Consider the following 72,089-nt stretch of genomic DNA (forward strand, 5'->3'; position numbering starts at 1 on the left):
TTTATTTATTCATTATGTTCATTTTTTAATTACTGTATTAAATTAGGGATTTAATAGTGGTAATTAAAATATTTTTAAAGTAAGCACTTGATTAATTCTTTTGGTTTAATTATCTTAGTTATATAATTAATTAAACCAATGATTTTAAATTTAGTGAAAATATATTATTAATTAATAATACTTAAAATTATATTTTATGTTATTGATAAAATAATATATATATTTATTTATTATATTTATTTTTATTACTGTATTAAATTAGCGATTTAAGAGTGGTAATTAAAATATTGTTAAAGTTAGCATTTAATCAATTATTTTTGTTTAATTATTCATTTTTATATTAAAATATATCTTATGTTATTAATAAATAAATAAATAAATTTATTACATTCTTTTATGTTTTTTTTAATTTTTATTTATTTATTTTATAATTAATCAGTACACAATTAATTGTAATTATTGTATTAATGTACAATAAACTAGAATCATTAATTAATATAATATATTATTTATTTAATTAGTATATTAATATATTTTCATTCTACATTAAATTATTTTAGTAATCATATTTGTTTTGGTTAATTGTCTATTTAGGTATAAATGTTCTATTTAAATATATTGTAACAAGTTATTGGTTATATTTTTTATTTTGGGACAGAAATACTAGAAAATGACAGACGACTGAATTTGAGGTTCAAAGTGCACTAACCCTCCCTTACCCAAGTTCTGAGGTGGAGAGGTTGGGGGGTGCGAACATGAGCGGCGCGGGGGCGCCCGATTTCTTCTACAGAGAGGCTCAGCGCCTCGGCTATGTCGCGCGTTCGGCGTTCAAGGTAATGGATTTTGTAATAAACTTTCAATCTCTTTATTACACCTCGTCCTCTTCTTTTTCTTCCTGTAACATTTTATCACGCAAAAATATTTGGCAGCTGCTGCAATTGCAAAAGCAGTACAAGCTGATAACACCTGGATCTTCTGTCCTCGACCTTGGATGTGCTCCTGGCGCTTGGCTGCAGGTATTATTTGCTTTCTACTTTGGTTTGTATTTGTACCAAAGAGTAAAATTGAGAATGGGGTAATGGGGTTTACTTATTTTGATGCCCACCAATCTGTCTTTTTTTTTTTTTTTTTGAGTATTAATCACGTATTTTATGCCCCAGATGCCATTTATTGCTTTTCCTTTCCCCATCGTGACTCTTTGGCACAATTTTTACCAATTTCTTGCAATCTATGGGATGTATAAGAGGCTGCTCTCGCCGAAGTTATTAACGCCACGAAACGTTCAAAGCTTCCTGTTTCCTGAAATGTGGTAGAATTGCTTTCTCCCTCTTTCTTAATTTCTCGTGCGATTAGTGTCTATCAGGGAAAGTGCTTGAAAGTACTAAGTTTTGGAGCCTTTGCATTGTGCCCCTTATTAGTTTTGAGAACGAGAAGACAAGAAGACTAGATGGACGAGCTGACTCACGTTGGCTTTATCACACATTCTATTTATAATATGTATTACACTTATAATCAAACTTAAACGAAAATCTCAATTATACCCAATTGAAACTTACTAACATAAGACATTAAGCACACGTGAAACAAAGTAATAACTAAGAAAGAAACTTTGGTGTGGAAAATCCACACATTGCTTGAATCACTCAGCCTCTTCACTTCCATTTGTCTTAAACGTGAGTTTCACTTTCCTTCTTTGAGCTTCTTCCCTGTCTGAGGCTTTCTCCTCCATGAGACTTTAGTTAGACTCCATGAGACTTTTTTTATACTCTCCTTTTAGCTGGAGTTTGTAACTTCAGATTACAAGAAAATATGTTTTTCTTTAGGGTCTGTTTGGAACCCCATGGAAAATAAAATAAAATAAAATAAAATGAAAATTTGATCAATTTCTCATTTTCACTAACTATTTTTGGAAATAAGAATGGTCAAATTCTCATTTTCTTTTCTTTTCTTTTCTAGGAGTTCCAAACAGACCTTTAGTCTTCAATTGACTCACAAATGTTTAACTTCAACTTGTTCTGCAATTGCCCACTTCATTATTGATGTATACAAATTCTTCATCCTGCATTCTCTCCCTTACTTGGTTGTCTTTAGAAAACTTGACACTGGTCTACAAATCTGATCAAACACTCAGGACCACCCTTGGAAAGTTTTGAACATACTTTATTGTAAGCAGTACGGGCATCATTATAAGCTTTTAATAACACCAACATAATACTTTGTACTTTTTCCCCTCAAATTGGGGAATCATAACATAAAGCGACTAAACTTGGATAGACGCAATATGAGAGAGAAGTAATCATCATCCCTAGCCAAATGACAATACTCCCTACACCAGAGAACTTGGTCTAAGTCGAGTTAAGAGACACTGCTCAAACACAAAGGTGGAACTCACTTTTAAGGGCAGTCATAAGAGTCTACTGTTTTAGCCTTAAAAATTATAGATACACTGGACATGATCTTTGACTTTCTCCTCCTTCCAGTTGTTTTCTTGCTGAAAACTGCTATCTGCTGATTTAATGTTTAATGTCGCTACTGAAGTTCAGTTCCTCTGTGCCTCAAATACTTTTGTTATTGGCAGCACATGTTTTCTGTTAACCTGTTCTAGTTTACAATAAAATCCCTGGTGTCCAGTTCAGCTTTGCTCAAGATTATTCATTTCAGTAGTTTACTTTTATTCCTTCTCTATTATGTCCACAGCAAATAGTTTGTTTCAATTTGCAGCTGTTTCTGTGCTTCATTATGTATTATCTTTCATGATTTCCTTTACCTTATATTTTGTGGATGTCTGTGTTATGAAGGATTTAGATAGTCTTTAAGTTTTTTCTGTTTAGTATTAATCGCATGATTCCAGGATGAGCAGATTTATCAATATTATTTCTGCATTAAAAAGTCTACCGAATCCCATAAAATTAGGTACTTCTCTCTGATGATTATACTATCATAGCATGTGAATAAATGTTGTCTTGTTATGAATACAGAGAGTTTTAGACTGAAATATTTTTCCATGACACAACATTATCTTGCAGTCAAATTCACTTAAATTTATTGTTAAATTGTTGTTCATACCATTGCTAGGAATTAGACGCCCTAATTCCAAACTAGCGAGAGCAATAATAATAAATGCAGAAGAGGGAAAAACAAGCACGAAGAAAGACACAAGATTTATACAGGTTCGCCTCAAGGTGAGACTACGTCCTATCTTCCGCCGCTGCAGTTCCACTATAATAATGAAATAATTTACAAGAGAAATTGCTTCTCTAACCTTACTCAGCCGCAATTGATGATTCTCTTTGATAATCTTACTCTGGGTGATAAAACCCTAACAACAACGCTCCCAAATATAAAGAGGAAATTAGGGCAACCGGATTACAAATGTGAAATCCCTAAACTACTCTTAATGAAACAACAGTCAATATATTGTGGATTTGGTGGGGGCTCCCCGTCCCCCTTCCAACCCCCACAACGACCTTACCGTGAAGGTCGAGCCGCATACCGACTCAGCGTAAGGCATTAATTAGACTCCACAACTTAATAATTGTGTTATTAAATTTTCTCTTTGACCCTAGACACTTAGCTCTATGTTTTGTATCTCTGATTTTTTTTTTTCTTGTTACTTTTAATACCTCAATCTGTTATTTGAATATTTTAGACCTTTAATGTTACCCTGGCTGCCTGCATAGATGCAATTGCATTTTTTCAACATTTTGGGTATTTAGCTATGGTTGACCAGTTTTTCATTATCCTATGAACAGTGTCTCAATATTATTATTATTCTTTTGTTTCGACCTCTTGATGTAGGTTGCCTGTCAAAGTTTGGGCCCTCAAAAAAATGGTGGTGTGGTTGTGGGTGTTGATGTGAAGGTGAGGATGATGATTTCTTGGTCTGACATGTGGTCCTTCTTTTCTATTACTTGCTGAATAATACTCATTAATTTACTGTATGAAATGATCCACATAATGCTAACCTAATTTACTTGTTAATTCTAACATATAATTTCACACATTTGCTTATGAAGCTTCCTTTGATTCATATACTTGGCTTTGAAGAGGTAAGCAAGTGAAACTCTTTCTTATTTAATGTTTACTGCAGAGCAGAAGCTGAAGGTTCCTTCTGTTTATTGTGATGAGAGGGTTAGGACTGTATGTTTCGATGTAATGAATCTCCCAAGTGATCAAGCTAAACTATGGTCTCCTCAGGTTTGTTATCTCCATTTTAATTTTGGTTCCTCCTAGTGTAGTGTTTGCCTTGGACATCATTGTGGGCTGACTTTTACATAACCGGAGATGTAGAATTGGAAGATTCAGGGTCATAGTTTTTTGTGAAGATACTTAGATGTTTACGTGTATGTTGTATAAATAAAGAAGGATATATATAAAAATTAATTCCATTTTGCAGCGAAAAGGGTTCTCTGTGATTCTTTCTGATATGTGTCCACCAGTCTCTGGTATAATGACTAAAGATGCTGCATTATCTATGGAGCTGGGAATGCGGGCCTTCTCTTTGGCTGTAGGTGACAGTGAGGAGAAGGGATCAGAGTCCCATACAAATGATGTTGGTGTTCTTCTACCTGGAGGCAGCCTAGTACTTAAGCTTCTTGAGAGTGAAGACCTGCAAGGTAAATGGCTCAGAGATGATGGGAGACCTTGCAGTTGATTTAGTTTGTTTTATTCTCCACATCTTTTACTGGGTTTGCTCGTTCTTCATGATTTTTATGGTGTCTTGGCAGGCTTTATTCAATTGTGTAAACCCTATTTCAAGAAAGCATCATTGCTGAGACCTAAGGCCACCAGGTCGTCTTCCAGGGAAATCTATCTGATATGCCAGGGTCTGCTGCAGTAGGGATAATGAGGATGCTGTTTTCCTTTCACACACCTTTTTACTTTGCTCCATTTACTAAATCATTCAAGGTGTAGTAGAGAATGTGGCAAAAATGTGGAGTTTATATGCATGTTAGACTGTTGTACATTATGAAGATAATGGATGAGAAATTATCTAAGTTGGCTTCCTTGTGGCTTGGTTGAACACAGTATCCACTCCAGAATCCAAAATTGATATGGGGTCCAACAATGAATGATTAAAAAAATGAAATCAATCTTTTTTGTTTCTACAGCCATAACAACATTTACAAAAATAGTAATGTTTAATTTTTATAGGAACACTTGTTTGGTGCATCCCTGAGTGTGCTCCTGACTGGGCAGGTCTTGTGCTTTCATCATCGGATGTGTGTCCGTCCAAAAGACCAAAGCCCGGTATCACGAACAGGTACCTGAGTTGACATGTTGTAAATTGCATAGAGGTCAGGAAACAAATTTGAAGGTTTTGAATAGTTGTATTTCTTTTTCTCACTTACTGGTGTTCTAGCAGTAGGGAAGACATTCCAAAATCTGAGTGTCTCATCACCTGCCCCTGTTACTATAGTCTGCAGCAATTTGTCTATGTTAAATACCCATGGAAACAGAAATTATGGCATCCACTTGTGCAATACAAGTATAGTACATTACCTGCCCATCTGGAGACAGCGCAAGATAAAGCACTCGCAAGCTGTGACCAGTTAAGGTTGCAACCTGTTTGAAAAACGTAAATACCCTAGTTATTAAACTTGCACTGTTCTTCATCTACTTCTTTTTTTGTCCGTTTAGTTCTTTTGGAATTTGTTCATGAGCAAGGGGGGTAGGTCTTGTTCATGGTGATAATCGAACCTGCTCTCTGTTCAGAGGATAATGAGCTAGCGTGAAAGCTCAGAACTTTGTGGAGTTTTTTCCTGGTTTAGGCTTTTTACTTGAGGGCAGAACATTCTAGTTTGAATTACCTGATTGCTTGGTTGATCGAACATACCTTTGCCATTGATGGATATTTCCAAACCATGATTTGGTTCTGGGAGTATCCGTGTGTGCTAACCAGCTCATTAACATTTCTACCCCACGCTAGATTGCAGACCTGTTTGAAAAACAAAATTTAATGAAGGATCTTACCCAGAGGAAGCTCAGAAGGATGAAAAAAAAAAAAAGATTATGTGAGAACCTGGCTGCCTGTATCCACAGAGTTCAACTGGTTACCATTTGCTGTATTCCAGAATCTAATACACCTATCAGCTGTTCCACCTCCAGATGCAAGAAGCCCATGCTGGTGAGGAGACCATGAAATGGCCTTTACAGCAGCTGTGTGCTCCACAAGTCTTAAGACCGGTTGCTGAGATTGTTGATTCCAAACAAGCAGCTGAGCACCACACAATCCAATATTTGAGTATCTCTGAACTTCACCTAATACAAACCATTCTTGCTCAGACTATCAGTTTCCGTCAAACCTGATTATCGTTTCCCCCGGATGCGAGTTCTCTGTCATCATGTGACCATTTCAGTCCACAGACCTGGTTTGGTAGGAAAGAGTGTCTATTTTCAGCAGTATAAAAACATGAGATACCTTGATAATAACCTTTGGTTGAGTTACTATATGCGCCTTACCTCAGACTTGTGGCCAACAAGCTTGCTAACAAAATCATTTGAAACACGAAGATCATGGTTTAAAATATTTCTGTCTCTACTTCCAGAAGATAGAGTGCAAGAACTCCACGCCAGTACTCCTGTTCTTGTCTGATGACCCCCCATGGTTCTTACCCGTTTGCAGCGAGTCCCGTCCCAGACCTGTCAACCAGAGATCAGCAACGGAATGTAGAAGCAGGACACAGTTCTTCTAAAGAAGCAGGGTGAGATGGGGCGACTTACTTGAACTTCACCAAGATTTGTACCAATGGAGAGGTAAGAGCCTTCACGAGTCCACTGGACTGCACATACACTGTCGCTTGGACCTAAGTCACACAACTTGGTTACCTAAACCACAGTCATGAACCCAGTATTTTAAGTTTTTAACACATACGAATCACTCCCTCAAAACAGAGCACTAAAGGAAGAAGAGTTACAAATGAAGAAACGAATGGAAGGCCAACCCCTTTGGCTACCAATTTAACATGGTTTTTTACTTCAAGCTGACTGATCTACCTTACTATTCGAGGCTGTCCAAAGATAAACACATGTTCCCAGTCCAACAGCTAGTACATTCTGAGATGACCAATCCACAAGGTTCAGGTAGAAATCATCGTGAAGTGAAGGAGCATCCAGAACCTGGAACCAATTTGGCCATTAGCATATATAGGCATATTTGCAGCAGTTTCCGTAATGTAATGTTCAGCTCATGATCTCGTGCTAGATATGATGGAACGCAGTTTAATTTGCTGGCTTTTTGTTCTTTGTACGTTCATAGTGCGAAACTTCGATTATTAGTGGAGCCAGCTTGCACAGGGGTTTCAATGGCACCAATTCTTCGTTTCTGCAGAATGATGCACCTAGAAAGACAAAGACCCACCTCTAATACTACTTAATGCTCCTCTCCGTTCTGCACAGGGCAAAGGGCGCGAGGTTTCGCATGGGTTAAAGCGTAAAGGAGAAACAGGTGTAGAAAAAGAATTTTTTTTTTTTTTTTTGTTAATAACGGTGCCATTAGTCTGCTATGGTCAATGTTCAGAGGAAGTTGCTCTGTTTTATTTTCTGTCGCATAATGGAAATAGAGGAGAAGAAGAAACAATTCTGAATAGTAGATAGCATATTTGCAGTTCCGCACATCTCTGTACCTTATGAGGAGTCTTCGGTATCTTCCGAGGTGCTTTAGGAGGCGTTGAAGCCTCGCCGACTATCCCCCCTTCCACACCTGAAACCGACTGTGCGAACGGCGAATTAGGGGCTGAATGATCAGTTTTAAACCTAAACAAGTTTTTGTTGGGACTCATCGGAGATCCCAAACCAGCTGGTGTCCCAGGCAGCGTGTCTTCCCCTAACAGCTCGCTTCTCAACAATCTGGCATAAGCGTCATTGCCCCCTTCTTTAGCCTGCGGAGACTTGTCTATCAGCGGAAAGTTTTGAAGCCTAGAGGAGGTCCTGCAAGGGATGAATCTGTCACTGTATGTGGTTTTCGAAGGTGAAGATGTTTTGGAAATCGAAGAGAAAGATGTTGTGGGGGAAAAAGTTTCGAGATGTAGAGATGTTTGGGACATCCCAGTGGGGAGATTCAGACGAGGTTTCCGAGCCTCGACGGACGCCATGGCTTCGCTTGGATTTCTTGTCTACGATAGAGCAGTTCACTCTGAATTGGATCTGGAAGAACGGGGGGAAAGAGGACGGCGAGGAAGGAATGTTTTTAAAGCGTTGCAGATTGCAACGGTCACAATAGGAGCTGCTCGCGGCCATTTTGGTCAACCAAGTGCTGCCTTTTGTAAGTAGCCGTTGGAGGCTTGAAGTAGGGGCTGCTACCCAAAAGAATAATTTAAAAAAGTGTACATACTAAATCCTGTAAAAACAAATTAAGAGGGTTTTATAACACTGGCCATAACAAAAAAATATATTAAATAATTTATGCAATTTCTTAAATGCCATATTTTTAAATATCAAATTCAAGGGAGTAGAAAATATTTTCCAACTTACAAAAGATCACCACAATATCACCTTGTAATTTCACACATCTTCCTTAACCACAAATCTTAATCCAAACTTAATAATAGGAGTAGATACGTATGAAGCATCATGGTAAAATCTTCTCCTGTAGATGTATTATAAGTACACTTTAACCCGAAAGTGACCCATAAGCCAAGAAATCATCATAGTAAAATCTTCTCTTGTATATGCATTATAATGGGGGGTTAGTCCACAATGAAGTGGAAAATTGAATTGAATTGAATTGAAATGAATTGCTAGTTGAAGTGGTTGGAAAACAGATTCTAGTGTTAGTGCCTGAAAAACAGATTCTAGTTTCCTTTTCTATATAAAGAAGAGAATGAGTAACCTTTTATGATTATAGTTTATTATAAATTAAAACAATAATTACGTGTGACTACAATAAATTATATAAAATTAATAAAAAAATTAAAAAATAACATAAGGGAATATAATAAATAAACCTAATGATTTAATTAATTATAACAATTGGATAATTAAACCAATTAATGATTATAGTTTATTATAAATTAAAACAATAATTACGTGTGACATGAATAAATTATATAAAATTAATAAAAAAATTAAAAAATAACATAAGGGAATATAATAAATAAACCTAATTGTTTAATTAATTATAGAAATTGCATATTTAAACCAATTAATGATTACAATTTATTATAAATTAATTTACTAATTACATGTGACTAGAATAAATTATTTAAAGTACATAAAACATTTAAAAATAACATAAATGAATATAATTAATTAATAAATTATTTTTTAATAACTTAATATATAGTATAAAAATACTTAATAAATTAAAATACTTAATAAATAAAATTAAAACACTTGACAAAAAGGTATAAAATGACAACAACGAATATAATTAGAGTAAATTATTTTTAACAACGAGTTTGTGCGTTTAACATCATCAACTTACTAGTTTAGTAGATACGAACGACAACATACATGTTCAAATACAATAAAGTACAACCACTAATAATCACTCTACATACTAGTTGCTATGACATCTCGAAATTGTGCAGCTCTAGTGGATTCTAATGCACGACGCCTCCGCATTGTTGTTGATAGGTTGCCTTCATCCCCAAGATCATCGCTATCATCGCTATCTTCATCCAAATTTTCACCTGCTAATCGGACAACCAATCCCATGAAGACGTAATGCACGTCTATACCTATGGTTGAGATAGTATCTTCCCATCATTCTTTGTATTCCTATTTTTGTCTTCCATAGAAACCTGCAAATACAATCACCACAACCACAATGACGACTACAATAATAATTCCTGTTTCTTCCTAAATGTCATAAACACAAAAACATACCCTTATCTTCAATCATAACCTATTTTCAATCACACCTATATAAAACCATCTCCAATCACACACCCACAATATTCATCCACACAATAAGAACACAACAATCATGAAAACCCAAATCTTAACCATAGTAAGATTCATAATCTATCAATGATATGTCTTATAAAGTCATAATTAAAAAAACATAATTAAACTTCAAAACAATCGTCCCAAAATACATAGTGTACTTAAAACTATTGATTACATTTCACCAGCATAGTATTTAAGCCAATTAAGTCGCTCTTCCACTGGCAGCTTTGTAAACATGTCCTTCTTCATTGGTGTATCTAACAATAGAGGAGTGCAAAACTTCATCTCTACCGACAGGTCCGGGATTTTTGTGAGGGCTTCATACCAATTCTCTCCGACGGTTTTATCATCTTTAGGTTGTAAAGATTGCAATAGGGTGACAATTCTTGTCATTGTATCAACGAACATAATACTATCATCGGTGGCCATTTGTGGTCTCTTTCTACGACAACTTGAAGTTGACGAGTTAGTACTTAGAGACTGATCAGGTGCCGACTCATTTTCTATAAAGAATGGTGAAGGAGTATCTCTACCTAAATCGACATCCTCGAGGATGTCCAAACGCTCATTTTCTTCCTCATGTTGGACATCATTGCATATGTCTTCGTCATTTTGACTTACTCTCCCCATGGCTATTGAATTTCCCACTACCAAAGCCAATTTGTCATAAAGAGGGCAGCCTTGTTGTCAATACTTTTTAACTTCTTTATGCTCCTACAAGGATAAAACATCATTTAGACGACTTAGAATAGAATTCTAGTAATGCGGAAAACATACAAAATGTTTTACAGTCAATCATAATTTACTGACCTTGATATAGTCTTGCTATATAGAATGACATGCAGTAACTCGATGTGTGGTTGCATCCCAACCGAACCCACTAGTATTGAGACAACTTGTTACTGCTTGGTAAGTTTTCTTCCATGATCTTGTTCAATTCTTGAGCTGCTCAACAGTTTTTTTATTAGCTGTGTCTTCATTGAACCTGTTGAGACGGTCCAAATATACTTTATGCTTCCAAACCCCATTGGACATCCTGTTCCCCATATTGACTTGCTCAACTAAGAGATCGAGTATTTTGTTGTTATCATCGAAGGTCCAAATGTCATATGATCGAGGAGTTTGTTGTCTTATTCCAGCCATTTATAATTAAAATCCGAAATGGTCCTCATGAATTTTTTTTTTAATCAGACAATTGTTACCCGTCATAGTAACTAGGGACACACAAAAACACAACCAACAAATAACAAAATACCATGTGGTAGATATTTATAACACCAAAATCTCTTCACTACATGGCAAGAGCATTCCATAACACTTTAAACAAATTCAACAACATTCTAAAACATTTCAAAATTAATCTAACTAATTTCATTGCAGATGACTAGAACAATGCAAAAACAAACTCATGAAGTCCATATTCATCGAACACCCCTGGTAGAGCCCCATATGACTTCGTAGTCACTACGAACCGTACATCGTTATTGATGGGGGTCGGGTTTCGTTGGCTAATCGACGCCCGTGTAGGCAACTCAGCCTTGTTTGAATTGGACCATGTAGTGGATATTTATAACTTCAAAATTTCCTCACCACATGGCAAAAACATTCCATAGCACTTTAAACATATTAAAACAATATTCTAAAACATTTCAAAATTAACCTAACTAATTTCATTGCAGATGACTAGAACAACGCCAAAACAAACTCATGAAGTCCAAATTCACCGAACACCCCTGGTAGAGCCCCATATGACTTCGCAGTCACTACGAACCGTACATCGTCATTGATGGGGGTCGGGTTTTGTTGGCTAATGGATGCCCGTGTAGGCGACTCAACCTTGTTTAAATTGGACCATGGGGTGGATATTTGTAACTTCAAAATCTCCTCACCACATGACAAAAACATTCCATAGCACTTCAAAGATATTCAACAACATTCTAAAACATTTCAAAATTAATTGAACTAATTTCATTGTAGATTACTAGAACAATGCAAAAACTAACTCAAGAAGTCCAAATTCACCGAACACCCTTGGTAGAACCCCATATGACTTCGCAGGCACTACGAACCGTACATCATCAGCCTTGTTTGAACTCGACTAAACTCGCTAAATCCTATACCCTAATCGAGAAACCTACAAATTAAAATAACCCTAAACCCTAAACCCTAGTCCTTAAAACCCCTAGCCCCAAACCCTAAACGCTAGTCCTTAAAACCCCTGAAAGTCCCAAACCCTAAACCCTAAACCCTAGACCCTAAAACCCCTAAAAGCCCCAAACCATAAACCCTAGACCTTAAAACCCCTAAAACCCTAAGAACTTAAAACACTATCACCCCAAAAACCGAGAACCCTAGTAAACCCTAATTCCAGACCTAAAGACTTTACCCTAGACCTTAAAACCCTAAAAGTCCCAAACCCCAACTCTAATCCCAAATTAAACCTTATCAACACGAATTTGAATCCTAAATCTTCTAAACCCTAACCCTAAATCCTACAATTAGGCCACAATCAAGATAAATTATGCACAAAAATTAAAATTAACTCAAATACAACACTAAATTAGTTGAAAAAAAAATTAGGGTTTCGGCTTACCTTATGAAATTTGGGGGAAATCACCGCCAAATGGGGAAATGTAAGCCCAATGGAAAAAATCGACGCCTAATTGTTGAAAATCAAAGAAGATTGAAAAAAATCGAAGGATATCGAAACCGGAATAGGTTAAATCAAAAGAAATCGGGCGAGGAGGAAAGAGAAGAGCGAGAACGAGAAGGGAGAGGGAGGCCAAGAGTGAGAAGAGATGGAGGCCTAGAGGGAAAAGAGAGAGGGAGACGAGAGAGGGAGAAGGAAGAGAAAGGCTGAGAGAGAAAGAGATGAGAGAGGGAGATGGGGCGAAAATGAGAGATAACAAGAGAAAGTAGAGGGAACAGAGAACAGATACGAGAGCCAGCAGAGGGAGCAGAGAGAGCGAAAATGAGAGAAGAAGGTCGGGCGAAAAAATTTGTCGAGAGACAAAGGCCGAGCGAGAGGAGAGGAGAAGAGGAAATGAAAGGGATTTTTCGTTTCGAGGGGAGGGGGGGAAGAAGCGACGCCGTCGCTCGTGGTAAGTGAATGATTCAAAAAAAAGGTAGGAATCAACTTTCCTCTGTTTTTGCTTGGGCAGATGAAATGATGTAATCTTATTACACTAACCCCTTATGTGTGATGACCTAGGTAATGCGGGGGAATTCATTCCTCCCCCCACCCACCCACCCAAAAGTATACACACCCTTTTCTCACAATTCTTTCAAACTCACCTACCAAAGATCATAAATAAATATTAATATCACCTATAGACTTCAACTTTGGAATTAGTAAACTTATCATATAATGATAATTTTTCATAAATGTGCTTGGGTGCAAATTATATGGTGTCAAATGGATCGGAGTTACTATGCTAAGACACAATAAAGATAGATACGAAGAGAAAATTAACATCTAAATTTCAGTAAGGAAAAGCATGTATCCTGCAAACAAATCACAACCAGTCCTTTAGTATCATCCATCAGGAATACTGCAACAAAAAGCAGAAAGAGCAAACATAAATAACACAACTATCCACCTTTATATACTCAAAAGATAGACAATGACAATCACAAAGCCCATTGACACCATCATTACCATTCTTGTAGCAATTATGCTGAGGTTGGCTATATTCCATCTCCAATTCGCTTCATCACTAATTTCATTAATGAGTTGTCTTTCTTTGAGTTTTCCCCTACCATTTCCACCCATCTCATTTCAATCTCCCTTTATTTCGAAATTGACAATTGAACAGAAGTAAACAGAGGCTGACACAGTTACACTGCCAGTGAATATTAATAGACCGTTTTATGCTAATAAACAAGGATAGTTATGTAATGAAACCACCAAGAACAAAATTCTCTTCAAGGTCCTCACTTCCAAATCATAAAATGTGGAGACAGTCTGCTTTGATGGTTTCACAAGCATCAGTTTAGAAGGTGATGGCTGCTAAACCACTGGACATCAAACCCTTTTTTCTTTGACTACCAATGGCCAGCCTACTTGTGCAAAGAATATAACTTCAAAAAACACATTTTAGCACTAGAACCCCTCACGTTATAACTCATCACAAATTTGCTTCTTTGCCCAATACTTCTCTGACGACCCTCATAAAGCAGGTATATTGATGATCATAGACGAATCTAACAACTGACCACCTGCGGGACCTGAGACTTTTTTTCTTTAAATGTTGTATGGTTTTATTGCTGAAGCTGAAAGAATACAAAGAGTAACACAGGAATCAACCATAAATAACATGAGTGGAGTTTCCCACTACAAGGGGCCAGAAGAAGGATTCCATCATTAGCCAACTTATCCGCTGTGCTATTGGCAGAGCTCAAAGAATGCAGCCAAGAAATATCAAGAGAGCTACAAAAAAATAAATTTCCTGGAAAACACAGAAATCTCGATGGGGGAGGGGAGGATTCTTTCATCGAGCTTATAATGCATGCTCAGTTTCCCTCAATGAGTACAGGCCGAGAGAAGTGTTGATGGAGAAGACCTTGAAAGAGGTATGGATTTCTGCAGCAGCAGAGTCACATGGAGGAAGAGGACTGGAGAAGGATAGCAGCACCAAACCTTCATGATTTTTGATAACCCCACAAATGCCTGCTGGCCGAGGGTTCCCCAAAGAACACCCATCAAAATTAAGCTTTAGATGGCTGGGAGGAAAGCAGGCAGACTGCTGAACTTGACACTGAATTGTGAGATAGGAGACTTCTTTCCAATGATCTTTGGTAATTGAGAGAGGGAGAGGGGGGAGGCTCTTGTAATTTCTTTCCCAAATGATTGAAGTTTGAAAGATGCTTTCAATAATGCTGCCAATTGATCTTTGAGCTCTGTTGAAGGTTCGGGTGTTTCTTTTTTTCTATGAGAAAATGTGGTTGTTTCTTTCATTACAAAACAGCCAAGGGGCAGTGATATGACTGATTTCCAGAGAATCTTGCCCACTGCAGAGAGCTTCCAGGTTGAACATTGAGCAATAAAATCAGGAAAAGACAGTATAAGTGATCGCACATGTTCTTAGATATCTATTGTTGGAAAGTCCACACTCTAGCTGGTGAATATACATTAGAAAGAGACACTAAACATAAGAAAATCATGCTTTAGTGGCAGGAGAAAGTTTCTATTCCAAAATTGATATTTGCTAATGGGTACAAACCAATTGCAGCTTACAAATTTAAATCATTACCTCAGTTCTTATAGAAAATATGAACAAAAGGAAAATTTGGGGATGCTCATAAAAAGAAGAAATTGTTGGAGAAGATACACATACTAATCAACAAATCCAAGTAAATGTTATGTCTAAATAGATGAACATAATCAGGTCCTATTGGAAAAAAATTCTCCACATCATCTCTTGATGCCCAAGATACAAAAACCAGCTACACAAATAAGTCCTTTGGTACTCACAGCTACCTACAATGTAAACTGCACCTTTGAAACGACAGTAAAAAAGAACTTCATTAAGAAGATTCAAAACATTTGGACAAGACAGCAAGAACATCAGTTCAGAGTCAAAGCTATCCAGTTCAGAGCCAAGAACATCCTTCGATGTGATATCATATCAGATAAACAAAAACTTAGCATTTTATAGACAACTAGATGTTCAAAGGAGTACGAGTCTGGCTATTGGCCGGCTGAGATAGGTGTTTTTGCATGTTTCGCACCAAATGGTTTTTCGTATGGGATCAGCCCTCTCTATATATAATATATGTAATATATATAAAATATATAACATATATAACATATATGATATATATATATAATATATGTAATATATAATATATATAAAATATATAGCATATATAATATATATAATATATATATTATTTCTACGTCTAGTGTTCATAATAGTTCACATGCTTTAGCAAAAGGGTTATAGAAATGCATCATTGGTTGGCATTCTTTTGCAGGCAAGCTTGAAGAGGGGAAGGCTTCAACACCCACCACGCATGAGTTCACACTACCTTCCTGGGTCTTTCATTGCTGTTTGATCTGTGGAGGCTCTGCCATTTCTATGACTGAATTGCTACAGGAATCATAGAGCCAGCAGACAACAGGTTGAGAAAAATGATAGCAGCACAAAGAAGTTACAGGTTTAAAAGAAGATAAAAGTAGTCATTTGAAAAACAAGAAGATAAAAGACAAAAGACAAGACATTTGATAAAACATAATTCTAAACAATACATACCTTTTTTTTTTGTCAAACAACCAAGTGAAAGTGTCTTGGAGAGACAAATAGAGCCAGAATTGTGAGATTCAACCTTCAGCTTTCATAGTGAACCAGATCCCTTTTCTTCCTTGTTCGACATGGACTCAAAAATATTCCTTAACCAGGAGCGAATTGACCCAGTTGAATCTGTCTTCATGTTGGCTTTCTAGAGTTTGCAGCAGCTACAGGTAAGAGAAAGCTGAAGGCTGAAGGCTGAAGGTCACAGAGTGAAAGTCGAAGGTCGAAGGTTGAAGGTTGAAGGGGTTTATGAACAGCAAGAGATTTCAGATGATCTAAGTTCGAATGTTATAGCATATCCATCGGGTCATCGAGTTCAACGTAAACCTAATCTGTCATGAAATGAATTTCTGATAAAGACACTTAAAAGATATCAAGTTCTTAATGGGTTGGATTTGGATTTTTGTAGATGATTTGGTTTTGAACCCATTGACAGCCCTATCAGCTTGCTGCTTTGGGAGATGTGGGCCAGCGAGCGTTCATCCAACAAGGTAACTTCATGACAAGCGGCTTGCGCATATGGTAGAGTCACACTACATGGCTATTGCTCAACAACTGCGAAGAATTTCCATAATACTCTAATAAGAGGAAAAATGCTCAATGTTTGAGGAAACTTCACTGTGGATAGCTCATTCAAGACACACCTACAGGTGCCCTATTATGATCGGTTCCCTCCATCTTGATTGCATCTGCTGATAACAACCTTATTTGGAAGCTGGCTCACATACACTTTTGTTTGATAATTTTTGTTGGCCGCTTATGTTGTACTTAAACAAAGAAAAAAGTAATTTGCAAATGGTAGTATTCATTCCAAAATTGGCCACCATGGAAAGTAATATATTAAAGTGAAGCTCGCATACATGATGAACATAACAGGCACGGGAAGTACATAAGGAATAAACTGATTGAAGAGTAACAGTAATCTCCCAAACCACTCACTAATCTGCCACCCTCTTATCTCTGACAGCCACCCATGATATAGATTATGAAATCAAAAACAGAAAAGAAACAACTAAAATACACCGGGAATAAACTTGTACTTAACTTTTGTCATGTAATCCTTATACATCTGCCCGAATGCCTCCAACATTAACCCCTCTTCCAGTTTTGCCTTCTGTTCATAGTATGCCACGCAAGCCCCGACTACAAACAATAAACTAAGAGGAGCGCGTAAAGCAGCACAGTAGACAGCGAACATCAGTATTGTTGAGGCATAAACTGGATGCCGTACCCACCGGTATGGCCCAAACTGCACCACGGCTGTAGGAACTACCACCTTCTCGGAGTACTTGGCCAGATACAGACTTGCATGATACTGCGAAAATAATGCTACTGCAATGGCGACCCAGATAGCAACATTGGTCCATCCACCAGAAACTGTGTGTAAAGCGGGTCCCTCTGCAGCAGCAAACCAATGTCCGACCAAAACGGATGCAGCGAAGAGAATGCGGAGGTGATTGGGCAACCTCACATCCCATTTCGGGTCATGGTCCCTGGTGTATAGGTCCCCATAGAGGCGTTTACGGATGGAGGAGTTGAAGAAGAAGAAATAATGATAAACGAGGAAAAATACAATAGGCCAGCCTTCAAGAAATCCATTGAAATGAGCAGGAGGGACAAGGGTGAGCCACGTGAACGCCGAGGTTACAATGACGATTTGTTCAAAGATGGAGGCTTTTTGTTGGGAGTGTTTCCGAAGGCAGTAGAGGCCATAGATTGCGAGAGAGATGGCAACTAACCACGGCCAGAAAAGCCAGGTCCAGCTGAAGTACATCCAAAAGAAGGGATTCATAAGGGTACTAGCAGTCTTTTTGGCCGCGGCAACGGCGATACAAATGATTGCCGACCATTTGCATATATTCAGAGGAGTAAGATAAGATGGGTCCAGGGAGGAAATCACCGGAAAGTTTAGGAATTTTACTATTGAATTTTGGGTGTTAAGGTTATCGGAGTTGGAATATGAACATCTGCTTGCCGGAGAAACTTGAGTTCTGGAACTAGAGTGGGTTGTGTCAACGAGACTTGTTCTGAGGGATGTGCGTGCCAGATGTTTGAAGTTAAGACTGAAAGAGGTTCTCATGCGATTTGCTGAACTGAAAGACGAAATGGACAGGGGCTGGTGCGTGGAGTGGAATAAGAGTGACGTACCTCCCATTATCCTAGCCGGATAAATGTTTTGCGTAGCCGATAACGCCATTTATCAGGGTGAATCACCGGGGACAGGTCCTCCGATCGAAAAGGAAGCTCGCTGCGAAACTGTTCTGCTCATGCCTCCCGATAACTCACCCGTACCCAACCTAAAACATAACAAAAAAGGCAGGCGTCCTTTGTGAAGCCTCTACGCCACTATGAAGCCCATTCAGTTCGAGTCCCAAGTCGGCCCAACGAAAGCAAAATAGTCTTTGGCCACTGAACCCACCATATTATCCACATAATATATTAACATAATAAATATATAAAATAAAAACCTTAACCATACTGATAAATCTTGCAATGTTATAATTCAAGCATCGTCTTTAATACATAACAATCTTCCCAAAAAAAATATTGTACTTAAAATGCATTACAAATATTTGTTTGTATAATATTTAAGCCACCCAACCCGCTCTTCCAAACATGACCTTCTTACTTGGCGTATCCAACCATTCAGGAGCGCCATACTTCAGTGCATCTGACAGGTCCGGGATTTCCCTGAGGGCATTGACACAATCTGCTTCGACATCGTGCTTGTTATGCTTCATAATACTATTCATTGCTTGAGCAATTTGGCTAACTGCATCAATTAATTGTCTACTTTCATCAGTGGGCAATTCACTTTTCTTTCTACGACGACCTTTTACTTCTACGAGATTGATCTGCTATCGAATCATTTCCGCTAATGAATTGCGGTGGACTTTCCCTAATTACTTCAACATTGTCGGGCTCGTTCATCGGAGCCAACTCATGGATGAGTTCATCGCCCAGGTCTATAAGAGTTGTACTACCAGACCCTATGGCTATTGAGTTTTCCACTACCAAAGCCAATTTGTTGTAAAGGGGGCAACCTTGTTGTCTATACTTTTCAGTATCTTTATGCTCCTACAAGAATAAAACATCATTTAGACGACTTGGAATTGAGTTCTAGTAATGCGAAACAATACAACTATTTTACAATATATCATGATTTATTGACCTTAATGTAGTCTTGCCATACAGAATGATATGCAATAACTCGCTGTGTGGTTGCATCGCAATCGAACCCACTAGTGTTCAAACAACTCGTTACCGTTTGGTATGTTTTCTTCCATGATCTTGTTCGATTCTTAAGCTGCTCAACAGTTTTTTTATTGACTGCATCTTCATTGAACTTATTGACACATTCTGTATATACCTCATGCTTCCAAACCCCATTAAGCAACTTGTTCCCTATATTTACTTGCTCGACTAAAAGATTGAGCATTTTGTTGTCTTTTTCAAAGCTCCAAAAGTCATATGATCGACCACTTGGTTGTCTTCTTATAGATATTTATAATCTAAATCCGAAATTGTCCTCATGGAAAAAACTTTATCAGACAACCATTACCCGTCACGAAAACAAAAACCTCAAATAAGAAAATACCATGTGGTGGATATTTATAACACCCGAATCTCCTCACCACATGGCAAAAACATTCCATAGCACTTCAACAATTTTAAACAACATTTTAAAACATTCCTAAATTAATCAACTATTTCCATTGCAGATACATTAAACAATGCAAACACACACACATATCAAGTCCAAATTCACCGAACACCCCTGGTAGAGCCCATATGACTTCACAGTCACTACAAACTGTACCTCGTCAATGATGGGGATCGGGTTTCGTTGGCTAATGGATACCCGTGTAGGCGACTCAACCATGTTTGAACTGGACTAAACACTGTAAACTCTAAACCGTAATTGAGAACCTTAAAAAAACCCTAATAAACCCTAAACCCTCAACCCTTAAAACCCTAAACCCTAACCCCTAACCCCTAACCCTATACCCCATACCCCCTAAACCTCCTAAACCCTATACCCTAAACCCTAATTCCAGAACTTAAACAAAAAAACCTAGATCTTAAAAACCTTAAAAGCCCCAAACCCTAAACCCTAAACCCTATCACCCAATAAACCTTAATTGAAAAAAAATTGAAAAAAAACCTAAACCCTATCACCCAATAAACCTTAACTGGAAAAAAAAATTGAAAAAAAACCTAAACCCTATCGCCCAATAAACCTTAACTGAATTTTTTTTAAAAAAAAACCTAAACCCTAATTCCTGAACCTAAACCCAAACAATACCATAATTCCTTAACCCTAAACACTTAACCCCTAAATACATAGCACCAAACCCTAAAAACACTAAGCCCTAACCTGAATAAAAAATTTATACCCTAATCCATCACAGTAAATCCCACAATTATGCACAAATAACCCCAAATTAGGCACTGAAACTAAAATTAAATCAAATACAACACTCATTTACTCAGAAAAAAAATTAGGGTTTAGTCATACCTTCTGAAATTTGGGGAAATCCGAAGCTAACGAGTGAAATCGAAGCCGAATGGGGAAATTGATGCCGAATCGAAGTAGAAATTAAGAAATCGAAGCCTAAAAGTCAAAATTGAAGAAAATCTAAACCAAAATAGGGGAAATCGAACGAAATCGAAAGGTATTTTGGGAAAAAAAGAGAATAGCGAGAGGGAGAAGGGAGTGAAATACTGTTATGGTCCCAAATCTGACACAAGGATTCGTAGGGATTCGTAGGGAGTAAAAAGAGAAAACAAAGATCAAGCCAAAGAGAAGCTTGAAAACCCTAGAACTCGTAAGGAGAACTCCAAGATTATTTAACCTAAATCAATGCTTGTCTTTCTCATTACACTTACCCCTTAAATAGGGTTCACCATGTTAGGGTTTAATATAAAATATTACAAAAATATCTCTATAAATAAAATATTACAAAAATACCCATGTGGCCTAAAACTGAAATAAATAAAGTAAACAATAAAAATAATAATATTATTGTGTGCATAACATTACACCCCCTTGGAAGAACGAGTTTGTCCTCAAGCTCGAAGGTAGTGTGAAAAGGCAGAGCTGTGTATACTTGCAGGCCACTTTTCAAGGCAGGTGTGCATGAAGCTATCAATTTTGTATCCAATGCCATGTCCAATCCATGGACCTTTTTCAGTACACAATATAGAGCGGCATAATATTTTGCAGGTTGTAGCTGTTGTTGGGGTGCCCTTAACTTCACTGCAATAGCAGCAACATCCGCAAGTGACTTCACTGAATGACCCATATGAACCAGTAGCATCCCCATAGCTGGCGAACTGAATCTCAGAGAAGGTGCGGCCTTCTATGCCCGGCAGCTCTAATGTCTTCCCTTCAGGAATAGAGGCACAAGCAGTGCCAACAGTGACAGTATGGAAGGACACTTCTGCTGGATTGCCTCCAAATTCTTCAAACAATGTACTGACGTTGTGATCTGTTGTGAAGAAGGAACGAGGGACGTGGTACCATTGCTGAGAAGAAGCACCACAATTAGTTGTGCATTTCCATGCTGCATAGTTTCCTTTGTAACCACAGGCAGGACAGCCAACGATTTGGGCAGAGAAGTGGGCCCAATATCTTCCGATGCTGTGGCCGTTGATCCATGTGGCACCCTTGCCCATGCTACCCAAATCCACAACGACTGTCTTTGTGCCCAAGGGAGCTTGAAGGCAGCCTTATACCAAACCCTCAAGGGAAGATCCTCTGAGTGCCAGGATTTATCAATGGGAGTAGTGTCTGAGTAGAGCGCCTTGTCTTCACCATCCCGACCATTCTTGTAAGACCATTTGTTTGATGACAAGTCTATGGTGTTGTTCGCATGGATCAACAGAACTGGGCCACCAACAATTCCAAAAACGGCCTCTGACTCACCAAGTTCCCTAGTCAAATCTTCGAACAGCCTTCTCCTAATAGAGAATCGAGAAATCTTGTTTCCTTTCTGAATCTTAATTGTAGAAGGTGCTGATTCTGCTCTCGCTAGACTTGGTCTTTCTGGACCTGAAGAACCTTTTTTTTTTCTCCATAGAGAAAGTGGTCATTGTGGTTGCCATTAGAGGGATGTTCGTTGTTGTTGAGTACTCTCCATATCTCTTTCCAGTAACTCTCCGGTAAAGAGTTAAGAGGAGTTTTAGGGGAAGCTAAACCTGAAGAAAGATTGCAAGCTCTGGCAAATGTGGGCGTCACAGCACCAGAAATCCTGGAGGAAAGAGATGAACAGGTATTTGCTACCAGTGCTAGAGCTTGTAATGACTTTGTCGTGTCTATCAATTTCTTCAAGTCGACATTCGTAGGGAAATTCAGTAACCTCTGCAGACATGTAGGAGCATTTTCTGTTGCAAGGAGAGAGGATCTTAACTACAGAAGCATTGAAATAGCCAGTGCTGCAATGAATGCTCCTCGAGGGGATGTCAAGACAATAAACTGGGAACATGCAAATACTTTCAGCTTCTCATCATCAATTTGTCATCCATGTGCTGCAAGTACAGGTGCACCCCTGGGTACCTGTCGACAATCACCTGATGATTCTGCTCAAACCTTCCCTTCAATTCCATCACCCTTTCTGATTTCTTCTGGGTCTTCCCAACATACCACTCCTTGTCATCAATTTTTTTTCCATCAAGCTCCTCAATAGCTAGAGCAGCATCTTCTGCATTCTCAAAGTTAACAAATCCAAAACATTTGGATTTCCCATCTCCTTCACTCATTACTACAGTGATTGTAATGTTTCCATACTTGCCAAATAGTTTCTTCAAATATTCACCACCAAAAGGCACACCAGGTTGAAGAATTATGACAAACAATGGTCGAACATCATACAATTTCATCCAAAAGAATTAACACAACTTTTTTAAATGGACCGCAACTGCTAGAAAAATGACCCGCAACAGCCACACTGTTGCTGTATTCATTCACCACGCATGCATTCTTAGCAGTAGAAACAACACTAATGCATACTTCTGCATTCTCAATGTCAACAAAACCAAAAAATTTGGAATTCCCATCTCCTTCTCGCAGGACTACAGACATGGGACCCAAAAAATTAAGCCCCTCAACAGCTAGAGAAGTATTTGCTGCCTTCTCAATTTTAATGTGCTTATCATGCAGGAGCGTCCCATTAAGCACAAACATATACGGGACATTCACACTGGTGGGGGTCTCGTTAATAGAACAATTAAACAGCCTCACCGTGTCAATTGAGCAACGACCCCACGCACAATGACTGTGCTCATCAACAGCAAAACATAGCCCCCCAAAAAAAAATTTCAGCAGTCCCTATAAAATTATTTCTATGAATCCCGGCATCCCCAGCAAAATATAATCTCGAAATTCATACATCCAAGCCCGAATACCTTCAATTGGGTACTGTTTCTCTGCTTCACAGAACAGAGAACCTCCCGGCCAAACATTCGAGCAACGGTGCTACTACTCAGCCCCTGGTAGCTCCTTCGCCCCCATGGAAAAATAGTTTATACATATCGATTGAGGCCATGTTAGATGCTTACCCCAAAATATGTTGATGTTGGATCCCCGCTGGACTGCCGAGGGCGAGGTGGAGCAAAAATTTGTCCAACGGAGCCGACGAAGTCTCCCCCTTCTTCGGTGGCGAATAGCAGCCCTTGGAGGCTTCGCCGCTCGGAAATTTTCTCCGTTGACGGTGAAGAACAGACCTTTATGGTGTCTTGCACAGAATCGATTTGAGGTCGAACCCAAATCGACGAAATCTTCCAACGAAATCCTCTTTTCTACAATTTCCAGAGAGGATGGATTTCCCGATTGTAGACCGAGACTTGTAACAAGGGGCCGGTGCTCGTCGTATCGTCCCGAAGGTCGCTTTGCCCCAAAACCCTCCGATTTTGGATTTGCAGTGTCTCTGTCGTCTGATTTTGGAAGTTTGGAGGCCGATTTCGGATTTGAAGTCGACTTCGATTTCTGATGTGCAGGGTCCCTGTCGTCTGATTTCCATGATCATGAAACTACTTTTGTCTGGCCCGTCGCCGGACCTCCTGCTCAGAAATTTCCCTTGTCCCCTTCGATTTCGGATTTTCCCTTCCGTCTGATTGCGAGAGTGCGGGGAGCTGTTCCCAGACCGCGAACTCTCGGATTTCATGCGTCTTCTGTTCGGGAAGACGTATGGCGTCCGGTACTAAATGGTTTGGTTTGATGCCGAACCCCATTCCGGATTTTCTGACGAATGAATGTCTCAGTCCCCAATTTCGGATTTCGCCGCCGTTGGAGAGACATAGGACTCTCTGATTTCTTGCGTCTCCTGCCCTTCCGAGACGGCGTCTCGAGCGATTGCGGCAGCGAGTTTATCTATCGCTGCAATTCGTGTGACTTTTTTTCTGCTGCAGCCAGTTGGTTTGTTGCATAAAATTTTTTAATGGAAGCATGCCAATCACGTATTATTTCCGCGGGATAATTCTTTGATCACGACAATCCATTCTTCTAAGGAATGATTCTCTGATACCAGTTATTATGGTTCCAGATCTGACACAAGAATTTGTAGCGATTCGTAAAGAAGAAGAAGAGAAAACGAAGATCAAGCAAAAGGAAAACTTAAAAACCCTAAAACTCGTAAGGAGAGGTCCAAGTCTGTTTAACTTAAAATTAACCTAAATCGATGCTTGTATTTTTCATTACTCTTACCCCTTAAATAGGGTTCACCCTGTTAGGGTTTAATATAAAATATTATAAAAATACCCCTATAAATAAAATATTCCAAAAATACCCATGTGGCTTAAAATTGAAATAAATAAAGTAAATAATAAAAATAATAATATTATTGTGTGCATAACAGATACCGAAAGGGAGAAGAGAGGGAGAAGAGAGAGAGAGAAGAGAGGGAGGGAGAGAGGGATAAGAGAGAGGGAGGAGCGAGCGGGAGAGCGAGTCCAAGATGGAGAGAAGGACGCCGAAAGGACGTTCACAGCGAGAGATGGAGGCCGTAGAGAGGGAGACCGGAGAGAGACAGTGGAGACGAGAGAGGGAGCTACGAGCTCAGGGTTTAGGGAGACGAGAGAGGGGGTGCGGGAACAAAATGAGAAGAGAGCGTGAGAGGGTGTGCGGGAGAGAGAGGGGGAAAAAAATAAAATCGTCAAGGGTTCAAACCCTGATGATCGTTTCATGTGCATGAATGACAAATTTGGGCGGAAAGCACATTCCGTCGTTTACGCCTTGGACATGATTTTTGAAGTCATGTTAGTCATGTACATGTCTTGAAGTCCGACTCTCCACTAACGACCTCGGGAGATGAAATGAGTAATGCGGCTGAAGTTCTTGTTATCTTCGGACCTCTTGAATATTTTACACATATTTTTACTTTTTTTATTCTAAAATATTTCGGGGTGTTAATTTTTTCTTTTTGCCTTCTTTTTTGTTGATCGTTGATTAAATAAAATGAAAAAAGAATAAAACTTTTTACTTGATTAGGTATTCTGGTGATTTGACTCGATTATGGTTTACTAAATAGAATGAAAATGAGTAAGACTTATTCCATACCCAATTATGTAGTTCTGTAGAGTGGCATGGCAATGCAATAATTCTTATTTGAGTGAATGTCTGTATGAGATATTGTGATTTTCATTTTTTAATAATTTTATTATACATTAGAATAATATTGTTCTTATATTTGTTAAATATGAATAAGTAATTTGTTTTTCAAAATTTTATTATTTTATAGATTTTTTAACTACATTATGTCATTAGTCAATTTATTTACCAAAAGTACTTGTTCTATCTTTCAATATGCGTGTTATAAAATGAGGCATAAATAGATGGTTAGAATGATATCGAATCAGAAAAATAATGCATGTTACATTTATTTACCAAGAGGATTTGTACTTTATGTCTTCACCAAAAGCAATGCTCTGAATATGGCAAGAGCATCCTTGAACTTACTAATAGATTCAACTACTAATAGTTATGCAACTTTTTTATAAGGATTTTAAGGTTTGCTTGAGATGCATTTTAGGTACCTTGGATTGGCTCGTATAGATGGCTTCACATTTGACCCATACTTCATGAGTAGTCTCGAGTCTTGCAACATGTCACATAACTTCTTCTGCCTTTGTTGCATGGAGCCAACTTACAAAAAGTTGGTTTCTCTTTCCCCACTCTTTATATACAAGATTGATGGATGATCGATTCTTTTTTGTCAAGAAACTTTTCAGTCGGTGTGGAAAAACCATCGATGGATCTTGGCTTGAGTTGAGAATGAAGAACTATAAGTCATTGGCTTCACCACAATACATAATTGTTCGAAGACAACTTTGCTAGACGTGTTCCATGAGTTGACCCGTTCTAAGGTGGTTTTCCATTATAGATATAGGGATAGTGGATAGTTGTAACTGCACTTTAATTACAATTTATCTTCTTTTGATGAAAAAGAGTTTTGAGAAGTTGGTACGTGAAGTTTTACGGGGTAAAGAAAAAGAGGATCTGGACTAACATAGAAGTATATGTCTCCATCGATTGCACTTTGGATAGAGTAAACAACTTTCTGGAAATTCATGGAATTTGACTGCCATGGTTGGAGGTATGTATCTTGGGCTTCCGTTTTTCAGTTTTTTATGAAATTCATAAATGCTTAGAAATTCTGCTTTCATTTGGTATCAGAGAAAAATCTATAGTCTGGCTTACATTCCATTCATTTTTTTTGAAAATGCCCATCTCTATTTTTGCTTTTGGGAACTGAGGGTTATATGTTGTATTGCTATTGCAAAACAACTTTGCCGCTACACCTTATCAGATTATGAGTTCTTGGCGCCATAGTTCTATCTTGTTTTTTTAAAGAGAGTGCATAACTATTGCGTCTCGGTGTGGGAAGCATGTCGGACGTGTTGTGTGCAGTAGACTTGGTTGCGCACCAAGCGCACCGATGGAGCTGTAACAGATTGTGTCTAGGGAGGCGTTATATGCGTTTGCGTAGAATTATTGATAGATCCATAGTCCGTCGGTTTGACAACCGAAAATTGTAGCCATTGCCATCAAGGATGACACTCTCCTTCGGCTCAGCCAAGGATAGGGCTAGGTGCACTAGGATCGAGATCACGATGGTGGCACAAGTTTTGTTCCTGAGTAGTGTGCGTGGTTGGAGGTTGAAGACAACCTCCAACATGGAAAAATAATAATAATAAAAATTTGGTGTTGAGTGTGGGATTTGAGCCCACGACCTCAACTTGAGATTATAACCTTAGACCACTCAGGCAAATCAATTAATGTGTTATAATTGAAAAAAAACTAAAAGATATATTGAAAATAGTATATTTTGGTTTGCATGCCTTTTTTCACCTTATGAATGTGAACTAAATAGTTGTACATGCATATATGTGTAGAAGTTAGGACCCCATGAGAATGACTCTAGGTTAACGTGGAAGAAGAAGGAGAGAAGAGAGAGAAGAGGGAGAAAGGAGAAAGACGTTAGAGAGGAGAGTTAAGTTTAAGGGAAGGAGAGAATGCGTAAAGGCAGAAGAGAGGGTGGTTGGATGTTTTGTCAAAGAGAGGAAAAGGCTTGAATGCCTTACCTCTTAGCCAATGCTCTTATTTATAGTGTTACAAAGTCCTTAAGGTTACAACTCAACATATTAAAAGACATACTAAGATAATATATTTATATCTTCATGTCATCCTTATGGAACATACCATAAATAACCACTTTGCCACTCCTTTGACGTGTGGGCTTCTAGCCTTAAGCTTGTGGGCTTGAGCCCATCTTCCAACACTTCCTCTCAAGTTGGAGGAGAAAATACATCATAAATACCCAGCTTGCCACCTTTATAAGATAGAATTTTGGATGTAACTGGTTTGATGAGGATATCAACTAATTGCTCTTGAGATGAAACATACTTTAGAAAAATTATTCCTGCTTGAAACTTTTCCCATATAAAATGACAATCCACTTCAATATGTTTAGTTCTTTCATAGAAGACTGGATTTGACATAATGTGAATAGTTGTTTGATTATCACAATGTAGGCCCATAAAACCTCCTTAATAAAATCCCAACTTGGTAAGAAGAGTCTTTATCCATAAAAGTTCACTTACAGTGTGGGTCATAGCTCGGTATTCTACTTTAGCACTAGATCTTGCAACCATGTTTTGCTTTTTGTTTTCCCATGTGACCAAATCCCCCCCAACAAAGGTACAATATCCAGACGTAGATTTTCTATCATCGGGTGATCCAGCCCAATCTGCATATGAGAAGCCTTCTATATTGAAGTGCCATGTTGTTAATATAACAATCCTCTTCCTGGAGCACCTTTTAAGTATCGTAGTATTTTCTCCAACGCTTGCCAGTGAGTAATTTGTGGTTTGTGCATGAATTGACTGACCACGCTCACATCATATGATATATTTGGTCTGGTTACCGTGAGATAAATCAATTTTCTCACAAGTTTTTGATATTTGCCAGTGTCAACATCTTCTCCAGTTGTGGCACACAATTTTTCATTTGCATCCATAGGTGCATCAACTGGTCTACAACCCTTCATTCTTGTTTCTTCATGGTTTGACTAAATGACTTCTATACCCAAAAAATATTTGAGCTTACCCAAATCTTAAGTCTTGAACTCTTGACATATCATATTCTTCACTTCTTGCATACTATGAGCATTATTCCCTATCAAGATAATATCATCAACATACACGACCAATAATATCTTCCCTTTGATAGTATATTTAACATATACTGAGTGATCAACCGAGTACCTATGAAAGCCAAATCATGGAAGCGCTTAACTGAATTTATCAAACCAGGCCCAAGGGGATTGTTTAAGCCCATATAAAGATTTCTTAAACCGCCATACTGATTTCCCCTCAACCACATATCCTGGTGGTTGGACCATATAAATTTCTTCGCATATATCACCATTTAAAAATATATGTTTTACATCGAGTTGATATACTGGCCAGGATGAGTTAGTAGCAATAGAGAGGATGATACGTACTTGTAGAATTTAGGATCTCATGAGAAGAACTTTAGATCAATGAGGAAGAAGAAGAAGAAGAAGAAGAGAGAAAGGAGAGGAGAAGAAGAAGAACGTAGAAAGAGAGAGTTTGGATTAAGGGAAGAAGGGTTTGTGTCAAATAAGAAAGAGGAGGGTTGGACGAATTTTTGGAAGGAGAGGAGAGGGCTTCAATGCTCTACCTCTTAGCCAATGCTTTCATTTATAGTTTTATAATGCCCTTAGCGCTACAACTTGATAAAACAAAAGACATAAAAGGAACACATATTTACACCTCTATGCCATCTTTATGGAAAGTACCATAGTTTACACATATGCCACTCCTTTGACGCGTGGGCTTCTTGTCTTGAGCTTGTGAGCTTGAGCTCATCTTCCAACACTCCCCCTCAAGCTGGAGGAGAAAAGACATCATATATACCCAGCTTGCCACATATAAAAGATAGGATTTGAGATGTACCGGATTTAGTGAGAATATCAGTTACTTGCTCTTGAGATGAAACATGTTTGAGGGAGAATATTCCTACTTGAAACGTCTCACGTATAAAGTGACAATCCACCTCAATATGTTTAGTTCTTGCATGGAAGACTGGATTTGAAGTAATATGAATGGTTGCTTGGTTATCACAATGCAGGCCCATGAAACCTCTTTTATAAAATCCCAATTCTGTAAAAAGGGTCCTAATCCATAAGAGTTCACTAACTGTATGGGCCATATCTCTATATCTTGCTTCGACGCTAGATCTTGTAACCACATTTGGCTTCTTACTTTTCCATGTAACCAAGTTCCCTCCAACAAGAGTGCAATATCCCGATGTAGATTTCCTATCATCAGGTGATCCAGCCCAATCTGCATCTGAGAAGCCTTCTATGTTGAAGTGCCCATGTTTTTTATACAACAATCCTCTTCCTAGCGTTCCTTTTAGGTATCGTAATATTCTCTGTAAGCCCTGCCTGTGGGTAATTTGTGGTTTGTGCATGAATTGACTCACCACACTTACAACATATGATATGTCCGACCTAGTTTTCGTGAGATAGATCAGTTTTCCCACGAGTCTTTGATATTTGCCAATATCAATATTTTCTCCATTTGTGGCACACAATTTTGCATTTGTATCCACAGGTGTGTCAACTGGTCGACAATCCTTTATTCATGTTTCTTCAAGGAGATCCAAGACATATTTCCACTGAGACAATATTATCCCATGCTTGGATTGAAGAACTTCTATGCCCAAAAAATATTTAAGCATACCCAGATCTTTAGTCTTGAATTCCTGACATATCATATTCTTCACTTCTTGTATGCTCTAAGCATCATCACCGGTTAAGATAATATCATCAACATATACAACCAATAATATTTTCTCTTTGATAGTATCTTTAAAATATACTGAATGATCAACCGAGCACCGATGAAAACCAAACCATAGAAGTGCTTGACTATGTTTATCAAACCAAGCCCGAGGGGCCTGTTTAAGCCCATATAAAGATTTTTTTAACTGGCATACTGACTCTCCCTCAACCACATAACCCAGTGGTTGAACCATAGAAATTTTCTCACGTATATCACTATTTAAAAAGGCGTTTTTGACATCCAATTGATATACGAGCCATGATGAATTAACAACAATAGATAAGATGATACGTACATAATTCAATTTGGCAACAGGAGAGAAGGACTCCTCATAATCTATCCCGTAGCACTGAGTTTAACCTTTAGCAATGAGTTGAGCTTTAAGACGAGCAACCGATCCATCCGGGTTATGTTTCACCGAAAACACCCATCTATAACCAACCGGTCTTTTACCTTTCGAGAATGATGCTATAAACCAGGTTTGATTTTCATATAAGGTGTGCATTTCTTCATCCATAGCCGCCTTCCATCCTAGATGCTTCAGAGCCTCCTGATACGACTATGGAATGGAAGTAGAAGAAAGAGAAGCAAGGAACTGAAAACACTCGAAAGACAAGCGATGGTGAGACCTAAAATTTGAGATAAGATGCGAAGTAGTATAGGAACGATGTTCCTTTCTTAAAGCAACAGGCCTAGTATAAAATTCATGCCCAAACATAGGAGGAGAAGGACTTACCTATGGTGGATCTGACAACTTCACAAGTTAAGGTACAACCGGTGTGTCAGGGGGTGGATTAATATCAACATTGAAAGGCACAAGCGGACACAGAGTGGTAGAAGGAAATGTCCATCCTGGAGGAGCATCATGGGTGGATTAGAAGGAGGTGTCCTCAAAGAAAGTCACTTCCCGATAAACAAGCATCCTCCAAAGGGTAGGATTGTAACAAACATAAGCTTTCTATGTGTTCTGGGTGCGAGAGTACCCCAAAAAAATACACCTCATAGACTGAGGATCAAGTTTATTTTTTTGTGGGAAAGTAACATGAACAAAGCATGTATATCCAAACACTTTAAGAGGAAGAGAAAACGGATCTTTACCATGTATTAAAACAGAGTAAGGAGTTTTATTATGAAGAACCGATGAAGGTAACTTAGTATAACACGAGGCCAATAAAAATAGGTTATCTTTCAGCAACACCATTTTGTTGAGGGGTATAGGCACACGATGTTTGATGGATAAACCCATTACCCTCACAAAATGATTGCGATTCATTAGACAAATATTCCTTAGCATTATCAGACCTAAGGATTTGAATTTTCTTCCCAAATTGTGTCAATACCATAACATAAATTTTTTTAAAAAGAGGAAGAATTTCTGAACGTTCTTTAAATAAATATAACCAAGTCACTCGGGTAAAATCATAAAAAAAATGACAAAATATTTAACTTGGGAAATATTTGAGACACATAAAGGTCCCAATACATTTGAATGTATTAACTCAAAAGGAGCAACACTTATAGTTGTAAGACGAGGATAATATATACTCCTAATGTGTTTACTTAATTGACAAACCTCACAACTGAAAGTAGAAAGTACTTTTAAAGATTGAAGCAAAAAATGAAGTGAAGAAATAGACGGATGACCAAGTCGGTTATGCCAAAGTTGGGCCTCGGATGTAGTGGATGATAGGGCAGTTAATGGTGGAAGAGTGAAGTAGTACAAACCCCCCTTTTCATGGCTGCCACCAATCACCCACTTCATAGTGAGATCCTGAATTATACAAGAAGACGGTGTAAAGGTGATAGAGCAATTCAATTGTTTTGTTAATTGACTAATAGAAAGCAAATTTCAAGGAAATTGAGGGACAAACAAAACATCTTGAAGAGGAATAGACGAGGAAAGAGAGGAGGAACCTTTGCCAAGGACCTTGGTTTGGGTACCATTAGCAATAGTTACGAGTTTTTGAGGCAGACAAGGAGATAATGACTGAAACAAGTGTTTGTTACCTGACAGATGTTTAGAGGCCCTAGAGTCGATGATCCAAGAAAAAGAGGATGAAGAGGAAGAAAACATACTTGAGACAATAGTGGTAGCGACAGTAGATAATGGAGGAATGGAGGATTCCATTAAGGACTTCATCTTCTGAAATGCAACATAGTCTTCAGCAGTGAGAATCAGATTTCCGGAGAGGGAGTCAACCTTTTCTTCAGAGACTAGGTTAGACGTGGCCCAATCAAACTTGCCATGAAGTTTCCAGCATGTTTCCACAAGGTAGTTCTGACTACCACAGTGAGTGCAAAGTCGAGGCTCAGTACGGGAATTATTCGAACTCGTTCAACTACCTCTAATTTCTGCCACCTTCATAGTTCTACCCCCTCTCATATTGCTTCCATGTCCTCGGTATGAGGATGATGTACTCTGATTGCCGAAGAACATAGCCGATGGAGCATCAATAGGAGAAGGAGAGGATGGATTAGGTATCCGTAGTAATGTAGCATTGATGTTATTGAAGGATTGAAGAATGGAGGAACTTAGAAGTTGGGTCTTCGCAACCTCAAGGTAAGGCTTAATATTTGACAAGTAAAATAGCTACTGCCAAGGCCTCTCGTTGTCATTCTTGAACATCAATGTCAGTGGAGTATGGCTGAGCTATTTTCCATTCTTGGAGAAGGCCCCGAAATTGGGCTAAAAATTCATGAATGTTATCTCCATGTTTAGTATGCAACATACTTTGTAAGACCTCATATACTCTTTGTAATGAGGCAGTACTCGAGTAAATTTTAGCACAAGTGTCCCAAATGTCCTTGGCTATTTCCAAGTGAACCAAATTGTTAGCTACATGCTCTTCCATGCTATTGATGAGCCAACTGATAACCATGATATTATTTTTAACCCAATTGTGGTAGGCTTCATCTTTTTCATCAATCGGAGGAGGGATTTTGATAACATGACTTAGAAGGTCATGAGTAATGGGAATCCTCCGTACCGATTGTGACCAGCTAAGGTAATTAGAGTTGTAGTAATGCAGTGTATGTCACTCTTATTATTGGTGTGTCCACTCTCCAATGTGAGGCAAGGCAAATGTGGAGGTCAAGGGCAAGGGCCTTCTTCAAATTACAATTATTTAGTGTAATTTGAAGAACCCATGGACCAAATCAGTCACTAACAATAGAGGGAAAAGGAGAACATAATTTCTTCACGGGAGTAAGCACCAAATTATCAAAAAAATTGTGCTTTTGGCAAGTGAGAATAAGATCCAACCACCACTCAATTCCTCTTATATTCTTAAAGGAAAAAACAAAGAGGAGACGGTAGATGCAACCGCTTAGGCCTTAATCCAAACTCCAACACAAACTGAGAGAAAAAAAAAATTTAGAGAAAACTTAGAGGCAAATCAAGACACTCGGAAGGAAATTTATCTTCAGCTCATGGGACTACTTCAACGTAAAAAAAAATGCAATTGTTGAAGTTCAAGAGCAATGAAAATAATAGGGATAAACGAGTGCGGGAATTTCATCAAAGATATAACGGGCATCCGACAACATAACACAATCCCATGAGCAACATCAAGTGGGAGAATTTACAGCAACATGTGCTAGAATTCCACCTCAAATGAAATTGATCCAAGTTGAAATTGATCCAAATTACATAAAGGTAACTGAATCTAAAACATCAATCTTGATAAGACACAAGTTGCAACTGATTTTGATCAAACTTGTAATTGATCTACAAAAAGATCAAGATTATAACATCATTTTAGTCATAAAAATAAATCTTCACAACATATGAAGATTATCTTGACTTGATGTGATTCAAAGTTCAAGAAGAAAAAAAAACGTAAAGAAGGAGTATGTAAATAAGAAGAAAAAAAATGTAAAGAAGGAGAGAAGTAACTTATCTCTTCATGGCTGAACTCCTTCTTTTACCAACTTCTTGGACAGATTTCATAACTACTTCATCAAGTGGGATCCTAAACTCTTTGCTCTGATACCATGTAAAATTTAGGATCTAATGAGAAGAACTTTAGATCAACGAGGAAGAAGAAGAAGAGAGAAAGGAGAGGAGAAGGAGAAGAACATAGAAGGAGGGAGTTTGGATTAAGGGAAGAAGGGTTTGTGTCAAAAAAAAAAAGAGGAGGGCAGGAAGAATTTGTGGAAGGAGAGGAGAGGGCTTCAATGCTCTACCTCTTAGCCAATGCCATTATTTATAGTTTTACAATGCCCTTAGCGCTACAACTTGATAAAACAAAAGACATAAAATGAACACATATTTACACCTCTATGCTATCTTTATGGAAAGTACTATATTTTATGCATATGCCACTCCTTTGACCTGTGGGCTTTTTGTCTTGAGCTTGTGGGTTTGAGCCCATCTTCCAATAGTACTGAGTTCAGTTGTGCAACCGGAGAGAAAGTCTCTTCATAATCTATCCCATAGCACTGAGTATAACCTTTTGCAACCGAGAGTGTTTTAAGGCGAGCAATCAACCCATATGGGTTATGTTTCACCAAAAAAACTCATTTGCAACCAACCAGTCTTTTCCCTTTGGGAACGATGCCAATATCGATGTTTGATTTTCATATAATACATGCATTTCTTCATCCATAACTGCCTTCCATCTTGGATGATTCAGGGCCTCCTGATAGGATTGTGGTATGGAAACAAACGAAAGATAAGCAAGAAAGTGAACACACTCAGAAGATAATCGACGAGAAGACATAAAATTGGCAATTGGATGAGACACAGTACAAGAACGGGTTTTCTTTCATAACGCAATAGGTCGAGTATCAAATTCAGGCCCAAACATAGGAGGAGGAAAAAGACTTACCTCAGGTGGATTAGACAACTCCACAAGTGAGGGGACGACTGGTGCTTCAAGGGGTTAAGTAATATCTTCATTAAATGGCACAAGCGGGCATGGAGTGGTTGGAGGAAATGTAAACCCTGGAGGAGGCTCATGTGAGGAGTAGAAGGAAGTGTCTTCAAAGAAAGTCACATCACGAGATACCATCAACCTCCGAAGTGTAGGATTATAACAAATATATCCTTTCTGAGTTCTATAATACTCCAAAAAAATACACCTCAGAGACCGAGGATCAACTTTACTTTTACGTGGTGAAGTATCATGAACAAAACATGTGCAACCAAATACTTTAAGAGGAAGAGAAAATGGATCTTCAACACGAAACAAAACAAAATATGGAGTTTGATTTCAAGTACTAATGAAAGTAACCTATTGATGAGAAAGCATGTTGTAAGAATTGCATGAGCCCAATAAAAGTAGGTTACCCACATGGAGAAGAGGAGGCCCCGAGCAACTTCAAGAAGGTGACAATTCTTTCTTTCAAAAAACCCATTTTGTTGAGGGGTATAGAAACACGATGTTTGATGAAGAAGCCCATTACCCTCACAAAACGATTTAAACTCATTAGAAAAATATTCCTTAGCTTTATCAGATTTAAGGATTTGAATTTTTTTTTCCAAATTGCATTAGAACCATTACATGAAAGTTTTTAAAAATAGAAAGAATTTTTTATCATTTTATAAACAAAATAAACAAAGTCACTCAGGTAAAATCGTATGCAAAAGTAACAAAATATTGAACTGGAGAAATGTTAGAGACCTTTAAAGGGCCCCATACATCATAATGTATCAATGCAAATGGAGCAGTACTAGTAGTTGTAAGACAAGGAGAATTAGACAAAGATTTAAGATATAGAACTAAAGAACGAAGTGACGAGGTAGATGGATGACCAAGCCGATTGTGCCACAGTTGAGCTTCAAATGTAGTGGACGAAATAGCAGCTACTAGTGGAAGAGTAAAATAGTATAAACCCTCTTTTTCATGGTTGCGACCAATCACCTGTTTCATAATTAGATCCTAAAATATACACGAAGATGGTGAGAAGGTGACAAAACAATTCAATTGTTTGGTTAATTGGCTAACGGAGAACAAATTTTACCGAAATTGAGGAACAAATAACACATCTTGGAGATGAATAGACGTAGTAAGAGAGGAGAAACCCTTGCCAAGCACCTTGGTTTGGGAACCATTAGCAATAGTGAAAAATTTATGAGGAAGACATGGAGACGATGAATGAAGCTTGTGTTTGTTACCTAACAAGTGTTCGGAAGCCCTAGAGCCAATGTTCCAAGAGGAATGGGTTGAAGCAGAAGAACGCATACTTGAGGCAATGGTAGTGGCAGTAGTAGGGCCTAGTGGAGTAGAGGACTGATACAATAAGGATTTCAGCTTTTGAATTGCAGCATAGTCTTCCATAGAAATAGTCACATTCCCGGAATGAGAATCAGTCCTATCCTCCTTTTTCTCAACATTAACTGAGGTTGGATTGGTTGTCGCCCAATTAAGCTGCCATGGAATATCTAGCATGAATCCACAAGGTGGTTTTAACCACCACGGTAAGTATATAATCGAAGCTCAATTTAGGATTGGGTCGCACCCGTTCGACCACCTCTATTGCGGCCTCCTCTTATATTTCTGCCGCATCCTCAAAATGGGGATGATATACATTGATTACCAGAGAATGTAGTTGATGGTGCATCAATTGAAAGAGGAGATGGATCAGGAATCTGTAACAATATAGAACTGATGTTATCAAAAGAGGGAAGGGTAAAGGAACTAAGGAGTTGAATCTTAGCCACCACTAGATATGGCTTAATATTGGTAAGGAAAATAGCCGTTGCCAGGGCCTCACATTATTTTTCTTGAATAAAAATGTCGGTAGAGTATGGTTGAGCAATTTTCTATTCTTGGAGAAGGCCACAAAACTTGGCCAGAAACTCGTGAATATTATCTCATTATTTGGTAGTCAACATACTTTGGAAAACATCATATACTCTTACTGCAAGGTGGCGGTACTGGAATAGAGCTTAGCACATGTGTCCCAAATATCCTTGGAAGTTTCCAAGTGGACCACATTGTTAGCGACATGTTCTTCCATGCTGTTAATAAGCCAACTGATAACTATGTTATTGTTTTTAACCCATTTACAGTAGACTTCATCTTCTTCATCAATCGTAGGAGAGATTTTGATAACTTGACTGAGAAGGTCACGAGTAATGAGAACCCTCCGTACCGATTGTAACCTGCGGAGGTAATTGGAAAAACCTCTTAGTGAAGTTGTAGTAATTTGGAGTATGCCACTCTTATTACTCATATGACCACTCTCCATGTTGACGAAAATCAACTAGTGAGGTCAATTGTCTAAGGGGCTCAAATAACAATTACACAACGTAATTTGAAGCACCCGTAGACCAAATTAGCCACCAAAAATAAGTAGAGAATATTTTCACGAGAATAAACACCAAATCATGAAAAATTGGTGTTTTTGTCACGTGATAACAAGAACCAACCACTACTCAACTTCTCTTATATTTATCAAAAAAATAGAGAGAAGAGAATAGATGCAACTCTTATCCTTAATCCAAACTTATGGGAATACTTCAACACACACAAAAAGATTCATTCGCTGAAGTTCATAGGCAAAAATAATAGGGATAAGTGAGTGGTGGAATTTCATCAAACATATAACGGTCATCCAACAACATAACACACTCCCATGTGTAACGTTAGATTATAGAATTAACAACAACATATGCTAGAATCCCATATCAACAATGTTTGATTCCCGTTACATAAAGGTAACTGAATCCAAATAACAATCAGGAAAAAAATAACCTTTGATCAATCATGTAATTTTGCTACAAGATGATCAAGACTACAATATCCTTTTAGTCATACAAGATAGATCTTCACAATGTCTATGAAGATTATCTTGCCTTGACGTGAATCAAGAATTCAAGAAGAGGGAAAAAAATTGAAACCGTAAAGAGAGAATATGAAAAAAAAAAATAGATTTTACCTATCTCTTCATGGTAGATCTCCTTCTTCTATACACAACTTCTTGAATGGATGACATAATTACTTGAATAGGGATCCTAACCTCCATGATACCATGTAGAAGTTAGGACCCCATGAGAATGACTCTAGGTTAACGTGGAAGAAGAAGGAGAGAAGAGAGAGAAGAGGGAGAAAGGAGAAGGACATTAGAGAGGAGAGTTTGGATTAAGGGAATGAGAGAATACATCAAGGGAGAAGAGAGGGCGGGTGGACGTTTTGTTAAAGAGAGGAGAAGGCTTGAATCCCTTATCTCTTAGCCAATGCTCATATTTATAGTGTTACAAAGCCCTTAGGGTTACAACTCAATAGATTAAAAGACATACTAAGATAATGTATTTACATCTTCATGCCATTCTTATGGAACATACTATAAATAACCACTTTGCTACTCATTTGATGTGTGTTCTAGCCTTGAGCTTGTGGGTTTGAGCCTATCTTCCAAAAATATGAATGTTTAATATGCATATGTTAGTTATATGGAAAAAAAATATTTAGGTTTTATGCTTAATTTTCTATGCATTTTTTGGTTAACCTAAATATAAGAAATTAATAATTGGCATAAAGTTTAGTCAATTCTTTTGGTGTCCTATTTTAGTTTACATTTGTGTAATTAAGTAATAGTCACAACATTCTTAATTATGAAAATGTCTAGTGACATTAAGCTTAGTCATATTGAATTAATGACATAAAAATTATGATTAATTATAGAAATATAATAATTTAACTCATATTTAAGTGATTAATTAGGATGGGATAGAAATATTTTGACAAAAAAAGAATTTCTAGATGCACACAGGCCTAGAAAATTCTTTTAGAGATAAATTTCGGATCCCATCATAAAATAATATAAATCGCATATTTGTTATAATCTAAGCCCACAGGAAAGATTATAATGACATGTTGATTTATTTGTTTGAATTTATTTACATGGATAAATATTCAATATTTGGCTTCACTGCATGTTTTAGTAAGTATTGTTGTTTATTTTTTGTTGTTCAAACATTATCTCTTCCGAATTTTGATTCCTCCAATATTATTCCTCTAAATTTTTATGCTGATTGGAACGATAAGATTCTCCTTGCATTAGGGTGCATGTTCCTTGATTTGGTACTTCGAGTGGATGAACCTCCAAGGCCCACGGAATCAAGTACCCAAGCGAAAAAAACATCATATGATATTTGGGTAGTCTCAGATTGGGAATATTGTCCATGGATCCATCCCTGATTGTGCCAAAACAAAAGAATATCTTCAACCTATTCAGTATCGGTTTGAGACTTCTGACAAGGCATTAGCAAACACCCTCATGACGAAAATGTGTTTCATGAAATTTAATGGATGTGTGAGCACATCATGTAGATGTGGGACATATCCACTAGACTGACGTCGTTGGAGATTGAGATATCAGAGTCATTTTTGGTTTACTTCATCCTTTACTCTCTTCCGTCTGAATACAGACCCTTCAAGATATCTTACAACACATATAAGGAGAAATGGTCAAATAATAAACCTCTGACCATGTGTGTACAAGAGGAAAGGAGGCTGAATCAGGAGAGGATTGAAAATGCACATTTAACAACTCTTGGAAAGAAATCATTTAAGAAAGGGAAGAGAAAAACGCCTTTTAATCAAGCTAATAAGGGCGATGCCAAATGCTTCTTTTGCAAGAAGAAAAGACATATAAAGAGGATTTGTCCTAAATTCAATCATTTGCTTGAAAAGAAAGGTAATCTCAAATCTTTAGTGTGTTTTGAATCTTATATGATTAATGTTTCTAATAACACTTGGTGGATTGATCCTGATACTACAATCCATGTTGCAAACACCATGCAGGACTTCTTAATCTAACAAAAACTGATGAAAAGTGAATGTTCCATCTTTTAAGGAAACAAGATAGGTTCACATGTGGAGGTAGTTGGGACCTATAGACTTGTCCTTAATTTTGGTTTTGTTTTAGACCTTGAAAGGACTTTTTATGTTCCATTCTTTTCAAGAAACCTTATTTCAGTTTCTAGACTCTTACCCTGTAGTTTCAGTTTCAATTTCATTGGTCCTTCATTTGTATAAAGACAATGTTCTTATTGGAAATGGTATTTGAAATGATGGGTTATTTAAACTATTTTTAAATTCTACTCTTGATTGTAGTTTTACAATTGTGCATGGTACTAATGTTGGCATTAAGCATGGTGTTATATATGAGAAATCCTCCATGTTGTGGCAAAGGAGATTAAGGAGATTAGGTCATATCTCCGTTGATAGAATTAAGAGATTGGTAAATGATGGAGTCATTGAAGCTCTTGACTTTTTTTTTGGTAGTCGTGTGGATTGCATTAAAGAAAAACAAACTAATAAGTACAAGAAAGGTTCCAAGAGGACTTCTGATGTTTTTCGAGAATATGCACATTGATATTTCAGGTTCTTATGATGCATGTTATAATGGTCAGAAAATTTTCATTACCTTTATTGATGACTATACACGATATATGTATCTCTATTTGCCTTATGATAGAAGTGAAGCACTAGATGCTTTTAAGGTCTATAAAGCAGAAGTAGAGAAACAATTGGATAAATATATTAAGATCATGAAGTTAGATAGAGGTGGTGAATATTATGGCAAATATACTGAAAAAAGACAATTGCCAGGTCCATTTGCAAGGTTTCTTGAGGAATGTTGAATTTATGGAAAAGAAAAATACTTCACTGACTTGTTTGTAATCAAAGTACATGAACCTCTATTTATAATAGAGGAAAGTAGTAGAGTCCAACTACAATTAAACTACCCTTGTCCCAATTACACCCAAACTCTAACACTTAACGATAAGTCCTAGAATAATAAAATAACCAAATATAAATAGAAGATTAACATGACTAAAACACCTTTAAATTGAAACTCCTCTATGAACCTGCTTCCATAATAATTGTAGCTCTATAAGATTTCTTCTTGTGTAGGCTCATAATGCCATAATTGTATGGGCTTGCGGCTTCTCCTTGGTCTATGGGCCGTGAGCCCATATTCCACATCACTTGGATGTATAGGCCTTCTTTGGTCTTATGGGCTTGGACCCATCTTCCAACACACTTGGATATGTGGGCCTTTCTTGGTCGTGTGGGCTTGAGCCCTATCTTCCAATACACCCCCTCAAGATGGGGTGAGAGAACAACATGAACTTCCAGCTTGTTGCAAATGATGTATAGAATTTTTTTGTATAAAATGACACATCTTACAATATGCCTTCATCTTCCAACACTCCCCTTCACATTGTTGCGTCCTTCCAAGAGGCCCTGGCATAAGATAAGTGAGAGTAAAAATCACTCGTAGCTGCAAAGACATTACTCCATATTCCAGTCTTATCTCATGTTGGATGTATGGCACACTTCGTCTTCTGTAGGTAGTGTGTCTATCGGCATTGCTCTGAAGTGTCCATGTCCCTCCACAGGACAACGACTTTCAAATGGTAAGAGTAATAAAAGCCATTACAGGGGGGGGGTAGTGGGCTTATTTATCATGGTGTCCCAATCCGGACTCTGACTCTCATGGTATCCCAACCGTGATATTTTTTAGAGTAAAACTTATCATGGTATCCTAACCCTGACACCTACTCTCATGGTGTGCCAACCGTGATATTTTTTAGAGTCAAAATTATGGTATGAAAAAAGGTACTCAGGCCACCTCTTCTTTAATAATAATGTCTCCTCCAAAGAAACATAATAGCTGAATATAACACGACCATCTTCTAACACTTATAATACGAACCAAAATAATAAACCTTGTTAAAGAACCCATGAAATAATCCGATATTAAATTTTCATTTGTACGTCCCCTTTCTTGAATATTTTTGTCACATAAAACTTATCCACAATATATGGAATAAAATACATCTTTCTTCTACTTCTACTTCTTTTACTTTTCTTCCTCAAGTTGGGAGGCAATGGCAGTGATCCCAACTTGAACCAAATATCATAGATGTAGCAATAAGTCCAAATAATATAGATGTAGTAATAAGCCCTTAAACCAGGGAGAAGTGAGATATTTTTCTGATATAGCAACTCAAATAGTGACGCAAACCAATGGGTTTAAATTTGGATTTTTTAATGCAACAGAATATCAGCATGACCTTTGATTCTTCCAACGCGAATATATCTTTAAATATAGATCAAAATTATATGATTTTTTTCCTTCTAAAACCAGACTCAAATAAATTTCATCCAAGTATAAATTATCTTCATAAAATATAATTATCAGAAGATAAATAATCTAATAGATTTTGGTCTACGCCATCTGGCAGAACTAAGAACTGTTTCTCCTTTTTTTCAAATAGAGAATTAGTTGAATATGTAATAAAATAGACTTATAGATATTTATTTTGATATATAATTCTCCATATAAAGTCTCATTAATGTTAGATAAAATACCTTAGAAGTTGAAGCTCTTTGCTGTTGCTCAAACCTCTTTTTTCAAAATGACCTTCGCTGCTTCAAATATAATTTCTCTTTGTAGATAACTCTGATTGAAAATTAGTTGAATAGGTAAGAGAATAGACATATAGATATTTGTTTTGATATATATATTTCTCCATATAAAATCTCGTTCTTGATAGCATAAAATACCTCAAAAGTTGAAGTTTTTTGCTGTTGCTTGAACCTCTTTTGTAATCTGACCTTCGCTCATTCAAATATCGATTCTCTTTGTAGATAACTCCGATTGGAAAATATAATTTTTTATTGGAAACTAGACTCGAATATATTTCTAGAAATAAATAATTTACAATATGAAAAGCTAATTATAGAGATGATAACACAAAGCAAACTAGCGGGTGTAGGGACTGAAAAAAATACAAACCTAGACTTAGGGTTTAGGGTTTAGGGTTTAGAGAAAAGGATTTCCTTATCTCTGTCCGTTGACCAAGTCAACTCTCAGAACCTGCTCTGATACCATTTTGAATTTATAGAAAAGAGAAATATTTCATTGATTTGTTTGTAATCAGAGTACATGAACCTCTATTTATAATAGAGGAAAGTAGTAGAGTCCAACTACAATTAAACTACCCTTGTCCCTATTACACCCAAACTCTAACACTTAACGATAAGTCCTACAATAATAAAATAACTAATTATAAATGGAAGATTAACATGACTAAAACACCTTTAAACTGAAACTCCTCTATGAGACCTACTTCCATAATAATTGTGTCTCTGTAAGACTTCTTCTTATGTAAGACTTGTTATTGTGTAAGACTCATAATGCCACAATTGTATAGGCATGCGTCTTCTCCTTGGTCTATGGGCCTTAAGCCCATCTTCCAAATCACTTGGATGTATGGGCCTTCCTTGGTCTTATGGGCTTGGGCCCATCTTCCAACACACTTGCATATGTGGGTCTTCCTTGGTCGTGTGGCCCTGAACAAGGTATTGTGTCACAATAAATAATGTCGGGCTCACCATCTCAAAATGGTGTGACTGAAATGATAAACCAAACATTAATGGACATGGTGAGGAATATGATTAGTAACTTTTATCTCTCATTGTCTTCTATGGAGTGAAGCTCTAAAAACTGCAACATATATACTAAATAGGGTTCCAACCAAGGCAGCTCACAAAATATAATTTGAGCTATAGAAAAGTTGGAAACCTAGTTTAAGGCATGTACATGTTTGGGGTTGCGCAACTGAAGTTAGAATCTACAATCCACATGGGACAAAGTTTGACTCTAGAATAGTCAGTGGATATTTCATTAGCTATGCAAAAAAGTCTAAGGGATATAAATTTTACTGTCCATTTCGTGCGACGAGAATTGTGGAATCTAAGAATGCAAGGTTCCTTAAGAATGATAAGATTAGTAGAAGTAATCAACCTCAAAACTTAGTTTTTGAGGAGTATAGTAGTTATCAACTTACTCCTACTTCTTTACATACACTGGTTGTGTTTCATGATAATAATCAAGATTTGATTATTCAAGAACAACCAATCTTGATGAAACAAATCATCATGAGGATATTTCTATAAATCCAGTTAGTTAACATTCTCAACCTGAAAATGTTGAAGTAACATTAAGAAGATCTTCAAGAATTAGGAAACCTATAATTTCTTTAGATTATATTGTGTACCATCAAGAATCTGACATAACCATTAATGTTGAAGAGGATCCTATTACGTTTTCAAATCCACATTATGGAATGAAGCAATGAAGGAAGAGTTGGATTCACTGGCTAATAACCAAATTTGAGATCTTGTTGAATTGCCTAAAGGGGAGAAGGTCATTGGCTGTAAGTGGTTTTTAAAACTAAAATAGACTCTTTAGGCAATATTGAGAGATATAAGGCAAAACTTGTAGCCAACTGATTCACTCAACAAGAAAGAATTCATTATTACGATACCTTCTCTTCTGTTTTAAAAAAGGATTCATTTATGATAAACATAGCATTGGTAGCTCATTTTTATATGGAGTTACATCAAATGGGTGTGAAAACAATTTTTCTCGATAGAGATAAAGAGGAAGAGGTTTACATGAAAGAATCTAAAGGTTTTATTTCAGAGGGGAATGATCACTTGGTTTGTAGGCTTAAGAAATCTATATATGACTAGAATAAGCCTCCCATCAAATATAAAAATTCTATGATGTTATTTCTTCATTTGGTTTTACGGAGAATATCATAAATCAATGTATATACCATAAGATCAATGGGAGCAAAATAATTTTCTTAGTCCTATATGTAGATAATATTCTACTTGCTTGAAGTGATTTAGGTTAACTTCATGAGGTAAACAATTTCTCTCGATGCAATTTAATATGAAATATATGGGTGAAACTTCTTATGTCATAGGCATAAAGACTGAGAGAAACATATCCCGAGGGACATTAAGATTGTCTCAAGAAACCTATCTCAATAAAGTTTTAGAGAGATTTCGTATGAAGAATTGTTCATCTGGTGTTGCACCTATTGTCAAAAGTGACAAGTTCAATTTTGTAACAAGGTCCTAGAAATGATTTGGAGAAGGAATAAATGAAAAATATTCCTTATGCTTCCACGTTTTGGAGTTTAATGTATACTCAGGTTTGCATAAAACTTGACATTGCATATGCAGTTGGAATGTTAGGCAGATATCAAAGTAACCATTGGAGAACTGTAAAGAAAGTCATGTGATACCTTCAAGGGACTAAAGATTAAAAACTTACATATAGGTGATCTGATCATTTGGAGGTGATTGGATATTTAGATATTGATTTTGCTGGTTACCTTGACTCGAGAAAGTCAACATCAGGATAAGTTTTCATATTAGCCGGAGGAGTTATTTCTTGTTGAAGTGCAAAATAATCTTTGATTGTTACTTCTACCACATAAGCAAAGTTTGTAACATATTTTGAAGCGACATCACTAGCCACATGGTTGATAGGTTTTATTTATGGACTTGAAATTGTTAATACAATCTCTAAGTTATTGAGGATTTATTGCGATAATTCCAATGCAGTATTTTAGGCCAAGAACAATAAGAGCGAAAGTCGTAGTGAACACATTGACATTAAGTATTTAGTTATTCGAGAACATTTAAAAAAAAACAAGTTGTTGTGGAGCACATCAGCATTGGATTGATGGTTGTTGATACGTTGACAAAAGGTCTACCACCTATTTCTTATATGCTAGATGTTGAACACATGATACTCAGTTCTACTATGTAGTTTTTTATGTAATTGTGATACCCTTTATGTTTATATCATATTTTGTCAATTGAAAAACGCCATTAATTGTATTCTTGTCTTCTCTTATTTAGTTGTATACATGAAGTTTAGAGAATGACCATATATGTTTAAATTTTGGTTTTCCTGAATGAGCATTTGGAAGTTCATTCATAAATATATGTGCCACATATGGTTCTCTTTCAAAGGAAAAAGTTGCATTGTGATAAGTAGGAGATAATATTTGCTCTAAAGGACTTACCATCACGATTCACGCAATTTAAATTCTTTTGTTTGGATAGAAGTATATTATATCTATGGAAAATATTTTGAGGATGTATCAATATTGAATGGTATATAAAAAGTATTGAATGGGTCAAGTGGGAGAATGTTAGGCACGTTCCATGAGTCGACCCATTTTGATGTGATTTTCCTTTAGATGTAGGGATAATGGATAGTTGTAATTGCCCATTAGTTACAACTTATCTTCTTTTGATGAAAAAATGTTTTGAGAAGTTGTTACATGAAGTTTTTCAAGATAAGAAAAAGAGGATCTGGCCTAATAAAGAAGTTTGTGTCTCCATCTATTGCATTTTGGATAGACTAGACAACTTTCTAGAAATTCCTAGAATTTGATTGTCATGGATGGAAGTATGTATCTTGGGCTTTTGCTTTTCATTTTATTTATGAATTTCATAAATGTTTAGAAATTCTGCTTTCAAGCTTCACATAAACGAGTGCAATAATCGTTGTTATTAACATAGATGAAGCTGAATTTGTGTGGGAAGTGCAAGTGTTGGAGGCCATATGGTTGAACAAATGAAGGATGAAATATTCCACAACATGGAATATTTTGAGAGAAAAGTGAAAATTGAGAGGGAGAGACAATTGAGAAGATATTGTGGCAAGAAAGTTTTGGCAGCAAAAGACGGTTTGATTTTTGGTAGTATCTTTGATGACAACAAGGATTGGGATCAGGCCATTAGCTCTAATACCATGAAATGTTTTTTGAATGGGAAAAACTTGGCAAAGAGTTTGATTTTATCACATGTGGATTGGGTTATAGGAATGTTTTGAACGACTCTTTCCTCATTCTCCTTCAATTTGATCTTAGGCTGATAGACAAAGTGTTTCCTTCATTGAGAAGATTTTCTCTCGTTACATCTTTCTTTAACTTTTCTTATACTGGTCTTATTTGTCTTTTTGCTAGCTGTAAGTTACATTTGCTAGGAGCTTCTTCGCCAAAGTTTCGGTCCTTTTGTTTGTCTTGAACGTTGGAGAGAATCTCTTAAACTCCCCTCCATCCTATCACAAAATCCCTGAAAGAATGCCGACGTCAATAAACGGGGACGTAGGTGACCAGGAGACGGAGGAAGACGAAGAAGAAGGCGGGGAAGATAATGAGCTGGGGTCGTTGTTCGACAACTTTGAGACGTTCAGCGGGTTCCTTACGACGAAGGGAACAATATCCTCAAGCAGCCCTAAGGAGGTTCCCATGGAGCTCGCATCCTCTTCGCCAACTCCGCCCCCAACTTGCGCTTCTTGTCTCACGCGTGCCGTCGTAGTGGCGTCTGGTAAGTTGGCTGGAGGGCTGGACCCGGTTGGCTGTTCTCGTTGGTCTTGTTCTTGGTTGGGCGGATCTGAAGGTTTAAGCCTCTCGCTGGGCTGAAACTCTGGTCTGAAACTCATGGGTCGAGTTCTGAGGAAGTGAGAGTAGGCGAAATGGAGATGGAGCCCTTCGTAGGTGACGATGAGCGTGTCGGGGTCGTCTTTCGATCTTTCAACTTGCTTCTTTGCTCTGCATCGAGGGTTCGTGCACCTGTAATAACTCCTGCACAAGAAGCATAACAGAGAACCCGCTTTAGCATAACTTCCCTTCCCTGATTCAATGGCTGTAGCTCATGAACCATGAACGCACTCTGGATTTGCTTTAGAAGAAGGGGACAAAAGTGCTGTCTCAACAGTGGTCTTTACCACTTTTACTTGATTACGTGTGATCAAGTGATGGTCAGAGCTACAGTCCTTAGACACTGACATGAGCACCAAAGTCAAACAATTAACATCTTGTGATTATCTCCGTCCCCAGACTTATGCGGAGGACGATGTGGACTACACCAAGTAGGAAAGCTCTGCTTCAAATTCCCAAGTAGAACCCGGAGATTTGTTAATCTCGTTTCTACGATTGAGAAGAACATCGAGGCCATCCGTACAAGTGACTCCAATGGGTTATCCTGATTGCCGTCTCAGGAAACCCCGGGCTTCACGTAAAAAAGGAAGCAAAAGAAAACCAAGGGCTTAATGGCTTTCAAATGGAGGTCCATAGTTTCGATACTATTTAACTGCGGGAATCTTTAAGGTTCTGGTGTAGCTACTAAGAAGGAAATTGGCATGGGAGGAAGGCGGCACTTTAGATCCCAAAATACGATGCGACAATTGAAGGAGCTGCAGCTTTTGTCAAAGTAAAAATGGCAAAGGCATCTCTCCCTGTTCATGAAAATGGCAAGTGTAAGGAGACATGTCGCTCGCACCGACCGGTGGTTTTATATCTTTTTATTTTACGAGGGGTGGTAAATCTGGACCATTTTTAGCGATTCTAAAATTTTCTTCATTTCGCGTTTTTCTGATCAAGGACTTCATTGGTACTACTGGACGCATCATCTGTTAAATTAGACCGAAAATGCTCAGTTCTTCTGGGCGTTTGCGAGGAGGCCGGACAGGGAACACTTGAAAAATTAATCCAGCGGAGAAATCCGAAAATAGAACACGAAAAGAAATTCAGGAATTTTTGTGCTTCCAGAAATGAAATTAGACCAAATTTAAAACCACGGAAAGTCTACCTAGGATTCGGACTATTTTTGATCGATTTCTGCCCGTACTTTCTCCATTTGTAGCCATCATCCGCCGGTGTATTCCCTGAGCTCTTGATCTTCAGCGTGTACTTGTTATCAACTTTGCTGAGCCCCTTCTTGATCAAAACACTAGTAGAAAAAAACGAGCAGCTTTAGATTATAAGACACATCGCTATTTGTTAAATAAACACATGAGAAAAAAAAAAAAAAGCACAGGCCCATCAAACATACGACGGCGGTGAGGTAATGAGCTCTTCCAATTCTATGGTTTGCCTAGTCGTTGATAAAGCGCTTTCGATATCTTCAATTGTAGGTCCTGAATACAGGTTCAGGATGGAACCGGATTGAGATCCTAAGGATTGGGGTGGAACGAAAAACGGCGTCTCGTCGTCGAGTAGCTCTCTTACGAGCTCTTCTTCAGACCCAGAAGCACAATTAGCGTGGGGTTCTTCAGTGGCGGCCATGAACGTAGAAGCGGGGATTCACTTCATAAGCAGGAAGCCAGAGAGAAGGGAAGGAAAGGGCTATGAAAGAAAAGGAGGAATGAGAGAGAGGACGGGTATAAGATGACATTTACGATATTACAGTTCATCATAAAACTTGGTGTAGATTCTTCGAGTCTCTAGAGCTCTCTAAGACAAAAATAGCCTTACCTGATTTTGTTCCTTTCCGATAATTGGATATGGTATTGATGGGGGTTAGATAGAAGTTAAGGTGGAGCAGAATTGAAAGTACCTGATCCATGACCTCCATTTCAACTAATCCATCCACACAGCCAACCGCCCCAAAAGCAGGATTTGATTTGCTTTCTTGTCTTTGGTTTAATGCTATCACTTGACTTCCTTATGCACAAGTACTTGTTCAATTGGATCATTTACGATAATGTAATTAAACCTCAAGGGCAGCATTCTAGTCCATAACTCGGGGACGTTATCGGATTTTTGTCTTGCATGGGGTTGACTCACGTAAAGACAAACGACGGTTGACGGGGAGGCAGCGGGAGGGGCAAGGTGGTCAATGGCTTGAGTCAGACCTGCTCGTACGTAATTGAAGAGTCAACGGGTTGGAGCAGAAGACAGGACACATGATATTGTGAAATTAGTCGGCCCGTGAATGAGAAAATGTGTGTGGGATGTGGGTCTCCTGTTTCCGTGATGTCTCTGTCGTCTCTGCCGGCAAAGGCAAGCGACGTGCCAACCACTCCAGGTGGTGGGTTCCACGACGCGGACCCAGAAAAATCAGGGTTGCCTACTTACCACCCTCTTTCGGTTCCTTGGCGAGGAGTCAGAATCGCCGCCTCAGACTCTACTTTGTTGTTCTCAGCGCCGGGCGCCACCTCCGTGGCTTAAATAATCGGGGCTCCGGCGCAACCCTGTTTTATGTCGTCGGAAGCGAAGGTGACGGAATAAAGTTGTTTTGCGAGGGAGATGTTCTATTATCATCATAAATACCAGGATTAGGACAAGGAACGGACATCCGTTTCAACATTGACTAATTCGTACTGGAGTTCTTAATATCGATAACAACTGACGTTTACATTGAATGGTATCTCCCGATTGCAGCTGGTCACATGGCTTTATCAATCCAGTTCTACTGAAGTGCTACTTTCTATTAGCTCAAGCATGGCGTTGAGTGTTACTGTCACTCCATTGATCTTGTTCAGAACTACTCAATGAAATCCTCCGGCAGTTTTATTATATTTTTCGGAAACGGTAGTTCTTTGTCACTTTTGATTTTGGCAAAATTTCTCAAAATCGAACTCTACAGAAACGTTAGTTCTTAGTCACTGATGAGTTAGGATTTTTTAAATAGGCTGTGTTTGTCTATTAAACTGGAATGTATAATCAACATCGAGGGATTTGGAAGATGGACCCGGCATAACGCAGATACATGCATGAGGTTATACGTCTGTGTTTGCTGTTGCTCACAATGACTGAGAGAGACGGCAATCCAAGAACACATGCTCTTGCCAGAGAATCTCAGTGAAATGGTCCCTCAGCCGGGGGGGGGGAGGTGGTTAATATTAATTATATTAATATTTCCATTCATTTGTAATGCTCCCAATTCGTTTTTTCATAGTCACCTGAAAGTTGAAAACCAGTCCTCATCACTGAAGCGGAAATTTTTTCTGAGACATTCAATATTACTTGTCTTATAAGGTGTGGTAGGAGATACCATAAGAGTTTTCATTCTCTGGAATAGTTCATACTCATCATCCATGAGGATCTTTTGTCTGATTGAAGCCTATTAGAAACATTGCTCTAAAAGATCGACCTCGTAGAGAAGGATCAGCGGGGGACCAAATTTGTCAACACAGATATTGGGGGCAGCGGGATTCGAACACATGACCAACCTGCTCTGATACCATGTTGAAACCATTGGGCTAAAAGGCTTGAACCTTTTAGGAAAGCAACCCCATAGATCTTATACAAGGATGACCCGGTCGATACAAACACAAATTCCAACACTCCCCCGCACGGAAAACCCGTGGACAAATTCACCGAAAAAACCCGGGACAAACTCCTGGAAAAACCCAGGACAAATTCACCAGAAATACCTGGGATAAAATTCGGTGGGAGCGGGACTCGAACTCGGGACCAACCTGCTCTGATACCATATTAGAACCATTGCTCTAAAAGATCGACCTTGTAGAGAAGGAGCAACGTGAATATTAAAGACAAGGGCCAAATTCCAACAAAGCCTAATCTTTTGTCTAATTGAAGCCTAATTAGTTGTGGTCTGTTTGACTTTCCATGGAGTTTCCAACAATTTTCTAAAGCATGGTTGGACCTCCCATAGTGAGTGCATCCCTAGTTGTCTATTCTGAATGGACCAGTCCTTCCACTTCTTCCTTGACCTCCTTTATAACTACTACTATGGCCTCGATTGGTAGAAGATGTGCCCCTATTAAAGGAGTACATGATTGATGATACTTCATTATGTAAGGTAGAAGAAAAATCTGGAATTTTGAGTAAGGTGGTACATACACCATCAAATGTTGAAATAACGAAAGAGTTAAGGAGTGAGTTTTGACAACCTCATGGTAGGGCTTATGTTAGATAGACAAATAGCGGTTGCTAAGGTCTCCCTCTTATTTTCTTGAATAGAGACATACGTGGAATAAGGTTGAGTTAGCTTCCACTCTAGAATGAGACCTCTGAATCTTGCCAAGTACTCATGTAAGTTGTCTCCTTGTTTGGTATTGAGCATATTTTGTAAAACATCATAAAAAGTTTGGAGACTATCAATGCTTGAGTATAGCTTGAGACATATGTTGAATTTAGGACCCCGTGCTTGAAACCTCGAGCAAGATGAGAGAGGGACAAGAGAGAGGAGAGAGAAGAGTAGAAAAGAGCAAAGAGAGTAAGAGAGTAGAGAAGAGAGAAGAGAAAAGAGAAAAGGGAGAAAAGAGACTTTATGCTAGGAGAGAAATTCTTCAACGAATTTGAGAAGATGAGAGTTTGATTGTAGGCTTCAACCAACTCAACCAAGATCCCTATTCATACTATTTCCATTACATATTTAGGGAAACTCTTCAATCAATTAGGATCCTTAATTACATCAATCATGATTAGTTAAATTACAAGATCAATCAATTACATTAATTAAGGAAGATTCCCTAATCTTCCACCTCATGTGATGAGGATTCCACCTCGGATGAATCATCATGTCACCTCATGTGGGCATGGTGGGTTTTGACCCACCTTCTAACAACGTGTATCCCAGATTTGTTTAGATGTCTCTAGACTGTTTACATTATTAGCTACTTGTTTCTCTATGTTATTTATAATCCAACTAATCACCAAGGTATCACTTTTCAACCACTTATTGTAATTCATATCTTCTTCATCAATAGGTGGTCCTAGCTTGGTCAGGTGATCTAATAGGTTTTGGGTAATAAGGAATCTCCTTACCGATTTTGACTAGTTCAAGTAATTAGATATCCCTCTTAAGGGTATGGTGGTAATCCTAAGAACATGAACATCATTCTTACTTCTAATATGTTCTTCAGTCATGAGAGGTAAGTCGTGAGTAATAATTCACTCAAATAAAACCTAGAAGCAATAATACTTCAATGATCAATTAGGTTAAACTAATTCGAACCAACTCAGCTCAAAAGAGAATCCAAGCTCAATCCTTCAATTTCAATCTTTGATTATTGACTTTAGTCAATGCACTTAATTAAGGAAACTCTTGGCTAGCCAAACAAAATCATATCTCTCTTGATCAAACCAAATATTCACCAAATCATGATCTTAGAAGATCTTCCACAAATTCAGCCACTTCCAAATATAATTAAGGAAATATTTCCCTTATATCACTTGCCAAAAACTAATCTTTCCTTGCCTTGATACTTAAGGATATCAAATTTGATTCTTTTAATCTTTCTAAATTCCAATAAAATCTTTCAAAAATTTTCAATTGGGCAAAAAGGATTCTTAAAAAAAGGAATTTTCTTCCTTGAATGGTACCAAGAGAGGGTAACCAAAAAAATAGCTTTCCTTGCCTTTTTTTTTTTTTTTTGAGATATTTGGGCAAGTAAACCTTTTCTAATTCTCAATGTGTGAGGGAGAGAAATGAGATTAATTCTCAAAATAAAAAATCACCAAATATTGTTGTTCATGCTCAACAAACCAGAAAAGTTCATTCTTCATGCTTCAATTGAGAACAAACTTGAAAATGCCTCTTCAACTTTAATATCCGATCATTGGAAAAATCTTGTGTAATTTCTCATGCATGGCTTTGTGAAGAACATAGAGTATCATAACCTTAAGGTGAAGCAAGGAAAAACCAAGTAATGCTTCAAAAAAGAACTTCCGTCATCACTTGTATTAAACCCATTTTAATGAGTAAGAGGCAATGAGAGAAGCAACATATGATCTATGTAGTTCTCTTTTAAGCCTCAAGAATCCAATCTTAAAATCACAATAACCACGAGATGGGCTTGAAAAGAATACAATTATCTGAGCATTAGAATAGCTTCATATCATGGAGAGATAGAATAAGGATAATCAACTTATCTCAACGTGCTTGCTTCTTCAAAGAGCCTTCAATGGATGACTTGATCATAAAACTTTCAGAGCATCTTCTTTGACATTGGGAACATAAATTCACCGCTCTAATACTATATTGAATTTATGATCCCTTGATTAGGACCTCTAGCAAAGAAGAGTGTGAGAGGAGAAGGGAAAAAGAAGAGAATAGGAGAGAGGAAAAGAGGGAAAGATAAAGAAGAGGGGAGCCTTTAGTCCAGCAAAAAGGAACTTGGACGAATTGAGAGAAGGGGAGAGAACTAGATGCTCTACCCCAAGACAAGGGTTCTATTTATAGTTTTTGAGAGGATGTTACAATGTTTATAATAATGTCAGGGCTACAAGCTTTACATAAGGAAAGACATAAGTAAACATGATCTTCTTGACTAATTACATTCTCGTGTCATCTTTATGAGAAATCTTCTTATTTACCATGATGCCACCTCTCTTGGACGTGTAGGTTTGAGCCCATCTTCTAACAACTTGCTAAATTTGCACTTTCTACAAAACCAATTGTCAAAGGAAAAAACCCATAATGGGCTCATGGAAAACTGGATGGACCACAAAAGGTCTTTTATCGTCGTCTTGTGAATGATATGTATTAACCACTTTAATGATTATTATCACTATATTTGGTCAAAATCTTTTGAGGTTGGTTTCAACTTATATTTTATCACTGATTTCTACCCTTTGAGAGTCGGTGCCTGGTTCGTACTCATTCTTAGGACACCATGATGGAGGAGCTTATTACTACATTTATGTTATTTGGTTCAAGCTGGGATCAATGTCATTACCTCCCAGTTTGAGGGGGGAGTGTTGGAAGATATGATGTAATTAGGGTGGCATTGATGTAATTAGTTTACGTTTTCTGTCTCTTATTTATTCTTACTAGGGGAAGGGTATTTTTGTAATATTAATACTTTAATATCTATAAATACAACATAAGGGGGAGGGTTTTGTTAAGTCTATTCCCTTTCTTCCTCATCTTTTCTCCCAATTAGTTACTCATTCTCTCCTCCTCCTAAAACCTTCTCTAAATAACTCTTTTTTTTTTCTCACCCTTTAATCCTCTTCTACTGTGATTATACATTATGGAATCCTAAGTTTCAACACAATGAATTTAAAAATTCACTGGAAAACAACATTTGTCCCAATAAATTTTTACATTTGCTTGAGAAAGTGGCCCATGAAAATAAAGTTTCACACTTTTCCCGCAAACAGGAAAGTTTCACAGGAATTACTTTTCCTAATGAATTTAAAATTTTGTTAATTGAAACAAATCTATGGCAGTGAAATTAGAATTTGCTGAAAAATATATTATTTTTACCAAAAAATTCAGAAATTTATTGGGATAATCATTTTTGCCAAATCGACATAAATATTTGTTTGTAGAAATCAATTTTTTTATGTTTTTGGAAAGGGGCTGATACCATGCCACATTGAAAATATTCGGAAAATTTGGCAAGTTGACCGTTCCAACACAGCGGGTGACGTTTGACTAGGTTGATAAATAAATTGAAAATTAAATATTTTTAGTTAACTAAAAATTTCTAATTGGTTATTATAACAAAATTCCCTAAGCTATATACATTTAAAACCACTCGTACATAAACCTCAAACGAGTAAAGACAGTCTCCGCTTGTTGCTTTCCACAGTTTCGTATGTCCTTTCCCATGTATAGAACGGGTGAGGGAAAGAACGAGTCCGGCAAACGGGACCATGGAATCTGCACATCCAAGGGGACGGATCCGCTTCGTGTGATTCGAACCTCCGACGCTTGTTGTCGTCGTCGTCCTCTCCCTGGGGAACACCTTTAATGGCAAACCTTGGTTAGGAACGGGGAAAGGGCCGTACTGTCTCCCATCGTCTTCCCACCTTTCATGTCTGATAGCCATGGAAACAAACAAGCCAAACACGCGTAAAAAAAAAAAATTGTTCTCAACTGGCCCACTGTATCCCATCGTCCCGAATGGCATGAACGTGTTGGGCAGTAGAAATACCTGACAAGATTCACAAAACAACAACAAATTAATGAAACAAGGAAAAAGAAAATCATTTTTTGTTCTCAACTGGTAATTTCAATTTCAGTCGAGCCGGAGAAAGCAAAGGACCTCGAATCTTGAGGGGTCGAACTTCTCAGGGTGCGGGAAGAAATCTGCAGAGAGATGGATGCTTCGGAAGAGCGGGAGAACCTTCCAACCTCTGGGGATTGTATAGCCCTGGAATTCTACGGCGTCCACTGCTTCTCAAATTGTAAACAACAAAACGTTCGCAACTCTAAGAGTACTTACCTGCACAACCATAGTTATCATTGTTGAAATATGTGTGATCTGTGTTAAGTACTTAACCGATACAACCCAGTAGATTCATCGTCCTTCTGTAATAATAATAATGGAGTTTTTACTATTTTGAATCTTTGATTGTGACGGAAGAGCAGAAAAAGTAGGAGAAGTCAAGTCATTTATAGCTGATGGGTGGATTAAGTTGAGGTGGCACACTAAAATTTTCTTATTCAAATATTTATTGAGTTTGTTTCCAAAATCTTTATATATCTCTAGATTCTATTTTCAAAATAGAGTCGTATAGTTCGAATCTAGTAGATAGATATGGTTACACTATCATTAATTAGCACACTTTAACAAAAAATTATAATATCTAAATTACCCTTTTTTAATTTTTGTCGGCCGACAAGGGAGCCGGTTTGTGATATGGATAGACCGTAAGTATGGTAACAAAAGAGAATAACAAAGTTTCAAGTGATATAAGTTTCAACCTCCAATTTAATCCTCTCATTCGATCTCTATGTACGAAATTGATTTTAACTTCGCTTACTGCGACAAATATTTTGAAACTTCCTTGATTTGTAGCTAGCCTCCACTCTGTGTTTGACCAAAAGATTCGATCTCATGTCATGTTTAGCAACTTGAAGGACGGTAACAAAGTTGCAACAAATGAAATTGTTTGTTCTTACGAATCCAACGGGGCTTCAAAATGACTTGAGATTTGTGGTGTGGAGGGACAATTCAAACTCTTCTTTTTTCTCACCGAGAGTTTCAAAGTACTAGAACTTAAGAAAATTCCTCTCCAAAATAAGTTCCAAGAGTTTTCCACTAGAGTTCTCTCCTAGTTGGCCAAGGGATACCTCTATTGATAGGGTAATGAGCATGGTTTAATCACCCCACATTTTCTCCTCTATATTTTTTCCCCTCCTTGACTAGGTATACATACATGGGAGAAAGCCGCATAGTGATGTAGAATTTAGTTACATCGGCTTTAATACCTCGCAAGCGTACGAATCGTTCATGTAATTTAGCGGGAAACGAGGGTCATATCCACAGGGAGGACTGAATTTTGTGTATTCTTCAGTCAACTAGCCTAACCAAATATGATGAATTAATATTAACTAAATACTAATTATATCCTAAATTATCAAGTAATCATATGGTTAACTACCTACACAACAGAAAATGTCAACTCTAGATTTTACGATGATTCGTGCCTCTCTCAAGCGCCACGTAACCATGGATCTAATTTCTCAATCCTTTCGTCTAACCCCTCTCGGGCGCATAGAGTGAAAGACAGAAATCGGATTAAAATACCAAAATCCAACCTCAATTATAATTCTACCCTAATTAGTTAATTTAATCAAATATCCGAAAAACAAATATTCCATAAACATTAATTATCAAATCAGATTCAATAAACATTCAAAACCTAAGTTCAAACTATATAAAAAATTAAATTCAAAAATGACGAATTACTCCTCTTCTCCTTCCTCTCGCTCGGGCAGCAACTCGTTCTCACGGGTGCTGCAATTTCCTGAAATCAATGGCTTCGGGTTGGCAAGAGTGAGTGGCCGGAGGTAGAGACGACGCCGGCGACGAAGGTTGGAAGCCGACGGACAGAGGTAACGTCCGGCGAAGAACGAAACAGAGCTGACGTTCTCTAACCGGCTCTCTCGAGTCTTGGTTGGAGTCGGAATAGCTCCGGGACTGGTTGGAAATATGTAATAGACGCCGGAGGATAGTTGAAAAGCGGAAGTGGCACCGGAGAAGCCTTCTCGGATCACTTCTCGGCCTGGCGAGCGACGACTGTCGAACTCACCTCGACGAAGACTCTCTCGAGCTTTCCTCAGGTTTGTTCTTGGTTTCTGGACGGCGGTGGACGGCGGTGGACGACGGTGGCGCGGCGAAAGACAGTGGCCCGGCGAACGACGGTGGGGAACTCCTCTCGGTTCCTCCCCTGTTTTCGGTCCCAGCCCTCTGTTTTGGTCTCTGTTTTCTCTTGACGTTGTCCCTCCTCTCGTTCGACGCTCTCCTTCCCTTTAATACCCTCTTCTTGATTTTAAAACGATTTGACCTAAAAATCACCTCCATTTCACTAAGGGCATTTTGGTAAATATCTACTTCTCCACCAAAATTCTCCTGAAATTCCATAATTGAATCTATAAAAAGCATTCAAGAAGAAATAAACCTTAAAAACAATGAAATATAATTCAGGAGAGAAAAATATGCAATATCTACAGTGATTAATGCCAAATTCAATAAATGCTCATTTCATTTGAAAACCGATAAATAACCACCTATAACACAATTATAAAGGTTATTCTATTATAATTAACCTAGTTTTCATGTCAGAATATGACATCTATCACACCCCCAAACCTAAATCTTTGCTAGTCCCTAGCAAAACAACAATCGAACCAAAATTAAGCCTAGGAAAACAAAATGCCACTTTCGTAGGGAGCACGATTTCATTTAGCGCATGCAACAAGCCGTTAAACCCCTACTCTGCAGTAGTGGACGAGTTATGTCTCGTGAGGGTTTGCATGGAATTTACCCACAAAATTCATCTAAATCAATAATATAAAAAGAAAAAACTAAAGAAAATTTACTCCTCATTAGCATATGACTAACACTTAGTATCGTAAAATATCTGAAAATCATATGAGATCTTCCACAATTTGAAAACCTGTGTAAAATATAGCATATTATCAATCCAAATACACTCGTTGTTACTCCACCTGAACCAATGTGACACATAAGCAATTACTTCAACAGAACAAAGAGGCAACAAATAACAATAAAATCCTGGTCACATCAAAATTAAGAGAAAATAGTAGAGTAAGCCTGTTGTCTGACAATCTCACAAAAGAAATATACAAATTTCAATCTTGACTTGCAACTTCTTTCAAATTACAATTCATCATCAAAGTTAAGGAAACTCATTGCTTCCAGATTTAAAACCATTTTACGCTATTACCAGCGCACTTTTGCTATTACCAGCGTAATTTTTGTTTCACTGAATACTTCTGGTATTACCACCATTTTGTATTCGTCTTCACTGCACATGCACTTATTTTTAAGTACCAACTGTTCCAGTGCATGTCCCTGGGTTAGCCCAGGTTGTTTCTGAAGTTATCTGTCTTTTGCAAGCAAGAGCATTTCCATTTACATTCATACATTACAATAAGGAATTTCACTGAGGTATAAAAAGGAATGAGTTCAAACAGGCATACAAGACTATTCAGACTAACATAGATCAACACTAGATTTACATGTTCTCTTTTGCAACTAAGTTCCAAGTCTAATGCAATAGTAAGTTATCCCACTGAATTCTCATGGATCCCAACAAATGATATCAGATTTCTAATAGGCATATTCTACACAGTTTTACGAAAAGTTTTGAAACACATTTGAGCAACTTATTTTAACTCTACTAACGTTAACCACATACTAAGAGGAGTAATTTGAAAACCACGAACAAAAATCAAAAGAAAATCATTGTTAAGATATAAAATAGGCCATTTCCCCTCCCCCCCCCCCCCCCCCCCCCCCCCCCCCCCCCCCCCGCCAAACCTAAACCTGACATTGTCCTCAATGGGGAAAAGTTAAAACACTAGAATGACTACAAAAAAGGAATAACAGCTTAGCTAGTTATACTCCAGCAGGGTGAGGGTTAAACTCCCTCAGGGCTCCTAAATCCATAGGTGGGATCATATGTGTTTGGTCATCAACAATAATACCGAAAAGTCAATAAAGACCCCCAGGAATGATACATAGTCTCCCTCGAAGAAGGTTTACTCGTATCAGCCGTACCCGTAGGTAATCATCCGTAGATGAAACTGCTATCCCACATCACACTTTGAAGAAATCTTCGTGTGACTGGCCACTGAAGGCAGCAGGAATCACGTGCTAAACACAAGTCCTTAAGTTACTCACCATAAGGTTTTCATTCAATACTTCAAGATCGAACTGGTCAATCCCAGAACGGTTGTTTGAGTACAGGCCTCTCAAACTAGGGACCAAAAATCTGGTCATCGACTACCGGAACCATTTATGCTCTCAGCCGGCAAATAAGAATGAATAAACCAAAAAAATAAAATAAAAATAAAATTGTAATGTACAAAGGGATAGAAACGTGGGGATTGCCCACAATGTGCTAAGTTTATAGTCGTAAGCAAGACTCCGACGCATTCAAAATGCTAAGACAGGTTCCTCCAAGAAAATCACCATCACCTCCTCCGGTGTGGGGACAATATCAAGATACGGTTTGAGGCTCTGACCGTTAACTTTGAAGACCGACCCGTCTCCGTGATTGCGGATCTCAATAGCGCCATGAGGAAACACCTGTGTAACTTCAAATGGATCGGACCACCTGGATCTTAGCTTCCCTAGAAATAAATGCAATCGTGAGTTATAAAGTAAAACATTCTACCCAACAGTAAAAGACTTGAGAAAAATAGATTTATCATGTAAAAGCTTTGTTCGCTCCTTATACAGTTTGGCATTCTCATAAGCATCCTAACGTATCTCCTCTAACTCATTCAATTGCAATTTTCTCTCCTCACTTGCTTGAGTTAAATCAAAATTCAAAGCCTTAATAGCCCAATAAACTCTATGCTCAAGCTCAACAGGTAGATGACATGCTTTGCCGAACACTAGGCGAAATGGAGACATCCCAATAGGAGTCTTATAAGCGGTTCGATAGGCCCATAAAGCATCGTCCAATCGAGTGGACCAATCTTTCCTATCAAAGTGAACCGACTTCTCCAAAATCCGTTTGATCTCCCTATTAGAGATTTCCACTTGACCACAAGTTTGCGGGTGGTACGGAGTGGACACCCAATGAGTGATGGAATATTTCTTCAATAAGGTCTCAAATGCTCTGTTACAAAAATGAGATCCCCCATCACTGATGATTGCTCTCGGGGTACCAAACCGATTAAATATATTTTATTTTAAAAACTTTACCACTACTTTGTGATCGTTTGTCTTACATGCAATAGCTTCAATCCATTTAGAGACATATTCAACAGCAACAAGGATGTATTGATAGCCGAACGAGATAGGAAAAGGACCCATGAAGTCAATACCCCACACATCAAATAATTCAACAATAAAAATGGGGTTAAGAGGCATCATGTTCTTCCTAGACAAACAACCAGTTCGTTGGCATTTATCACACACCTGACAAAACTCATGGGCATCTCTAAATAATGACGGCCAATAGAAACCACATTGCAAAACTTTAGCTGCGGTCTTTCTAGCACCAAAATGTCCACCACATGCGTGGGAATGACAAAATTCAAGAATGTTGGCAAAGTCTTGCTCATGTACACAACGCCTAATGACTTGGTCATAACACACCTTGAACAAATAAAGGTCATCCCAAAAAAAAAATGTTTGACTTGGGAAAAGAATTTCAACTGATCTTGTTTACTCCAATAATCAGGAATCTTATGAGTTACAAGATAGTTGACTATGTCAGCAAACCAAGGCAACAGGGATACTTGGAGAAGTTGTTCATCAGGAAAGGAATCATTTAAAGGAAGGAATCCTTCCTGAGGTACTACACAGATCCTAGATAGATGATCAGCAACAACATTCTCACAACCCTTCTTATCTCGAATCTCAAGGTCAAATTCTTGCAATTGCAAGATCCATCTAATCAAGCGAGGTTTAGTGTCCTTGATGGATAATAAGTACTTCAAAGCAAAATGATCAGTGAACACTATAACCTTTGACCCTAATAGATATGATCTGAATTTGTTCAAGGAAAACACAACAGCTAGCAACTCCTTCTCAGTGGTAGTGTAATTCAATTAAGCATCATGAAGAGTGCGGCTAGCATACTGAATGACACAGGGCATTTTATCCGTCTTTTGCCCCAAAATAGCCCCCAGTGCATAGTCAGAGGCATCACACATCAACTCAAAAGGCAAAGACCAAATAGGGGGTTGGACAATGGGTGCAATGGACAAACATTTCTTCAGTGTCTCAAAAGCATGAATACAGGCATCATCAAAGGCAAAAGCAACATCTTGAGCAAGTAAATTCGTCAAAGGACGAGAAATTTTGCTAAAGTCTTTAATGAAACGCCTATAGAACCCAGCATGGCCAAGGAAAGAACGCACCCCCTTCACAGAAGTAGGTGGTGGCAGATTGGCAATTAGGTCAACCTTGGCTTTGTCCACTTCTACACCCCGCTCAGACACTACATGTCCTAAAATAATTCCTTCTTTCACCATGAAGTGGCATTTCTCCCAATTCAAGACTAAATTGGACTTCATGCAACGGGAAAATACGAGTGAAAGATTGTGCAGACATGTATCAAAACTAGAGCCAAACACAGAAAAGTCATCCATAAAGACCTCTAAAAATTCACCAATCATGTCAGAAAAGATACTCATCATGCACCGTTGGAAAGTGGCGGGCGCATTGCATAAACCAAAAGGCATGCGTCTGTAAGCATAGGTGCCAAACGGACACGTGAATGTGGTCTTTTCCTGGTCTTCTGGAGTAATGGGAATTTGATTGTAGCCAGAGTATCCATCTAAGAAGCAATAAAAATTGTGGCCGGCCAATCACTCTAGTACCTGATCAATGAAAGGTAGTGGGAAGTGATCCTTCCTAGTGGCGAAATTAAGTTTTCTATAGTCAATGCAGACACGCCACTTGGTGGTAGTTCTTGTGGGAATCAATTCACCACTCTCATTTTTCATTATCGTTATCCCCCCTTTCTTAGGGACAACTTGAATTGGACTCACCTAGGTGCTATCGGAAATAGGGTAAATGATTCCTGTCACAAGCAACCTGATGACTTCTTCTCTCACAACCTCCAGCATATGGGAATTTAACCTACGTTGCATCTCACGTGAGGCTTTAGCCCCCTCCTCCAAATGAATACGATGCATGCATATGGAGGGGCTAATCCCTTTTAAGGCATCAAGAGTCCACCCCAATGCGCCTTTGTGTGCTTGTAAAACTTCAGTCAATTGTTCCTCCTGCTCAGTACTCAAATCAGAGGAAATAATGATTGGTAATGAGTTCATGGGCCCCAAGAACGCATACTTCAACGTGGGAGGAAGTGGCTTAAGATCTAGCTTGGAAGTTTCAAGAGGTTTGTCCAAGTCAAGAGGAAGATCCTGTGGATGATCAGTTGTGATAACCTCATAAGCTTCCTCCAACAGGGGTAAAGAATTGAGTAAAGAATTAACCTCTCGGAAATATGTTTCCTCATCAAAATAGTCCATGTCTAAAGATGTTATGCAAGACTCAAAAGGTTCAAGAGTGGATTCGTCATCAAGCATAACAGTTTCTATCTTAAATGCAGGACTCAGATCATCAGACTCAAGTGGGTGGTGCCCGACATTAAATACATTCAATGAGACCTTAAAATTTCCAAAAGACAACTCCAACTCACCACTTTTACAATGAATGATAACATTAGATGTGGCTAATAAGGGACGTCCTAGGATGACAGGAATTTGGTTGGTCACATTGACTACTAGTTTTGTATCAAGAACAATGAAATCAACTGGGAACAGAAATTTGTCCACTTTTATCAAAACATCTTCAACTATTCCTCATGGTATCTTGACAGAACGGTCAGCTAGTTGAAGTGTGATGGGAGTAGGCTTCAATTCCCCCAAACCTAATTGCTGGTACACAAAGAAAGGAAGCAAATTCACACTTGCTCCTAAGTCAAGAAGAGCTCTTTGGATGATATGTTCACCAATGACACATGAAATTGTGGGACATCCAGGATCTTTAACTTTAGGAGGAGTGTTATGCTTCAGAATTGAGCTTACATTCTCAGTAAGAAAGACCTTTTTGTTAACATGTTGTTTGCTCTTCTGTGTACAAAGGTCTTTCAAAAATCGGGCATAGGCAGGGACTTGCCTAATAGCATCAAGAAGTGGAATGTTAATGTGAACATTACTAAATAGTTCCAACATTTCATGCATGTTATCTCCTTTCCTAGGTGGGCCCGATAACCTCTGCGGATAAGGAGCTAGTGGGACTTGGTTAGGGATCTGCTTGGCTGTTGGTGAAGAACTTGGAGGTTCTCCACCCAATTATGTGTCCCCATTGTCATCCTTTGACTCCTTAGACTTAGTGGTCCCTACCCCATTGCTCAACTCACGACCACTCCTAAGGGTGGTTATGGCTTTGGCTTGCTCATGGTGGGGTTTGGAATTCAACCCACTCTCATGTGTGCTTTTGGGGTTAGGAATGGTTTGACTTGGGAGTCTATTTTGTGTTTGTTCACTCATATGGCTGGCCAACTGACTCACTTGCATGTCAAGTTTAGCAATGGAGGATTGTGTATTATGCATGAATAATTGAAGTGTATCCTCAAGTGAAGGTTTTTGTGGAATCAATGGCTGTTGAGTGAAGTGTGGGAGCGGAGCTTGGGGTTGACTAAACCCTGGAGGACCCCCAACCTATGGGCCCTTGGACCATGAGAAATTTGGGTGCCTAGCCCAACCCGGATTATATGTTTCTGAAAAAGGATCGTTCCGGTTTGATCTATGAAAATTCTGGATTGCATTCAAGTCCTCAATGAGCTCTGGGTAGGATGAACTAGATGGACACATTTGTGTGGGATGAGATGAACCAGAGCATATGGCACAGACAGTAGATGGGTTAGGAGCAGGTGAACTCTTGGACACCATAAGGGCATCAATTTTTCTAGTCAACCCCTCAATCTTGGCCATGAGCATGGGTGTTTCACTAACCTCGTAGAGACCCCATGAGCATGGGATCTCCTATCAACATTAAATGATGAACCCCATTGCTGAGATTGATCACTCAACGTTTCAAAAAAGTCCCACGCCTCACTAGCACTCTTACCCATCAAACTCCCACCACTCGTTGCATCTACCATGGATCTAACCTGGGGTGTAAGTCCTTGATAAAAGTATTGCACTAAATGTCATTTCTCAAACCCATGATGCGGACACCTACGGATCAAATCCTTCCATTTCTCCTAAACCTCATAAAAGTGTTCACCCTCCTGCTGCATAAAGTTGGAGATTTCTCTCCTGAGGGTTGTAGTTCTCTGAATGGGAAAGTACTTGGATAAGAATTTTGTGACTAATGTGTCCCATGAAGTAATGCTGCCCACCTCCAAGGAATTAAGCCAAGACTTGGCCTTATCCTTAAGTGAAAATGGAAAAAGTCTTAACCGGATAGAGTCATCTGAGAAATTCTGGAATTTAAAAGTTGCACAAATATCTAAGAATTCCTTGATGTGGTAATATGGGTCCTCCTTCTCCAACCCATAGAATGTAGGGAGGAGTTGGATCACACCCGGTTTCAACTCATAACTGGCGGCAATAGTGGGTGGCAATATAATGCAAGAAGGTGATGTGAAGTGGGATGGGATAGAATAATCCCTCAGGGCTCTATGGTCACCTCCTACAGGTAACTGTAATGGTTCACCCTGATTGGCCATGGTAGCTCCTAACTTGACTTCGGGTGTTTTCCTACAAATATGTTCTACCTCTTCAACAAAGGAGCTAATGGTCCACCTAGGGAGCGGCGCCCGTGCATAAAAACACAAAAAGAAACAAAACGAACTATCAAATTAAGCTAACACACTCACTACTAAAAATATGAACTAACTAGAAGAAATAAAAATAATTCCATAAAAAATCACCAAGCTAAAATTATGAAAGAAAAAAATAATAAATAATAATAAAAATAATAATAATAATAATAATAATAATAAATCTAACCTAAGACTATGGAGAACAAAGAAATACACTTAATACGTGCCTCCCCGGCAACGGCGCCAAAAACTTGATGTAGAATTTAGTTACATCGGCTTTAATACCTCGCAAGCGTACGAATCATTCATGTAATTTAGCGGGAAGCAAGGGTCATATCCACAGGGAGGACTGAATTTTGTGTATCCTTCAGTCAACTAGCCTAACCAAATATGATGAATTAATATTAACTAAACACTAATTATATCCTAAATTATCAAGCAATCATCTGGTTAACTACCTATACAACAGGAAACGTCAACTCTGGATTTTACGGTGATTCGTGCCTCTCTCGAGCGCCACGTAACCACGGATCTGATTTCTCAATCCTTACGTCTAGCCCCTCTTGGGCACATAGAGTGAAAGACAGAAATCGGATTAAAATACCAAAATCCAACCTCAATTATAATTCTACCCTAATTAGCTAATTTAATCAAATATCTGGAAAACAAATATTCCATAAACATTAATTATCAAATCAGATTCAATAAACATTCAAAACCTAAGTTCAAACTATATAAAAAATTAAATTCAAAAATGATGAATTACTCCCCTTCTCCTTCCTCTCGCTCAGGCAGCAACTCGTTCTCATGGGTGCTGCAATTTCCCGAAATCAATGGCTTCGGGTTGGCAAGAGTGAGTGGCCAGAGGTAGAGACGACGCCGGCGACGAAGGTTGGAAGCCGACGGACAGAGGTAACGTCCGGCGAAGAACGAAACAGAGCTGACGTTCTCTAACCAGCTCTCTCGAGTCTCAGTTGGAGTCGGAATAGCTCCGGGACTGGTCGAAAATATGTAATAGACGCCGGAGGATAGTCGGAAAGCGGAAGTGGCACTGGAGAAGCCCTCTCGGATCACTTCTCGGCCTGGCGAGCGATGACTGTCGAACTCACCTCGACGGAGACTCTCTCGAGCTCTCCTCGGGTTTGTTCTCGGTTGCTGGATGGCGATGGACGACGGTGGCGTGGTGAAAGATAGTGGCCCGACGAACGACAGTGGGGAACTCCTCTCGGATCCTCACCTGTTTCCGGTCCCAGCCCTTTGTTTTGGTCTCTGTTTTCTCTTGACGTTGTCCCTCCTCTCGTTCGACGCTCTCCTTCCCTTTAATACCCTCTTCTTTATTTTAAAACGATTTGACCTAAAAATGTCCTCCATTTCACTAAGGGCATTTTGGTAAATATCTCCTTCTCCACCAAAATTCTCCTGAAATTCCATAATTGAATCTATAAAAAGCATTTCAGGAAGATATAAACCTTAAAAATAATGAAATATAATTCAGGAGAGAAAAATATGCAATATCGACAGTGATTAATGCCAAATTCAATAAATACTCATTTCAATTGAAAACCGATAAATAACCACCTATAACACAATTATAAAGGTTATTCTATTATAATTAACCTAGTTCTCATGTCAGAATATGGCATCTATCACATAGCAAGACACATTCTTCATCTTAAAAAGATGTGACACTTCACCTTATTCATGCCACATTTTTCTTTAAGGGGGAGCTTTCCTACGGTGCCAATTATCACTTATGTTCCACCTCCTTCTTTGTGTGGAACTTCCTTATAATGGCAAGTGTCACCTATGTACCACCTCCCTTGCTTATGTAGTGATTAGGTGACATCAAAGTGACATTTTCTTCTCGTTTGATTTTGGTAGTGATGTAACATAATTCTTTTCATCTTGACCATCAATAGAGCTTTGATTTCGATAATTGACTCCAATTTTGACTGAAAGTTTGGTTTCGACCAATGATCGACCCTTTGACTAAATCTCAAATACATTAACCTTTGAGAAGTTTGAATTTGACCATCAATCAACCGGCAATCAGGTCCCTTCAATCTTGATCGTTGATCGATGTCAATAATCTTGATCGTTAATCAGGGTTTCATGCCTATAATTTTGAAACAATTTTCTTTAAAAAATTAGAAAGAGAGGAAAATTTCCCTTCTTAATGTACATAACATCTGACAACAAAGAGAGGAGAGGAGGGGTTCCACCCTTTGAGTGTGGAGGCTAGGAGGAGGGTCTCTGTTTCATATTGAATTGAAAGAGGAAAGAAAAAAAAAAAAAGATGTCTCACTCGTGGATCCCTTGTTGCCTACCTAAGAGAGAAGGCGGGGCAGTGCACCATCTTTCAAATAATTAATTGTAATTCACAATACTTGATTAAAATTTTGGCTCGGCCATATTTTGAATACAACTTATAAAGAAATCCAAAAAATCATAGAATAAGTTAGGTATGTGTCAGTGTCACCAAGTGGAGAAGTTTGGATGATAGAGTAGCATTGACATTTATCAAGGACATGCCCTTGACATATTATGAGTAAATCCTGCAACGGGGACACTTAAGGTCTGTTTGGAACCCCATGAAAAATAAAATAAAATAAAATAAAAATTTGACCATTACTATTCCAAAAAATAGTTAGTTAAAAGAAGAATTTGATCATTATCTCATTTTTATTAACTATTTTTGAGAATAATAATGGTCAAATTCTCGTTTTCTTTTATTATTTTTTTCTAGGGGTTCCAAACAGACCCTTAGGGGGTGATTAGTGCATTTCGAAAGTGTAGTGGAAAGTGAAAGTAAATTACCTAATTAAAGTGAATTACTTTTTTGTATTAGTGTGTTCAATAGAAAGTGTAGTGTAAAGTATTTTCTTGTGTTAGTGTGCACAATGAAAATTTTAATGGAAAGCAAATATGAGAATTTGCTCAATATGAGTACCCGCATTTTTGTTCCGATCTTATCATTCAAATTGTTGAGGCCAATATTGCCATGCAAGAACAAATTATCAGTTGTGGATTTTGTTCCTTAGGCACGAAATGAGGGAAAATGAAACTGAAACAGGATTGCTTGGGTACAACTTATGGGGGAAAAGAGTAAGGAAATAATTTAAAAGCTTCAATCATAAATTAAAGTAGTTGAGAGCTCATGCAAATTATTACTCTTGTAAAACTAGGAACACTACAAAGCTATTCTGTTTCAGACATCTCTACCAAATTCGTAATCAAGAGGAGCATAGAGAGAATTATAACATATTTATTTGACTCAATTAGCGATTCTAATAGAACTGCAATCTCTCTGTTCTTGTTGGAGATGCAGATGAGAAAAGAAACATTTAGAAACCGCACAATCTGCTGAGAGCATCAAATCAAGTTCAGAACTTGAAACTTCAAAAACTTAAAACAAAAATCGATAAAGCACATGCAGCTTGTTGGGACAGAGAAAAAACTTATCTTCAACTTTCGGTGGATCGCTAGAGACAATTTTGATCAGCCCAGAACCTTTGGTAGCACCGAAACTCTCTTCCTGCTTGCACAAAATTCATCTTTCTAGGAGTGAAGAGAGTCGAGAGAGCTGAAGGTGCACGAGTTGACGTTGCTCAAGCGTCAACTCTATTCCTCGATAGCTTCTCGTACATTGTCGACCTGTTGTTTCGCAGAAATCTCACGACCCCTGCTTCCTCGTCTCCACATAAAGTCCTTGTTAAGGAAGGGAAGGGAGAGATTGTACCTGGTTAAAAGATGCGCAGTTTTTAAAGCAGCTTCCTTACTTGGTTGTTTTAAAGGAAGGAGTTAAATGCCAGGGGCAACCTTTACTCGCTTCTCTTGTTTCCTCTCAAACCAAATCACACAGCTGACGAGGTCGTATATTTCATACTCAAAAACCTGAATGCGTAGAACAAATATTACTGCTAGATCCAAATGCTATATTTTACAGCCTGTGCAAAATTGAAGTTACCATTTACAGGTCTACGCCAAAGGCACTGGGGCCAAACTTGAATCGCACTTTCATGAATGGTGTCCAGTTCACTAGTCAATCCGCGATAAGCAGGACCTTTGGATGAATTACAGGGTATGCTTCACAGATGATACAAATAAAACTATATATACTTCAGAGAGTAGAAACAGAAACAGCAGAACCATTCACAGAAACTGTAAACATCTCTTCATACATAACATTTTTTCTCTAATTGCCCAAAAGAATTGTTATGACAACGCCTATTGAGCGGGCGTTCTTTATATCACAGGGTATACTTAATTTGATATTTCCATAGCCAATCTTCACCTTTCTCATAATAATCTTGCCTAGAAAAAGTTTGTCCAGAAAATAGTACCGAAGCAGCATAAGTAGCAGCCCCACGCCATGCATCAAAAATAGGATCAGAGGCCCTGATCACTCTGATTGGAGAAAGGAATGGTTGAATTTTGCGGACCCCAGCTTCCAAACGACCATCCATCCCAGGAAACAGACAACTTCCACCAGTCATAAGTATTGAATTGGTAATTTTAGACTCAATATCGTCAATCTTTGATGGCAACCGCCGTACTGAGACACCAACCATTTCATCTAAGCCTGCCTGGTCAATCCCAACCATGTTTGGCTGAAACAAGATTTCTGGGCATCGAAACCGTTCAACGCCAAGAACAATCTGGAAATCTTCTGCAGTCAGAGGACGGAATCGTGGAACAAGCTCAGGTATTGTTTGGAGGACTCCCTGGCCCATCTCAGATTTTGCAACAAAGGTTGGATCAATATCCTGTCATGGTTCACAACATCGAATGTAAATCCTCAATATGCTGTCGGAAAAAAATGTAAAAATTCATCAAATCATCAGCATGATGAGAGCCAAAATTAAACATCCAAGCTTTAAATGGTTGATTAAGCATGGGGATGAACTGCCAATGACTAAACAAGTTCATCTCATGAGGAAGGTACTATTGCGCAATCATCATCCACCGCAGACCCACATGGATATGAATTTGGACCATGAAATGAAAGAGTGTACAATTTTACCTGACAAGAAGCAGCATTAGCATGTTGCTAATTAGATTAACTCAATGTAACAACAACTGACCTGCAGCCGGGAAGTGACACGAGCTAATTCTGTTTCATCTTCATCAGGTCCATCATCATCATCATCATTGTCTTTGCTCATCAGTTTGTAGAGTTGCCAATCTTCATCCTTGGCTCCAAAGGTGTCTTCACCTTTGCCTCTATCAAATGCAGCAGTAGTCAGTAGACGCATCCTTTCTTTCTGAGCTGCATTTAATCGCTCACCACGTCCAACACCTCCTGACAAACTTTGGTTACCATTAGTGCGGGACCCATTAGTCTTCAACCTCTTGCGCTGCTCCACCTTTTCAGAAAGTTCTTTGTGTTTTGCTCGAAGTTGTTCTAAATAAAGCTCTGGATTCTCCCTGCCATGAAACATGGATCCGTCTTTTAAAGAATTTGTGAGATGCAGATCAATGTATAATGCAAGATGAAAACAGTGACAAAATGCCTTAAGAGGGAACACATCAAGTATGGTATACAGCAGGTTTACACATCTAATGGTGACCCACTCGTGAGAATCACCATGAGAGTTTACCTTTTAGGTGAACACCCTCATTTACCTCTTCTCTAATTAGAAAACTTGATCTCACATTGTCTAGTGAGTTCTGAATCATTCATATTTCACCATTCAACTTTCTAGTACATTTGTTTGACTGTATGCTTGATATAGACATCACGAAATGGTCAAACGTTTCATGAAAAATTATTTTATTATTATTGTTAAGTTGGGTCCAAGGCCTATCCCAAAATGACTAGCCAACTTAGGAAACCTCTTTACCAACTAATAAACTCAAGATCTTTGTACTCACTAATCCATGTGGGACTATTCCTTAACAATGTTAAATTGGGTCCAAGGCCTTATCCCAAAATGACTAGCCAACTTAGGAAACCTCTTCCCAACTAATAAACTCAAGATCTTTGTACTCACTAATCTATGTGGGACTATTCCCTAACACTCCCCCTCACGAGTAGATCCTCTTTTGTGGCTCTACAAGTGGATAATTTAGGAGTAAGCAATTTAGGTGTAGGCCCTCTTTTGTGGCTCTACAAGTAGATAGTTTTAGGTATAGGCCCTTTTTTTGTGACTCTACAAGTGGATACTTTAGGTGTAGGCCCTCTTTTTGTGGCTTTACAAGTAGATAGTTTAGGTGCAGGCCCA

General features: G+C 38.2%; 5 protein-coding genes and 1 non-coding gene across 6 annotated transcripts in view; 2 read left to right on the top strand and 4 right to left on the bottom strand.

The window, feature by feature from the left end:
• Positions 1-710: 710 nt before the first annotated feature.
• On the top strand, positions 711-4,840 carry LOC137934906 (uncharacterized). Its single transcript, XM_068779494.1, has 6 exons — positions 711-833; positions 930-1,016; positions 3,799-3,861; positions 4,096-4,197; positions 4,397-4,616; positions 4,728-4,840. The coding sequence occupies exons 1-6, from the start codon at positions 756-758 to the stop codon at positions 4,838-4,840; spliced, it is 663 nt and encodes a 220-aa protein (XP_068635595.1). The 5' UTR covers positions 711-755.
• Positions 4,841-4,988: 148 nt separating this feature from the next.
• On the bottom strand, positions 4,989-8,174 carry LOC137934899 (protein FIZZY-RELATED 3-like). The gene is made up of 10 exons (XM_068779482.1): positions 7,626-8,174; positions 6,997-7,119; positions 6,724-6,828; positions 6,463-6,642; positions 6,306-6,368; positions 6,023-6,217; positions 5,837-5,938; positions 5,503-5,565; positions 5,352-5,420; positions 4,989-5,267 (listed from the first exon to the last, which is right to left on the bottom strand). Exons 1-10 carry the CDS (start codon positions 8,091-8,093, stop codon positions 5,214-5,216), a joined length of 1,422 nt encoding a protein of 473 aa, XP_068635583.1. The 5' UTR covers positions 8,094-8,174; the 3' UTR covers positions 4,989-5,213.
• Positions 8,175-16,986: 8,812 nt separating this feature from the next.
• On the bottom strand, positions 16,987-18,482 carry LOC137941668 (uncharacterized). The gene has a single exon (XM_068787176.1). The coding sequence runs from the start codon at positions 18,379-18,381 to the stop codon at positions 17,197-17,199; it is 1,185 nt and encodes a 394-aa protein (XP_068643277.1). The 5' UTR covers positions 18,382-18,482; the 3' UTR covers positions 16,987-17,196.
• Positions 18,483-47,284: 28,802 nt separating this feature from the next.
• LOC137942748 (probable WRKY transcription factor 49) lies at positions 47,285-49,537 on the bottom strand. Its single transcript, XM_068788488.1, has 3 exons — positions 49,226-49,537; positions 48,983-49,123; positions 47,285-47,976 (listed from the first exon to the last, which is right to left on the bottom strand). The coding sequence occupies exons 1-3, from the start codon at positions 49,456-49,458 to the stop codon at positions 47,454-47,456; spliced, it is 897 nt and encodes a 298-aa protein (XP_068644589.1). The 5' UTR covers positions 49,459-49,537; the 3' UTR covers positions 47,285-47,453.
• A 15,720-nt stretch (positions 49,538-65,257) lies between these two features.
• Positions 65,258-65,364, top strand: LOC137943297 (small nucleolar RNA R71). The gene has a single exon (XR_011110634.1). It is a non-coding gene; the product is annotated as a small nucleolar RNA R71 (small nucleolar RNA).
• A 4,516-nt stretch (positions 65,365-69,880) lies between these two features.
• The window catches only part of LOC137934915 (actin-related protein 5), a 15,642-nt gene continuing 13,433 nt past the window's right edge, over positions 69,881-72,089 (bottom strand). Inside the window, exons 11-12 of the mRNA XM_068779507.1 lie at positions 70,950-71,292; positions 69,881-70,631 (exon numbers count right to left, since the gene is read on the bottom strand). Coding sequence (XP_068635608.1) covers positions 70,116-70,631; positions 70,950-71,292 — 859 coding nt within the window. The 3' untranslated portion in view covers positions 69,881-70,115. The remainder of the gene's footprint in view (positions 70,632-70,949; positions 71,293-72,089) is intronic.

This window comes from Aristolochia californica, unplaced genomic scaffold (genome assembly GCF_029961685.1).
Source record: "Aristolochia californica isolate CCGP_79_NKW_82.1479 unplaced genomic scaffold, dmAriCali1.0.hap1 SCAF_10, whole genome shotgun sequence".
NCBI classification, from domain to species: domain Eukaryota; kingdom Viridiplantae; phylum Streptophyta; class Magnoliopsida; order Piperales; family Aristolochiaceae; genus Aristolochia; species Aristolochia californica.

Excerpts from the sequence above, each read along its gene's own strand:
- LOC137934906 (XM_068779494.1), top strand. The coding sequence starts at position 756 with ATGAGCGGCGCGGGGGCGCCCGATTTCTTCTACAGAGAGGCTCAGCGC. Across the intron at positions 834-929 it reads TCGCGCGTTCGGCGTTCAAG|CTGCTGCAATTGCAAAAGCA; the intron begins GTAATGGATTTT and ends AATATTTGGCAG. Across the intron at positions 4,198-4,396 it reads CTAAACTATGGTCTCCTCAG|CGAAAAGGGTTCTCTGTGAT; the intron begins GTTTGTTATCTC and ends TCCATTTTGCAG.
- LOC137934899 (XM_068779482.1), bottom strand. The coding sequence starts at position 8,093 with ATGGCGTCCGTCGAGGCTCGGAAACCTCGTCTGAATCTCCCCACTGGG. Across the intron at positions 6,218-6,305 it reads CCGGGGGAAACGATAATCAG|CTGCTTGTTTGGAATCAACA; the intron begins GTTTGACGGAAA and ends TGTGGTGCTCAG. Across the intron at positions 5,268-5,351 it reads TCCCTACTGCTAGAACACCA|GTACCTGTTCGTGATACCGG; the intron begins GTAAGTGAGAAA and ends ATGTCAACTCAG.
- LOC137941668 (XM_068787176.1), bottom strand. The coding sequence starts at position 18,381 with ATGGCGTTATCGGCTACGCAAAACATTTATCCGGCTAGGATAATGGGA.
- LOC137942748 (XM_068788488.1), bottom strand. The coding sequence starts at position 49,458 with ATGGCCGCCACTGAAGAACCCCACGCTAATTGTGCTTCTGGGTCTGAA. Across the intron at positions 49,124-49,225 it reads CTCATTACCTCACCGCCGTC|TGTTTTGATCAAGAAGGGGC; the intron begins GTATGTTTGATG and ends TTTTTCTACTAG. Across the intron at positions 47,977-48,982 it reads AAAAATAGTCCGAATCCTAG|GAGTTATTACAGGTGCACGA; the intron begins GTAGACTTTCCG and ends CTTCTTGTGCAG.